Raw genomic sequence first — 72089 nt, forward strand, 5'->3', positions numbered from 1 at the left:
CTTTAGTGGAGTGACCGGCAATTAATGTATGTTGGGTAATTTAATTAATTATCCGAGTACCATTGGAGCTTCAATCTACAAGTCAATAAGGTCATCTTTGTACCTTCAATCTACAGGTCCATAGCTCAACAGGAACTAAGGGAATTAATTATATATGATATAATTAATTATAATTAATTTGATACATTATAAATTAGAGGAATTTTAATATGATTCAAATACCAATTATGTGAATGAGATTCATATAATTAAATATAAATATGATTTATATTGAGAGGAATAAAATAGTTGGATATGATCCAAATATCATTTATATGGATGAGATTCATATAAGTAGATTTAATATAAATATAATTTATATTAAATACCATGTATAGTTGAGAGAGAATAAAATCTATAGTTTATGTTGTATTTGTTGTAATATAAAACTATAGGCTATATGTTATATTTGATATAACATATAGAGTATATATATATATATATATATATATATATATATATATATATATATATATAAGTTGTTATTATATATATATATATTCTATTTTTATTAATTTATTTGAAATTAATAAAAAAAGGAAGGAGTTATAACTCTCTCCCTTATTCTCTCAATTAAAAATATGTGAGATTCAAGTTGGTTGGAATATCATCTTCTTCCTGAATTCTCTAGGAGAAGAGTTATGTGAAAGAGAAAGGTTATCTGAAGAAACATCCCTCTCCTCCTCTCCATATCTTTCCCTCTTCCAAGGATTCAAGCAAAGCCCACAAGTCCTTCTTGAATCCTTTAATCTCAAAGAGAATATAGAGGGTTCTTGAGTGGTGGTGTCTATGCTGAAGAAGGACATCCGCGTGGAGGAGTTGCATTCGTGGCTTGTACGAGGGATTCATTGAAGACAGAGTTCTTCAAAGGTAAGGGTTTCTGAAACCCTTTGTATTTGTTTTTAAGCAAGCTATAATTTTAAGTAAATGCATATTTGCTTGTTGTTTTACTGTAAATCTTTAAGTTCAATAAAAATAAAATTTGGAACAATCTTTGCTTCCACTCAAAGGATCTTTTTTTGAAAATTTCCTTCATGGTCATCCTACGAAATGTTAATCTCTTCAATCAATGGTGTTATAAAGAGAGACTAATCATTTCGCGATCCGGTCTTATACAAACTCTTTGTATAGGATATTCCGACTCGTATGTCTCCACATGAATGATTATGATCAATTTGTAACACTTTACAACTATTGTAATAATTACAAAGTGGGTCGTATCTCTAGTGTCACTAGGATAAGACATTCAACCTTATCCATATGCTACAGATCATATAAGTTATTATTTAAACATGATTCATCTGTTTGTCAATCATATACATGTTTAAGTTACATAAACTAACCTTGGATCTTTCTTTAATGGATTATTGCATATATGAAATAAGAAACCATTATTTCAAATAACATATAACTACGAGGCTTTATCGCATACATCCCTACAATCTCCCAATACAGTTGTGGGTCTTTAGTGGAGTGATATGCAGATAATGAATGTTGATTAATTTAATCAAAGAGTTTAATTAATTAATCTCATATCATTAAAGCTTAAAATTTGTAGGTCCATAAGGTCCCCTTGCTAGCTCATTAAGGATAAAACAAAGAATAATTTGAACTGTTCAAATTATTTAAGGTTATTAAAGATATCAATTATACCGATCTGATTAATATAAAATATAATATAGATTGATACATTATAGTACATGGTTAATTATAAATATAATCTATAATTAGAACTTTATAATATGTGAAAGATAAGCATTTAAATAAAATTCAAGTATTAATAATATGAATGATTCATATTAAAACTATAAGTTATAAGAGAGTGTTGTATTTTAATATGATTAAAATACATATGATATAGTTAACTAATTAATGATTAATTAATTTTTTTAATTTTATTATTATCTTTTTAATAAAATTACCAACTCCCCATCACTAATTTTCACGTGAGGGGAGTTATTGTAACTCCTTCCCACTTCTCCTTCATCTGTATTTTTCAGAATACAGATTGATAGACATACAGACTTGAAATTGTTTTCAGCTGAAAAACTCCCTCTCTTTCTCAACAAGAACTCTCAAAGTTCTGCAATTTCCTTTTTCCTCTACCAAAACCAAGAAAGGAGCCCACACATCCTCAATTTCTTGCTTGAGGATAATGACGACTTTAAGTGGTGTTTAGAGTTTGTTTGGTTGATGTGTTCATGAAAATGGGAAGAGTTCCTGTGTTCGTGCAGAGAACATACCATGATTAGAAGAGGGGGAAAATCTTGAAGAAGTGTTCTACAATAGTGAGTTTTCTCTTCTCTCGTTCCTCTCTAGAAATGCATGCTTAGAGGTGAATGTTTATCCTATTTTATTGTATGTTTTTCTCTATATATTTTTATTTTTTTGTTTTTAAAAATTGAATATCACTTGCACAACGTTCACACACTTCCACGAGGAATTCCATTCCTTCAACCAAGTGGCAGTGCCCACTCTTCGTGACTTTTTGTTCATGAGAGAAGTTTTCCAGTTCGAGGGAGATCTTGCATTCATACTATTCCATTTCGAGGAGAGGACTTACGAGAAGAAAAGTCTTCAAGGGCTAATTATTTTCATCCTTTTTTCCCTAGAAGCATCTTGTAATTCATAAATGTTTATCTTGTTCTTCTATAATTTCTCTGTTTTTTCGAGTTGTTCAAATTGAATTACATTGGCGTGTGCGTTCACACGCTTCCACTTGGAATTCCATTCCTTCAATCCCGCAGTGGAAACATTGAATCACTTTGTTTTTATTTAGAATGAAACATAAATTAAAAAAGTTAAGCAAATAAACACCTCAAAAGAGAATGTGTAGGTGTGTTTACACTCCATCCATCCCTTTACCACAAAGTCTTACATGCTATGACTCTAACAAATAATCAATAGCTTATGGGAGTCTCCTTGAAAAGGAATGGAATTTTAGAGAAAATGACTAACTGCAGAGAACTCTTCTCTACATTTTAATAAGTATCATCCCCAAGGTTCTATTTATGACCTAGGGTATAATTATATTTAGTGTATCCTAATACATTGCTGATTTTGTTTGATGTGTAATATATCAAATATAATAAATATGTTTTCCCTTCATTTAATATATCAAACACATTAAATTTAAATTTGAATGCTTCAAATTTTCTTCCAATTAAATCGATCTCTAATTATTCTTATGAGCTAGCGAGGGGACCTTATAGACCAACAGATTATAAGCTCTACTAGTCCAAGTTTGATTAATCAAACTCTATAATTATTCAATTTTCATTCATTAATTATAGGTCGCTCCACTATAGACCTAAAGCTACATTTTTATGCATTGTAGGATAATTTGCGTCAATGAATATAATGATTGGTTTTGACGTAGGTGCGAAGAATGATTTTTCTCTTAGAAGTTAGGATCTAGATGTTTGTTGTTTACTGCTAGTGCAAGTCAAAGTGAGAAGCTTGATATGCTAATTGGAATGATATGAGAAGTCAACTTATAATAAAAGAAGGCACAACGATGAGATTTGTAGATCGAGAATTGCATTTCGAGTGCAAATAATAGCAACAAACTAATTAGGATTAGAATAAAAGTGATTAAAAGCAAGTCTGAGAATGAGAAAATGACTAATATCGAGAATAACCGCTATGATAATAGCTAAATCTTTCAAGAGAATAGTAGACAGAATGATATATTTATAGCCTGAATTAGAACAAGAAATACAAAATCAATTTTTCCATTTTCATTAATATCATTTTTTTCTACATCTTATTATAACTGTTTCTTTTGCAAGACTAAGTGACTCACGATCTAAACATCAATGTAAGGGATTAATTTCTCGACCAATTTACCAATCTGTCCCACTCCTAGTATGTTTAGGAAAACTATCTTCAAGCGATTGGTTGACATCGATTTGGTATTCAACAGTATGTTGTTGTATCAACTTTTACTGAGGGAGATCGTTGATGAAAGACTAAATGTGATCAATTCTGAGTTGATAAGCTCGGTTTTACATGACACAATCGAAAAACCCATGGATCAAAAAAAAAGGGAAAAAAACACGTTGTGGAGCAACCAAAAAGGAAAAATGAGACCGAATAGGAAAATATAGCCTTGCTCGGTTAAATGAAGAGCATAATGAAAGAATGGACTAAGATGATGAAGAACATAAAAGGGGAGCTCTCCCATTATTATAAAAATCTATTTAGACTTCGAGTTTGATGGCTTAGTTCATTTCCCTCCTCCCCTACTACCTACTATTACCACTTCCCCATATCCTTATTTATTATTAAATTTACTATGGGTTGGAAATGACTTTGGGCTTTTGGCCCATAGTAAAAGGAAAATATATTTTTCAAGAGAAAAGAGGTAGAAGTTGTCCCACATTGGAAGATTTAGGCTTGACAAGTGGGTATATATATAAATACTTGTAAGAAAGTTTTTAAAGTGTGGTGGTGGTGGAAGTATAACCTTTTCACTACATCTGCATGTCACCATTGCTTCGTGTAAGCTGGGATGCATGAGTTTGGGTTTGGTAATTGCACTTACAAGAAAAAGAAATAACTTTTTACTACTTATCCTTTTAAATATTTATCAAAGAGATTACTGTTTTACTCTTTTTAAAAAGGGTTTTCTTTAACAACTTGTGAATATACAGAAAACCCTAGTTTCTTATCTTCTCTGCTTTCTGCTATTTTCGCCATTTCTGAGTTGATTTTCTAATTGATTCCAATTCGTTCTCTGATGAGCTCACGTCAGAGTCCAAGTCTTTTGTGAACCTTGGGGAGCTACCGGCTTCATGTGTTTAGCATCGAGGTTGTGTTGTTCATGCTTTTAAGGCAGTGGCTTTATCCACGATACAACAATCTCCATCTAGGATAACAAGTTGGAAGTAAGAATCTTCTTTTACTCATCCTACATTCAAGATGTCGATCAACAATGATAAGGTCCTTCCAGATCTGTCAAAATTGGAGCCTCTAAACGGATCCAATTACCGTCACTATTCTTAGAAAATTCTTGTATTTTTCGAGCAACTGGAAGCTTATTACATCCTCATCGGCAATAGATTTGATAAGGTTACTGACAAAGGTAAGTCTACTATGGAGATTGATCTGGGCAGCTCCAAAGTCACAAATTTGTTAGAATCCAGTTAGCTTAGTACTGAACCTGCTGTAGATCTAGAAAATTTGAGAAAGATAACAAGACAATTGGTGGCCATTTTCTTAATCATATGACAAACTCATTGTTCGATATGTTTGTGGTCCAAAAATCAGCAAAGGTGATATAGGATACTCTAGAGTCCAAATATGGAGTTGATGATGTAGAAAAAGTATGTCATTCAAAAATGGTTGCAATTCATGATGACGAACAAGAAACCAATTGTAGATTAGGTTCATGAATATGAGAATCTAGTGGTGAATGTAGTGTCTGAAGGTAGGAAAATGTGCGAAATCCTCCAAACAAATATACTGCTCAAGAAATTTCCACCATCCTGAAGTGACTACCGAAATCACCTGAGGTACAAGAAGAAAGACTTAATGCTGCAGGAATTGATCACTCACATGTGCACGGGAGAAGAAAACCGACTGAAAGATAAGCTAATTCTAAAATTTTGAATTCAGTTAATGATAATCTGGTTGAATATTCTATTGTTAAACAAAAGGATTTAAAAATAATAGTAAGCAGTTTGTCAAAAACAATTCTACTCGAAGGGACATCACAAAGCTACTGGAGGGAATATTGAAAAGAAAAAGATAATCTATTGTGTTTATGAAAAACAAGGACACAAAGCCCACCGGTGTAATCAAAGGAAAGGAAGACTAGATCACCCATAGGTCTATCTTATGGAGTAGAATGATATTATTGTTGTTGTGGTTGTGGAAGCCAGCCTAGTGGAAAACAAATCTGATTGGATTCTTGATACTAGAGCATTAAGACACTTCTGCTCAAACTGAAAGTTATTTCATGACTTCCAGGATACATCCCATGGTGTATGTGTGTTCATAGGTAACTCCGCTACTGTAGAGGTACTCGAAAAAGGAAAGGTTCTCTTAAAACTGACTTCTAAGGAAACTTTATCTTTGAGTGATGTTCTGTATGTACCTTCTTTACATAGGAACCTGGTGTTTGGGAGTTTGTTGAACTCAGTTGGACTTAAAATTGTTCTAGATGATGACAAGGCTATTCTAACAAAAAAAAAATGGTGACTTTATTAGTAAGTAGTACTTAGCTGATGGTCTTTTTGTTTTAAACATCATTGATGTTGCTTCAGAGATGAATGAAATTGCTTCTAGTTATGCTTATATCGTTGAATCGATTAATTTGTGGCATGGTACACCAGGTCATGTGAATGTTGCATCAATTAATAAAATTGAAGCATTAAATATTATCAATGCATCTGAATCACATGAAAATGGTAAATGTTCTATCTGTGTGGAAGTAAAATTCATTAAAAAAGAACCTTTTTAATTTGTCATTACTAGAAGCACAAAATTACTTGAACTGATTCATTTTGATTTGGTTAATTTAAAAAATACTACAACTAGAGGTAGTAAAAATTATTATATACCCTTTGTTGATGATTTTTCTAGATATATTAAAATTTATCTTTTAAAAAAAAGGATGAAGCTGACAGTATGTTTTGGAAATATAAAGCAGGAGTAAAGAATTAATTAGACAAAAGGATTAAAAGTTAAGGTCAAATAGAGATGGTGAATCTAGTGATAAATCTCTTAAAGAGTTTTATTGAATCAAATGGTATTATTCATGAATTGACTGCACCTTATTCACCACAACAAAATGGTATAGTTGTATGTAAAAATAAAATAATTAAGGAAATGATTAATGTTATGCTTTTAAGTTATGGATTATCTGACAATATATGAGGAGAAGTTGCACTCTCTGCCTATTTCATTCTTAACAAAGTTCCTCACAAAAAGCTGGATAAAACGTCATACGAACTGTCAAGAGGTACACACCTAATCTTAACTACTTGAATGTGTGGGGATGCTTGGCTAAGGTAGCATATCCTACGTTCAAGAAACCTACGATTGGATCTAAAACCTTTGCCTGTATTTTCATTGGTTATGCTCATTATAGTGTTGCATATAAATTTATGTGCCTGAGTGATAAATCAATATGTGAGTATAAGAATGCTGAATTATTTAACATATATTTTCCATGATCAAGGTAGATAATAAATCAATTAAAATATCTAATAGTGACAAAATGTTTGTATCTTTACCTTTTTCTTCTGATAGTATGTATGCAATTGAACCTAGAACAACTTTTGATAATATACATGAAATTGAACCTAGAAAAAGTAAAAGACAAAGAATTGAAAAGAATTTTGGTTTTGATTCTTAACTATCTTCTTAGTAGAAATGTCATATGATATAGATAATCAATTTGCATGCTTATACCTAATCAATAAGGATCCAAAAACCTACCAAGAGGTCTTAACTTTTGTAGATTCAAGCTCATGGAAAGAAGCAATTAAGAGCAAATTAGAATAACTAACCATGAACCAAACTTGGGACTTGTTAGATTTTCTTAAAGGTAATAGACCAATTAGATGCAAAATGAATTTTTAAAAAGAAAATTAGACCTGGTGGCTCAATTGAAATATATGAGGATAGGTTAGTAGTAGTAGAGTATACTAAAAAACAAAGTATTGACTATTTTGACACATATTCTCCTATTATAAAAATAGTTATAATTGGAGCACTAATTGCCCTAGTTGCCATTCATGGTCTTTAAATACATCAAATGATTGTAAAAACAACCTTAATAGTGACCTAGAAGAAGAAATCTATTTGGTACAACCTAAAGGCTTTACAGTTGTTGGTCAAGAAAATAAAGTATGCAAGCTTAAAAAATCTCTTTATGGTCTTAAACAAACTCCCAAATAATGGTATGAAAAATTTTCTAGTAAACAATGATTTCAAGGTGAACTGTGTTTATTTCAAAATTGTTTGGAGCAAAGTGTGTGATTATATGTTTGTACGTTGATGATATGCTTATTCTTGGAATAAGCATAGCTGTAATCAATAATATCAAGTTGCTGTTATCGTCACGTTTTGAAAGAAAGATTTAGTAGAAACTGACATAATACTTGGTGTTAAGATAAGAAAAACTGAGATAGATTCTTTTTGTGTCTATCACACTACATAAAAAAACTTTTAAAGAGATTTGATAGCTTTGATGACACCCATGTAAGAACACTATATGATGCTAGCATGAGCCTTAAGAAAAATAAAGGAGGTAGTGTTTATCAATTTGAATATGCGAAGATTAAAGGAAGTATTATGTTTTAATGAACTAAACTAGACATGATATCGCATATGTTGCGAGTAGATTGAGTAGATATACGCATAATACTGATAAAGATCACTGAATTGTGCTTCGTCATCTGTTAAGGTACCTTAAGGGCACTATAGATTATTGTTTTCATTTTAATAAATTTCATGTTGTATTAGAAGGGTATTGTGATGCAAATTGTGTTGGAATTGGTGTCCTCGTTCTCTCGGAGTCTTGTAGTTTGTAAACATTGTACACATTGTTATTAATAAAATAAGAGTTATTTTATTTGCATTTACTCATATCCAATAAAAAAAAAAAGATCTGTTGTTATTGTATGTAAACTTAAGCATGTATATGAGAGATACAAGTGGATCATGCCTTAAGTAATAACCTAAAAGGTCTGTAGTATAAGAATAAAGGAGGGATAACTTATCCTGGTGACACTACAGATACGGCCCACTTTGTAAAGGTTTACAAGTGTTGTGAACTACTACAAATGGTCTAATCCTAATCATTCATGTAGAGACATGCGAGCGGTTGTCATATACAAATAGTTTGTATAAGACCGGACCATGAGATGATTCTTCTCTTTATATAACGTCGTTGATACTTGAGACTTACATCTCACTTAAACGACCATAGGTGACATGACCTTAATCCTAAGTGTTTTGCGAACTCCTACCTTTGAGGGCAGTCTTTTGATTAGTATGGGTGAGAGTGGCCAAAATGCCAACTCAACAAGCCTATCTTTTTGGGGATTTGTATGATTGGGGAGCTGGGAACTCAGTTATACAGACAGAATTCACTGCTTCCCCAAAGCAGAAGTAAGTAGATAGATTGCTCCCTTAAGGGCTGATTTCAGGTCTTAAACATATCGGACACATCCTCTCTTCCAAGAGAGGACCCAATCATAGTAGAACTATGACTTATTGTTTATTAGAGGAATCAATGATACTTAAGGAGTTAGATATAACTACAGGGGAAAAATGGTAAATTGACCCAGCTGTACTTATGAGCGATCTGTGAAGGGTTATCGCACTGTTGATTGGTTGCTATGGACACAGAAATATATCTGTAGTGAGAAGAGTGCAGTTGTCGGTCTTTAGTGGAATACCCGACAGTTAACGGATGGTGGATCTCGTGACTAAAGAGTTTAGTCAGTTAGTCACGTACCATTGGAGCTTCAAGCTACAAGTCCATAAGGTCCCCTTGGTAGCTCAATGGATTCAAGTTGAAAATCAGTTCTTGGAGTTAGTTTGAAGTGTTCAAATTAACATGAGGAAATTCAATTATATATGATATAATTGGTGCGATGTATGAGATACATCAAATGGAGGATTAATGTAAATATGATTTACATTAAGTACTATAAAATAGAAAAAGAACTACGGTTTGTATGTTTCATGAGATGAAATATTAAAATAATAGGTTATAAATATAATATGGTAAGTTGGTTATCATATTTATCTATAATATATTAATTATATGATAAATAAATCTTTTTCTCTAATAACCGATTGAGTGGGAGGTTATTGGTGGTTTTATGGTAACCGTGAGATAAAAAGAAAATTTGTTTTCCTAAAATTAGAAAGTTGCCTGATTCGGAAAGTAACTCACGGAGAAAGCTATCAAGTGAAAGTGTTTCACTAAGCAATAGCTATAGAGAGACTAAACGATCATGGAGCTTCTATTATACGATAGTCATTCAGTTGGTCATAGCTAAACGATCACGTGGCTAAGTCTATACAATAGGTTGCCATTTACTAAACAATCAAGCACATCGTCTACACGATAGACAGCTTCCTATCTCCCATTTGCTCGATCGTCTACATGATCGTTGTCCTCCAGTCTCTTCCTCAAGCCAAGATCATATAGAGCCCACAACTCTTGGATTCTCACACCGAGAATACCAAGGTAATCATTGTGGTGGTGTCTCACTCACTTCGTGAATTAAGTGTGACTCGATTGGTTTCGTGGAGATCGTTCGTTGTGTTCATGCTGGTGATTGTGTTATTCCGGTCATTATATTCGAGAGTTGTTGTTCTTGGATGCATTGGAGATTGATTGAGGGAGTTTGAAGAATGGTTCTTCAAAGGTACACATACTCTATCCCTTGATTCTATTGAAGCATGTTGTAATTTCTTGTTGTGCATGACCTGTTAGTTTTCATTCTTAGACTGTAATTGATTGTGTTCACTCGAATTGAATTTGGAACGATCTTTTCTACTACTCATGGAAATCCTCGTGTTGGATTTCCTCCAAACTGGATAACAAACAACGATGAAGTAAGCTCCACTAATGGATATGTGTTCTTACTAGGAATGGAAGCCATATCATAGAAGTTTGCAAAACAGACTTGTATAGCTAAGTCCACTGTAGAGTCAAGGTTTCTTGCTCTAGAATTAGCAAGACAAAAGGTTAAGTGGCTTAGAAACTTGCTGAGAGATGTACCATTGTGGGGGACGTCATTGCCAATATCTTTACATTGTGACTCACGGGTTACCATAGAAATTGCCAAAAATAGTGCATACAATGGTAAAATGAGGCATATACGTCTCAGTGAAACTGTGAAACAGTTGTTAAAAGGAGGAATTATCTCCTTGGAGGTTGTGAGGTCGAAAAGGAACTTAGTGGATCTTCTAACCAAAGGCTTAACAAGGAGAATAATTCAGGAATCTTCATTGTGCATGGGCCTCAAACTCATAAAAACTCTATAGCCCTTTCTTTGGGTGATTCTAATATGGACTTGATGGAGATAATTAAAACCTTAAAGATCCATAGCCTTTTCTTGGGGTGGTTATGGTATGGACTTGATGGATAGTTGCAAAAATCTTCATAGCTCAGTTTTAAGTAGCTTGTCTTTTGACAAACTTGATGACATTTGTTCAGGTATGGACTAGATGTGAAGTCTTCATAGCTCAGTTTTGAGTGGTTTGTTACGATAGATTTGATGAAGCGTGAATGTGAAGATATGGCTACCTTCTATGAAAGAGTTTAAGGGTCTCTTTCTAGAGCTTTCGCGGTGACCTGAGGTTTATGTGCATGGGCTTATATAGCACACTTTATATTTCGAAATCAAGGAAAATTTAAGGAGTAATAACGTGTTTATGGGGCTCAATCATAGTTAATGAAAGTTCAAGAAGGCAACTCACTCTCTCTAATAAGGTTGTTGCCCTACTTCTCTATGCATCTATTCAAATCGTAAGACATTGATGTTTAAATTTTTTTTCTTCTTTCATAACTCAAAAACTGGTTTTCAAAATCTGTTTATTATTTTGCTTTGTTTGCTATACCAAACATTCATAAGGGATTGTTGGGATTGACTTTGAGCTTTTGGCCCATAGCAAAAGAAAAAAGTAGTTTTTGAGAGAAAAGAGGTGGAAGTTGGCCCACATTGGAAGATTTAGGCTTGACAAGTGGGTATATGTATAAATGCTTGCAAGGGAGCTTTCAAAGTATGGTGGTAGTGGAAGTGTAATCCTTTTACCACATGATCTTTATCAAAAAAAATTATTGTTTTATTACTGTTAAAATTTTTATTTACCAAAATAAATGTGTTAGTCTAGAACGTTTTTTCTTCCTCTTTTTAAAAAAGATTTTTTTTTAGTAGCTTGTGAATAGCTTCTCTGCTTTCTCTATCATCGCCGTTTCTGAGCGGATTTTTCAATTGGTTCCAATCCGTTCTCCGACGAATGTATATTAGAGTCTGGGTGTTGTATGAATCTTGAGGAGCAACTAGCTCCTTATGATTAGCATCAATGTCGCGTCGTTCTTGCTTTTAAGGCAGTGACTTTATCTACAGCACAATAGTTTTTATCTGGGATAATGCTATTTGTTTGTTACATTTTCCCCTCTAGTTACAAATATTTATACTTAAAAGAAAATGTATAAAAACAAATAAGTGTAAAAAAAAAGGGGGTATGATTTAAACAAAAAAAACAGTAAATCTCACTCTAAATAAGCTTAAAAGAGTAATTCTCACTATAAAAATAAATGGTAATCTTTACCATGATTTGTATATTTTATATATGTAAGACTTGAATTCTTAGTCAAATTTTAAAACTAGAAACAGATTTTGAAAAAAAAATAATAACAGAGCAGGAAATTTATGGTTATCAAATGGGGAGTAATTTTCTCCCTTATTCTTTCTCATTTTTGGCTTTCTTGCTTGGACTTTCTTTCTCTCTTTCTCGTTCTTAATCACCTCATCTCTCACGATTTCTCACTTTAAATTTCTTTCTCGTTGTCAATCGACTGAAACAAGTGAAGGGTAGAAAGATAATTTCCAAAAAAAAATTAAGAAACTTTAATTTAAAAAAGTGGGTGAAATTTCCATATATAACCCTATAATTGCCACTTTTTTCATTTAAATGACTCGAATGTGTGATTCGTGACATCCACTTAGACATTACAACTACAGATTTATATTGACAAAAGATTCAGGTGGAAAATTATAAAGATCTTAAAAGTGAAAAAAGATTGTTCAATCAAAATGTTTGTTTTTTCAAAAGCAAAAGTCAATAGTGATATAAATACTTTAAAATCTACGAATTTAATCTATTGCGGGTTCACTGTTTTATTTACCTTCCCAATTCTTTTCTTACAAAAATAAATTATATTGGCAAAAGGAATAAAGGATTTGACCAATGGTGTTGATATGAAAAAAAGAGAGAGAGAGATAGATTGACCCTATTGTTTAAAATAAATTGACAAATATTTTTATTTAAATTTTAAAAATATTTACTTAAAAAAATGACTTTTTCGGTCAATTTTAAAGAATATGTGTATTTGGTTTCTGAATTTTCGAAAGGTACATTTTTAGTCCCGAATTTTTAAGAATAGACGTGTTTAGTTCATAATATTTCAAAATCTAACTTTTTAGTCTCGAAATTTTTAAAAATATACTTAAAGGCCATTGGAATAGATTTTTTTGGTTATTTTAAATAGTTGTTTAACTTTTTAAATTAGAAAAAAAGTTAAACTAATGTTAAAGAGAAGAGAGAATTTTTAAATTTTTTTAAATTTAAAATATCATATAATTATTTAAAATAATAATAAAATTAATACTTTAAATCTATTTAAAATATCATATAATTGTTTATTTTTCTCAAAACCTTGCAGAATCCCCAAGCAGTCTACATAACCCCAACTGGCTTTCCACCTTCCATGTTTATTCACTAATTACTTTATTCAATTGTTTTCTAAAAAATTATTATTTTCATATAGAAAGAAGGAAAAAGAAGAAGTTTCTTCTGTCTCTTCTACTTTATAGACAAGAATAACAAGAAAAATAACCTCTTTTTAAAAAAAATGCTTATTTTTATAAGAAACAAACCTTTAAAAGAGACAATAACTCATAATTATCCTTTCAATTGATGTTTTATCCAAATTATCCTTTTATATGTTCATGTTCAGCATTTTGTCTCTGAAATTATCTTATTTTAGAAAAATACATTAGAATAAAAAAATATTAAAAAAAAAAAAAAGCAGATCAAATGTTTATTAATTTAATATCTGGTAACGTTTTTACAATTTATATATATACGTACTTGTACTGTGACTGTGAGTTGGGTTGAGTAATTCAATATTAGCTGAAGTAACCTGTCTCTTGTCTCATCCACTAAATAAAAATAATCAACCAAATTTTTAATGTAATATTGTTATGTGAATGTGGTATTATGTAGGAAAAAATATGTAACGTGACATTTTTTTAGGCTCAACAATGGAGGGACTATGAATTATTTTTTGAGGTAATAATTAATATCTTATTCACTTAGTTATGTTTTAATTATTATATAATATGATATTTATAAATAAAACTTAGTGTTCCGTAAATTGATGCTAGTACAAGTCCTACATTTTCAAAAGTTTCAATTTTTTTCCTATAAATTTTGAAACAATTTTTAAAAAATTAATTGATCCATTGAATATAAAATTGAATTATATGTTTAATGAAATTCTAAATTTTTTATTTTATGTCTAATAGATAAATGTGATTTTTAAAAAAAAAAAAAAAAAAATCAAGTCATAGAATAATTTTATATTTTTTAATGTTTAAGCTCGGCAAGAACCTAAGAGGTCATGGATTCAATCCATGATAGCTATCTTCTTAAGATTTAATATCTTACGAGTTTCATTGACATCCCAAATATTGTAAAGTCAGGTCATACAAGTTATCCTGTAAATTTAGTCGAAATATATGTAAACTAATCCAAACACTCATATATAGACACATCTCATAGCTTAGAGACTAAAATTGTTATTTAACAAAGCAATTGAAGTATAATTTATTTTTCTTAATGTTGTTTTGAATGTACAGATCTTGATCCACGAGTGGGAAAATATTTTAATCAAACGGCTGAGGGTTATTGTGGAGACACAGAAGATCAGGCAGATGTTCAGGATTTGCTTTGAAATTGGTTTATGGTAGAGACCACCTTTGTACTGCACATGATTATAAAACCCCCCTTAATTAATTAACTTAATCGTCCATATTTATCCTTTTTATTTTCCCTTCTTAATTAGTTAATTAATTTTTCATCATACTCTCTGTTTGTTTATGCTAATAAAATAATGCAAATTGGGAGTTAGTATATTTAAGTAGTGAATCTCAAGGCCAAGGTTATGTCCAAATGGTGGAATTTAGATCTTTTAATATAAAATTAATTCCGATTCTCCTTATCTTTTTATGAGAGAAGATTAGGAGATGGAGAATCCTGTTTATTCATTTGTTTTCTAATATTTGAAATTAATATAATATATTTAATCAATTAGACCAGTAGTGACAATATGGATGGTACTAATTTAAAGTTGGTTTCAGAACTAATCTATCTTGAATTAACAATATAACCCTTCAATTTTGTTTTCAGTATAACCACTTTAAAAAGCTTTAATTTTGTACCTAATAAATCTTTTATTTTTAAATTTATGTATGGTTTTTTTAGCAAATTTAATAGATCATTGATCTATTTGATATTTTTCAAATTCACAGAATTACTAGACACAAATTTAAAAATTTTGATTTAGTTTAGTAATTATTTGGTTTAGTGTTTGAAAATTAAGCATATTTCTTTGTAATTCCTTACCATGATTTTCATCTTTACTTTAGTAAAAAAAATTGAACTTTTAGCCAAATTGTCAAAATAAAAACAAATTTATAAAAACTACTTTTTCTAAATTTCAAAACTTATTTGGTTCTTAAAAATATTGGGTAAAAAGTATCTGTTGTACTTACTTTTCAAATAACTAAAAACCAAAAAACTAATAAGTTTAAAATACTATTGAATAAGGAATCTAGTAAGATAAGGCCTTGACATCTCATATTTTAATTTGTCTATTTGAAGAATCTAGTGGATGAAATCGTTGAGATATTGATGCTTGTGGGGATGAAGTAAACCAACCACGATCTAATCTTGAGCTGTGCAGGTGACAATTTTTTTAAAGAACAAAGAAATTACTAATGGAATTATTAATATTTATATATAACAGACTTAATTTGGACTCTACAGTGATGCATTTTCATGACAATATATTTTGTAGAACAAAAATTTAATTACAAAATTATTAATATTTACAGAGTTGTAACGATATAAATAAACGAATCTTAGATCTCAAATGGGTTAAATCTTATAAGAAGACTTTTTTCTTTTGGTCTTTTTAAAATGAGGAGCGGAAATTTTTTTTCATATATGAAATATACATACATATATAGAACATGGCCTAATCTCGACTCTAGAGCAATAATTGACGTAATGACAATGTCTTTTTTTAATTAAACAAAATTTAACGTTTAAGAAGTAATGAGTGAAACTCAAATCTCAACCATTTAAAAATTTTATAAGAAGACTTTTGGTTTTGGTGTTTTTAAAATGAGATAAATAATTAAAATTGAAAGAGGGGATTCACATTTTATCTAATAAAATTAAGTTTAAACTGACACGTGACAAGGTCCATGAATTAAGCCAAAAGTGTTATATTCCAAAAGAAAGAGAATATGAGGCATGCGAGTGTGAGAGCAAAAGGTTAAAAAAAAGGGGTAAAATTCCAAAAGTTACAAAAAGAGCATTTCAAAAGGGAAAGAGAAAGAGAGTCTCTTCTAAAGTGTCTTTTAGTTTAGGGTTGTAATTTTGAAGTTACCATTAATTAGGGAAGGATGCCCTTTGGTTTTTGGGTGAATCCAAAAACAAGGCATCCTAAGAAACAGATGTTGTTACCAATGTTTTTCGAGGGAAATTTAAATGTTGGATTTGTTTATTACTTTTCATATTTAAAAAAAAAAAATTAATGCACAAAAATATGTTGACGTACAAAAAAAGGAGATGTTTGTATATGTATAGAAATGTGGGTGTATATATATATATATTTAAATTTTGGTTAAAATATAATTTTGGACCCCATTTTGTTCAATTTTCCTTTCTATATTTTGAAATGTTTAATTGTAATACATGTATTTTTAATAAATCTTAAAGAGGAATTTTTAAAAATTGAAAAATAAAGAAAACTATTTACACAAAATAGCAAAATTTAATATCATTTTATAGAAATTGATAGAAATCTATCAATATCTATCGATATTTTTTTTTTTTTTTACTATTTCTATAAATAGTTTGACATTTTTTCTATTTATAAAAATTTTCCAATCTTAAAATTAATATATGATATTTAGTTTATTGTTGGATTTTTCTGAAAAATATCTAGTCACTATTAGCGTTGCCTTTATTAGTTGTGAAAATGTTTTCATTTAGTGTCTCTTTCTACACAATAATAATAATTATAATTTAACTATTTAAAAAATTAGATGACTAAATTTAAAATTTATTATATATATTAAAATTACATCATTGAAAGTACGTGCAGTTAAAACAGATTGAAATTTAGAAAAGCTAAAATAATATCTTTAACTTTCTCTTTTGTTTGATTTTATTTTATATGTCTAGTTGAACATATAATTCTTGTTTGTTTTTTTGTTTTTGTTACTTCGATGTGATAAGGCCAATTTAGAAAGAATAATTTATTTCAAATTAAAATTTGCTATAAGAGTGAGAATATTCAATTCATATACAAACTATTTAACTAAAAAATAAAGGTTGGATATGCTTCTTCTACTATTTCAATAATTTTATCTTGAAGCATTCAAATTATATTTGGCCAACATAAATATAACTTAACTATCATAAGATATAAATTATTAACTGAGATATTAAAGGTTCGAATCTCTCCCATTCACATTTTATTGAACTTAAAAAAAAACCCTTAAATTATGTTTAAGTTGACATGGCGAGTAAAAGGAATTCTCTCGAAGCCTAAAACAATCGTTGGGAGATATATCATCGGGAGAGAGGATCTCTTCCGACTACGTAAGGACGACATCGAAAGTGCTCAATAATTCCCAACACAATAAGTGACACGTCGGGAGTTGGTAAGAACTCTTGATGCGTCAAAAGCAGACGTCGGGAGATGGTAACGGAAGACCATTCTCCACTAAGGAACTCCTAACGCCTCACATATCCGTCGAGAGATATGAAAAAACTCTTGACGAATTTTTTTATTCGTCAGAAGTTGGTAGGAACTCCTGACAATTACGATAGTCTATTAGGAGTTCCTTTATAAAACACCCAAATCGTTTCAAATCTAATAATTTCTTCCCTATTCTAAACCTAGCACACATCAAAGGCAGACGCGAAAATACCAAATCGAAGGTCCGTCGTCCATCAGCTGCTCATCGCCTGTCATTCGTCAGCTGCTTTGTCGTCTTTCGTCTGTCCACCGTCCATTCATTCGTCAGCTGCTCCGTCGTCCATCGTCCATCTTTCTTGGTGAGTTAAACTTTGACTCTAATACTTTTAAATTGAAGGAATCGTCCGTCTCTCTTGGATAGACTGTAATTTGTTTAAAATTTGAGTAATTTTATGTTAGGTAAGAAGTGATAAAAGAGACGTCAAACGCCTGCGGATTAAAATAAAATTTCCTCTCGTTTTCCCATATTTTTCTTCAGCAATTCAATTTCCACTATTTGGTTGTTACTTTTTCTTTTCTCTCTCATCGTTGTTATACTTAACCATTGTTATTATGCTAAGTGGCAATATATGTGTTAATAAATAGCTACTATGTGATGGGCACTATTCATTGCGGAAGGCCGATCGTTTAGCGAATTCATTTCTTTTTCTTCTGTCGTTTACTCTCCCGCCTCTGTCGTTTACTCTTCCGCCTCTGTTGTGTATTCTCCCGCTCTGTCGTTTAGTCTCTCGGCTCGGTCGTATAGTCTCTGTCTCTCTATCGCTTACAAGAAGAATTGATTACTTTTATGTTAGCTTTTAGAAAGAAGAATTGACCATAATCTATTTACAATCTTATTTGTTCCACTTCCATTTTTTATTTGTTTTCATGGTCTATATATAATTGACCATATTCAAAAGTTGTAAAATTAAACTACCTCATCTTTCAAAAGTTGTAAAATTACCCTTGGCCTTTTATAAAGGTTTTAAAAGTAACCTTGGAATATAAATACTTTAGAATTTCATATAGAAATTGGGACATATTGACAAAAGATAATTGTGCTTGTTAAGATGATTGTGGTAGAACATATTGGTTTAGATGGATATATATATATAGGTAGGATATATCGTCACTCGCGGAACTTTATGATAATAAATTGTTGGTTATCCTGCAGTTATGAAGCCAAACAACTAGATTTTAATGTGTTTTGGGGAGTTTTTGTGTGTTTGTGGAGTTTTTTTGTGTGTTTGTAGAGGTTTATGAAGTTTGAATGTTGTGTGGGGTGGGTTGAGATTGATATCTTTCTTTTGGAGTTTAACTTGTAATTTTTGTGTGTTTATGGAGGCTTAAAGTTGAGAACATATAGCCTTGGACCTAAAAGAGACGGACCATTTTGCCATTTTGCCAATTTCTTTAAACACATGATAGGGAGGTGAGGGAAAGGTGCCACATCAATAATGGAAGGTTCGAATAGTAGAAGGTTCATTGAAAGAAATGCATGATAGGGAGGTGAGGGAACTAAAAGCCAATGTTGAACAGTCTCAATTGACGATTAAAGAACTTGGAAACATTAAAAAACAAATGAGAGAGAATCATGCAAGACAAATGGAAGAAATTAAAAAAAAATGATTGAAGATATGATACGATCACAGAGAGAAGGTTCATCAAATTAGGTATGATTACTTCATTATTTAATTGGCTAATATGTCCATCTTAGATTATGAGTTTCTCTTTGGACTTTGTTGATGTGGCCTTTTTTTGTATTCATTCACTATGTCATATAATTCTTCTTATATTTAATCTTGATATATATATAATAATGTCCTCTAATTTATGTAATTGTAGGAGATGTTGTTTGGAGATGTTGTTAGAGATGACATCAAACATTCTTCTATGTGTTTGTCAAGACATTTGTTTTGTAGACCATTGCCAACTTTTCTCTCTTTTTGGGTAATAAAAAATACTATCAATTTTGTTTATTTGTTTTATGTGAATACATTTGATTTGCTTAATAATGTTCTAAATATTAGGTTATTCGGATCAAAATTTAAAAAAAAAAAAAACAACAACAACAAAAGGAAAAAAGGGGTAAGAGTTTGATTTTTCGACAACGAGTCAGGAGTTCCACTATCTCCCGACGGCTGGTAAATAGCCGAGGCTTTGATTTCAGGGAACTGGGTTTTCGAATCAAACTCTCGACGATAGAAAAATCGTCAAGAGATCAAGAAACTCCCAATGACAAATATACATCCGTCGGGAGTAGATAACTCCCGACGCAATACACAAGGCGTTGGGAAGGCGTCAGGAGTTTTCACTAACTCTCGACGGTATGTATTTGAGCATCGGGAGATGGTCTCCCAATGGGTATATCCCAACCAAACTCCCAACGACTAAATAGTTATCGAGAAATGATCTCTCGATGCATTTTCCATCATTTTCTGACATATTCAAACGTCGAAAAAGGGCTATTTTCTCGTAGTGTGATATTAAAATGTGGTCACATCATTTGTGCCCTTTAATTTATTAACCTCTACAGTCGTTTTAATCATTCAAGAGTGTTAAATGAAAAGAAAAATAAATATATGTAATTTGTATGGACACCAATTTTCTTTCGTCCCGCATTAATATATAGGTAGAAATTCAAACTTTTTTAACATTTTAATCGAAGTTATAATATTTCAATTAGTTGATCTATATTTAGACTCATGTGAATAGTCTAAACCATTTTAAATTATTATGTTAATGGTTGTTTCCCACTAAAATCAATAAATTATAATGGGCAATCAAAACTTTGAGACGTAGGAGGACCGACGAATCTGGTTTTAGCTCTATGATCAAGATTGTTGATCTTCCACATCATATTTGGTTGAATTAAACCGAAAAAAAAAAATAGTAGTAGGAGTGTGAAAACATGAAGATAAAGAACCGAAGAGTGTAATTTAATAGCAATTAGCAAATATAAATATAAAGGTTAAAAGGTGTGTCATTGTTGCCTAACTTTGATAATTAAATTCCAAGACTGTCATGATAGGTAATAGTCTTTAAAAATAAGAAAAACATATTTTTGTCCCTAGATTTTAGGTCTAGTTTTCATTTAATTCCTAAATTTCAAAATGTTACACTTTTGATTTTGGTTTCAGTTTAGTTTCTAAGTTTCAATATAATATTACCTATGGGATTTGTTTTGTTTCGATTTGGTCTCTATATTACAAGATTTACACTTTTAATCTCAAATTTTCACTCAATACTCATTTTTCGTCTTTAATGTTGATGTCTATTAATTAATTTAAAATAATTCTAATCAATCAAGTTTTACTATTTTTCATCATTATTAAAATTAAATTTAAAATTTCACTTCACAATTGTTTTAAATTAATTAATAGATATTAACAACAAACTGAAAGTAAGAATTTAGTGAAAATTTGAAGTTTAAATTATAAAATTTGAAATCTAGGAATCAAATTGAAATAAAGTCCAAATCTCGTGAGTAAAATGGTAAAATTTTAAAATCTAGGAACCAGAATGAACCAAACTAAGTTTCAATTAGAAACTAAATTTAAAAAAAAAAAAAAAAAAGTGATTTTTGTTTATAAAAATAAGGATTGTTATTGAAATTCGTATTTACTTTTAAATCGAAATGATTTTACGTGCACCAAAAAGGTGAGAGGCTCCTATGAGAAAAAGCAAAGCACCAAGAAGGAAAAAAGGAAGTACACATCTTTTTTTGCGACTCTTATGGCTGAGTAAATTAAATAAATGTTGGAAAATTAAAACAATTGAAGAATACAACTTTGACTCGTTTTTATATAGACAAAATCTTCTCTCTTTATATGATTCAGTTTTTTTCGGAAGCTTTTTTGGCCACAAATAATGTAGCAGAAGCTTTATTCTATTGTGTGACATTAGTTAATTAAGCACAATACTTTGGTGGTGATTTTAAGCTCAGCATTTATTTAAAAATAAAAAAGTTTAGCTTATTATGTGTTGTGTTATAGATAATTTTATACTAAAAGGACATAATCCACATTAAGATCAACGACATAACCCAAAAAATAAAAATACTCGAGTCAAAAGTAGCATCTATTAAGACTAATGGGCCTTAGGAAGAGAGTCAAGCTCAAACCATTACATGTCGCGCCTAGCAATGCCCAATGAGGCATGTCCCATCTCGAAAATTGAAGGCTTTTTCTTATTCGATTTCAAAACCTTATTTGGGACGATGTGGATCAACGATCTTTAAAAATACATTGTTGTAGCTCCTTAGGAATAAGTCCACTTTTACTATTAAACTTCTAATTTCTTTACTATCTAACTTAGCACTAGAGTGATTGCAACAGACACCACACCAACATTCAGAACTTCTTTATTTGTAAGTCAAGTTCTTCCCTCACTTAAACAAATTCACCATTGTTGTCATGATGAGGTCATGCGTTTTTTGCTATCCTATTTTTGGCATTGACATATTGTAATTATTTTAATTGGTTCTTACATATTATGGGAAATACCATAATAATAAATTTGAAGATTAATAAGCAATATATATGGATAACTTCTAAGCAATAAATTATAGACTATAACAAAAAAGTATATATATATATATATAAAGGTTAAATTGAAAGTATTTGAATGAGGGACAAAATTATATTTTCATTATGTGGGACCCTTTGTTTTAATTCTGAAAAGGTAAGAAATATGTATGGAAAGAAATATGTACGGAAAAATAAACTAAAAAAGAGGTTAGTTTTGTCCACTAAAAAAGATTTTTTATATTAGAAATAGCAAATTTCATTCCTTAAGAGGCGGATGGCATTCTCAACATTTCTTAGATAGGAAAAAGATCGATGATGAGGTTTTCTAGAGCTTTGACAAATACTTTACTGCCAAAAGTGCTTATCACTTAGGGATCAATTTGAGAGATTTGTCCCCCTCTTCATCATTCAGGGGTGCAAAAAATTCTAAGCTATGGATGAATATTTGGAGAGTGGGGGTTAAAGCAAAAAATAAATATTCTATTTGGAGAATTTTGAACGATCTTATTCCCACCAATTTTAATCTCCAGGCTAAATGAGTTCAATCTAATTCATTTTACTCTGTTTGCATAACACATCAGAGACAACAAGTCATATCATGTGGGAGTGTAAGTTCTCAAAAAAAGTGTGATATTTTTATCTCCCTTCTTATGTTGGCTTGTTTAGCAATGGTAGGGATAGATGATCCCCCTTAGATTATTGGGAGGCATGAGGTCAGAAGCTCAAGGTTGGAGCTAGAAAGCGAGATGACCATCATTTGGAGTATTTGGAACTTGAGAAACGAGATTTGCTTAAAAAAGGTATCCTCTGATTTTGCTTCCCTAAAAGTTGTTATTAATTCTATTCTTTTGAATCTTAGAGGTAAGAGTTGTGACTCGTTGGCCAGTGCAGTTTTGATCTCCCCTTCCCCCCTCCTTGTCCCAAAGCCCTCTCATTGGTCTTCGTCGCCTATTAGTTATTGGAAGCTGAATGTGGATGCTATTGGGGTTGATGCCCTAAATCTCATGAGTTTCGTAGTTTGTAAATTTTATATGAATTATTTATTTAATAAAATAAGATATTATTTTATTCGACATTTAGTTTACATTGACCCAATCCAATAAACTAAGATCCAAAATTATTTTATATAATTTAAACATGTATGTGATTGATATATAGGTGTATCGTGTTAAAATATTAACCTAAATGGTCCGTAGTATATGGATAAGATTGGGTACCTTATCCTTGTGACATTATGGATACGACCCACTTTGTAATTGTTACAATAGTTGTAAAGTGTTACAAATAATATGATCCTAATCGTTCATGTAGAGACATGTGAGAGGAGGTATCCTATACAAAGAGGTTGTATAAAACTGGACTACGAAATGATTAGTTTCTCTTTGTAATACCGTTACATGAAGAGATTAACATTTCACTAGGATGACCATAGATGACTTGACTTTAATCCTAAGTAAGTTGTGAACTCTTGTTTATTAGGTCAATCGTTTGATCTGTATGGGTGAGAGTGACAAGATTTTTCGATTCAATTAGCCTACCATTTTGGGGATTTGTCCTATTAGCTAGGAATACAACTACATAAGATGAAACTCACTTCTTATTTCGAGGAAAAATAGATGAATTGCTCCCTTTGAAGGGAATGAATCCCAATGCAAAAGCCTTTTTGTCGCTTTTTATCTTTGAATTGGGATAAGAAAATTTCACATAATTAAAACAATACAGTGAAGGCTAAGCATGTTTTCTAAGAAGGGAAATAGGAAAGTTTCTTCACGCATTTTCTCTCCACATATCTCCTCGAATTTACGAATAACAACACCTTCCCACGAACAGAACAACACCACTGCCTATTCTTCGATATTCTCCAGCAAAGATTGGATTTGTACGAACCCATTTTTGAATACTTAAGGAAGAAGTAAAATTACAGAGATAACTTTTTTCTCTTTTTATGCCTATATTGAGAATTGAGAGAATGTGAGAGAATTTTTAGGAATTATAGAACAACTCAGTCTTCTACCAATATAACATTCATTCACCTTTAAGAGAGAGAGGAAGATAATTAAATTAACTTTCCTTAACCAATCTTTAACTCCACCTAACCATGAAGAGTTAAAATTTAACCAAAGATAAATTAAATCAAAATTAATTTAATTTAATTTATTTATTTATTTATATAAATTAGTTAAATATAATGTATTTAATTAATGTTACATTTGAATTATATCCAAATGTATTTCCCTATCACAACCTATCGTTTAAATATGAATCTCATTCATATTAAATTTTAACCTATAGTTTTAATATGAATCTCATTCATATTATTTAATATTTAAATCTTATTCAAATATATTAATCTCTCATATTATATAGTTTAATTTCGAATCTAATCAAAATTAACTTTATAATATAATGTATCTATATACATTATATTAATTGTATATAATACAATTAATGCAATTTCCCTTGTTTAATATGAACAATTCAAATTTTCAAAGCTAATTAATAATTGTTTTACCCTTAGTGAACTAGCAGTAGGACCTAATAGGTCTACAAATTAAAAGTTCCAATTATATAAGATTAATGGATTAAACTTTTAAATTAATTAATCAACATTCATTAATTGTTGGTCACTCCACTAAAGACACACTACTACACTATTCGCACTGTAGATATATTTATGTGTCTATGGATACAACCGATCAATAGTAAGTTGACTCTTTACGAATCAATCGTAGTTATAGTTGGGTCAAATTACCGTCTTACACCTATAGTTACATCTAACTCCTTAAGTACCATTGATTCTTCTAATGAGCAAATAGTTTATAGTCCAACTATAAACTAATCCATCTCGGGTCAGTGAAAGGGTGAAGCCTCATTATTTAAGACCCAGAATTGGTTATTAAGGGAGCAATGCATCTACTTACCATAAAGACGGGAAGAAGTTAGTTCCATCTTATGTAGCTATATTCCCACCTCCCTACTAGGACAACTTTCCAAAATGGTAGGCATATTGAGTCAGCAAATTTGGCCACTCTCACCTATATAGATAAAAAGATTACCTTCATAAATAGGAGTTCACAACTCACTCAAGATTAAGATCGAGTCACCTAGGATCATCCTATTGAAATGTGAATCTCTTCAAGTAACGACGTTGTAAAGAGAGACTAATTATTTCACGGTTTGGTTTTATACAAACTCTTGTATAAAATACCCCCACTCGCATGTCTCCACATAAACAATTAGGATTAAATCTTTTGTAATATTTTACAACTTTTGTAACAATTACAAAGTGGGTCGTATCCATAGTGTCACCACGATAACACACTCAAACTTTTCCATATACTACAAACCATTTAGGTGATTACTTGAACATGGTCCATTTGTATGTCTACCACATACCGTTCAACTTTCATTAAATCATTATGAATCTTTCTTTAATGGATAATTGCATAAATGAAATAACATATTAACTACGAGGCTTTAAGGCAAGTATCCCAAACCTATAAGGGCTGATTCCGAGTCTTGAACAATGAAGCGCCTCACCTAGAGATGTTCAAAAAATCCATAGGGTCGGGGACCCACCCCAAATGGGGTGGGGAATCCCCGAATACACGGGGAATGAGGGAGGAAATGGAGAATTTTTTTTCCCATTTACAATTCGGGGTTGGGAACGAGGAATATATTCCCGACCCCGACCCCGACCCTGTGATACTCTGATTTCCATTTTTCCTACTTAAGTAGGAAATTAAGGGAGTTAACTAAGTCTAAGTTAAATCCTATGTTAAAGAGAAGAAAAATTCTAAGTGTTTAAATAGATCTGCATGTTTAGTAGCTTTGAGATAAGCCTTAACTATTGAAATTTTGGTTAAGTATGATGCCAAAAGGAACCATGCGATGGAGCTAGAAAAATGGCTAAGTGTTGTGCCATGCATTGGCCTTGCTCATTTGAGAGGTTATTTGGGCACTGAAGGAAGCCAAAGTGTGGCCGAGAGGAAAAGCTATGCGTGGGAAGCATGCAGCAGTCTCAAGTGTGCGCGGACATGGGCTTTGGGCGTTGGAGGTGAGCGCGCTGGACGATCGTGTAGCGAATGAGCGATGCTACACGATGAGATAGGCGATCGTCTAGCAAATTCACGGAGCTAAACGATGCGGTAGGCGATCATGCGGCACGGTGTGGTGCTAGACGATGCGGAGGGTCGTGCTAAACGATAGCGCTATACGATGGGCGATAGCGTTAGACGATAGCCACGATACGCTAGACGATAACCGTGATGCACTAGACGATGGGCGTCAGCGCTACACAATGGGCATCAGTGTGCTGTGCGTTAGATGATGAGTGGCAGTATTACTAAACGATGAGCTAGGCGATGGCCGGAAGAGCTAGACGATGAGTTAGAGGATAGGACAAGTCATGGTGGACGCATGGAGAAATGTCTTTGCGTTACTAAGGTTGGCGGTACATAAGGCTTATGAGGTTAGTGTGCATTGGTCTTGAGCAAGAGACTAAGGATGTCGGCAAGCAATAAAAACATGCTAGCGTTAGTCACAAGGGATGCATTAGCAAAAGGCTAGGCGATGGTAAGCTATATCATGAGGCGTTGAGTTGAGACCTAGCTTTACTTAAGGGTTGTTATGCGTTAGTAATGTGCTATGTGCTAAAGACATCCAAGGGCATGTGGGCACATAGGACAAGGCATGAGCAAATAGTATGCGTTGGAAGAGTGTTAGTCATAATCCTAGTTGAGTACATGGGCCAAAGGTAAGCCATGCGAAAGAGAAGGATATGCGACTAAGGACTTGCAATGTTTTGAGTTTAGTATGGCTCAAGTGATGTGTTGATGAGAATGCCATAGGCTGATGATGGCTAACCAAGAAAGGGTTAAGTTAAGATTAGTAGGAGGTGGACTTCATGCAAAGGAAGTGTGCATGAAGAGGACAACTCAAAGTAGGAGGTGGATGCACCAAGGAGCTTGTAAACCAATTAGGTTGAGCTGGATAAAGAAGAAGCTAACACTTTAAGCTGGAGGTGGCAAGGAGCTGCGTTGGCTTAGGGAAGAAAGGACGCCTGGACATGCAGCCAAGTAGGAGGTGTCGGCCTTGAAGGGATTTTGGATGCCTATTAATAGGGCCAAGTACTTCTCTTAAGATCATAAATCGAATTATCTTCAAATGACATTAGGAAGAGTGTGAGGCACGATTATGAGGAAAATATGCGTTGATGAAGGAATGCATGCATTGGTAGCAAGACCATGCATTGGTCAAGAGGTTCCAAGAAGAGGAGATGTTGTCGGACAGGAAGGTCTGGAAGTAGCATCAACTTGGGACAAGAAGTTCTCAAATTACTTGTGCGTTTGGAGTGATTCCAAAGCCACCTGAAAGCTCTGAGAGTCTAGTTTCTACGGTAGAGCTGCTGAAGAAGAGACTCCAAGGGATCAGGCTGGAGATTCAGGAAAAGATAGAATGGTCGAGCTCTCGGATAAGCTTGAGCCACTCTTAATTATTTGATGATTCCGGCCTAACCATGAGGAGTTCTAAGCTAAGATTTTAAGGTAAGCTTCCTGAGACAATTTAGAATATGTTTACAGAAAGAAGTATCTTAAAATAAGGTTTGGAACTATGAGTAATCTAAGTGAATAATTGAATCGAAATTTTAGGGTTCAAAAAGGGAAACTAAGGAAACCGAAGGAACTTCGGAGACGAAAGTTCCTAACCAACCAAGGTGAGTGGTTTTCCATCATTTGTATGATTGATTTCTATATATATGTGTGTATGTGTGTGTGTGTGTGAGATTATATATATATAGGTTGTATTTAAAATATTGGCATGATCAGGAAATGCGTTTTGTCTGGATTTGATTGTTGTTGTTGTCACGATGCATGTATATTTGCATTAGGAAATGGGATTCATACCCGAGATATTGTTAGCATGCTTAGTGGATGTTTGGCTGGGATTGTCAACTTACCCAAACATGTCTAACAAGAAATGTCGACATATGCACAATCGACAGGTTATAGGGTATTGAGCTTGTGTGCACATTAGTCATCACGGGTTATTCGCGGAGAATACCCGGGAACGATACACAATCATGTCAGGGTTGTCCAACGGATAGGCTGGGAAGGTTACATTTTGTTATGTGATTGTTATTGATTGTGGAATTATTTCCCAAAGATAAATTTCTGAAATCAAACTTATGTTTGTATAAAGTTGCCATTCACTAAGCTTTGTAGCTCACGTTTTCCATGTTTTATGTCTCCCTTCCTCCCCTCCCCTCCCCCCTCCTCTCAAGGTAGCGGAGGTTGAAGAGTTCTAAGGTGCTGCTAAGATCAAGGTCATCCACAAGTCACAGTCACACTTCCAGAGACTTTTAAAAGTGGTTATTGTAAACTTTGTAGTTAAGTCTTGGAGTTGTATAAAAATTACATTGTTGTAATAAAATGGGCCTACTTAATCAGTTGTTGTTATCTCCTTGACTTAAAGTTTACTGAGTAAATTAAAGAGGTTCAGATAGGTAGTAGGTATTGTAAAAGGGTGGTATCTGCAGTCCCTCACGCCTCTCCTTGGGATCAGGAGGCGGGCTCGGGGCAAGGTGTGACAGCCCCGCCCCGAATTTTGTATATAAATTATAAATTTATAATATATATATTAATATTAATATTGTAGACTTTGTTAGGATAATTATAAAGGTTTTAATTATTTAAGTTTAAAACTTCATTACTTTCAATTCGTTAGATATTGAAATATTTAAGATAGGATGTTCTAATTGTTGAATTTTAATTTATAAAAAATATGAGAATTTAGCATTTTAATTATATTTTTCTAAATTGTCCCAGAATCACAATTCCATTTTTGTCTAAATTACGGAGTAAGCGGGCTTCTAGTTGTGGTATTTCGTTAGTGATTCTTTCAGGTCCGTGGCTTGTCACATGAGTTTGAATTTCATATTTCCGTATGTGGAAAGAAGTATAAATATCTTCATATACCAAACGCTCGCTAATTAGTACCACATCTTCAGAATTGTAACCTTCCCATGGCATATAAGCTACTATACGTTTTTCCCCAAAGCAAGTTCGCCACCAACTGTATGCAGCAAAAATCCCAGGTTCACCAGGGTAAATGCATTAAAAAAGGGCAAATTTTAGCGGACGGTGCTGATAGAATTTGATCAATCATTTTTTCTGTCGTTAAGGGGGAGAGTCTCGACTCTAGGAATAATTTTTTTCGCTATCTTTTTTTTGTATTTGAAAAAAGTTTCAAGAGGGATGATCTCTAAAGTAGATGATAGAGAAGTGCGCTTTTTTGGAACTTCCATTCAAAAATTATAATTGATTATTCATTGCTAGGGAGAGATCTAATTTATAGTTGGACTATAACTAATTGTTCATTAGAGGGATTAGTGGTACCCAAGAAGTTAGATGTAACTACAGAGGTAAAGTGGTAATTTGACCCAGCTGTAGTTATGAGCAATTTGTGAAGGATCAACTTACTATTAATTGTAATTATATCCATGGACACAAAAATATATCTACAATGCAAAAAGTGCAGCTGTCAATCTTTAGTGAAGTGACCGACAGTTGATGAATGTTGATTAATTTAATTAAAGAGTTTAATTAATTAATCTTGTATCATTGGAGGTTCTAATTTGTAGGTTCATAAGGTCCCCTTGCTAGCTCATCAAAGGTAAAAATAAGTACCAATTAGTTTTGGATTAACTTCAATTACTCAAATTAATAAGAGAATTAATTGCATAAGATACAATTGATATAATGTATATAGATACATATATTATAAATTTAATTTTGAATAAAATTCAAAATTGTACTTTACAATAAGAATGAATTAAATACTTGAATAAGATTCAAACGTTATTATGTGAATTCGATTCATAAAATACTATAGGTTAAAAATTAATGTGAATAAGATTCATATTAAAGGTATAGGTTATAAGAGAGAGCTACATTTTAATATGATTAAGATGCATAATATATAGTTTATTAATTAGTGGTCAGTTAATTAACCATATATTATAAATATTATATTAAATAATATAATATTTCAACTCCCCATTATATTGGAGTTATTCTACGTGAATGGAAAATTATTTCAGAATAACTTCTATTTCATCTTTCTTGTTTTAACAAATAGGAAATTTTGCAGAAGGGAGAAGAACTAACATGGTACATTCATTCTCTCTGCAAAAATCTCTCTCAAAAGAAACTCTACTCTCACCAAGAAATTATTATTTCCTTCTAAAGCAAAAGAGCCAAAACTGTTGGGGATGATGCCCTAAACTCTCATTGGGTCCTGTAGTTTGTAAGCACAGTTTTAAACAAATGCTTGTGATGTATAATATAAGATATTTTCTTCACTTTTGTCTATGAATATTGGATGTTTTATTTTCTTTACCACAAACCAATAAACTAAGATCCCTGGTTGTCGTTTGTAACTTAAGCATGTATGTGGAGACATATAGGTGGATCATGCCTTAAGTGATAACCAAAATGGTCTGTAGTATATGGATATAGGAAGGAAACCTTATCCTGGTTACGCTACAGATGTGGCTCGCTTTGTAAAATAGTTACAAGTATTGTGACTTGCTACAGATGGTCTGATCTTGATCATTCATGTGGAGACATGCGAGCGGGGGCGTACTATACAAAGGAGTTTGTATAAGACCGGACCACAAAGTGTTATAATCTTGTTATATAACGTCATTCATGACAGAGACTTCACTTCACTAGGATGCCCATAGGTAACATGACTTCAATCCTGAGGGAGTTGGGAACTTCTGCCTTTAAGGGCGGTTATTTGATTTGCATGGGTGCGAGTGATCAGATCGTTGATTTAAACCTACCACTTTAAGGATTCGTCTGATTTAGGACCTGGGAACTCAGCTACACAAGATAGAATTCACTTCTTCCTCAAAACAGGGGTAAGTAGATAGATTGCTCCCTTAAAGGCTGATTTCGGGGCTTGAACGATATGGTGCCACATATAGTAGGACTATATTGTCTTGTTCATTAGAGGGATTAGTGGTACTTAAGGAGTTAAATGTAACTACTGGGACAAAATGGTAAATTGGCACAACTGTACTTACGAGCATCTGTGAAGGGTAATCGTGGCTAAAGTTATATCCGATGGACACAGAAATATATCTGTGGTGAGAAGAGTACAGTTGTTAGTCTTTAGTGGAATGCTTAGCAGTTAATAGATGGTGGATATCGTGGCTAAAGTTAGTCAGCTATTCACATACTATTGGAGCTTTGAGCCATAGGTCCATAAGGTCCTCATGGTAGCTCAATGGATTCAAGTTGAGAATCAGTTTTTTGGTCAGTTTGAAGTGTTCAAATTGACAAGAGGAAGTTCGATTATATATGATATGATTGAACTGGTTGATTATATATGATATGACACATTATGTATGAGATATATTATTTTGGAGGAAAATGATATAAATATGATTTATATCTAGTGGAGGGTAAAAAGACTATGGATAATGTATTGTCTACGATGTGATATTGAACCATAGGTTAATGAATATAATATGATTATATTTATTATTTAATTTTTTTACAATTATAGGAGAATTATGCTGGCTTTTTCTCCGTAATCGAATGATAATGGGAGGTTGCTTTCAGTTTTCATAACTAAAGAATAAAATGAAAATCATTTTCATTTTACAAAAGATTAGACATTTGCTCACGTTTTGTGTATACTGCTTATCGCATAGTAAACCGAAAGCCTACACGATAGTTCAACGTTTCTAAATGATCGTATACACGTGTAGTTTACTAAACGATCGCATAGAATTTGCTAAACGATCATCTAGCTTTTTCCTAAACGATTGTGCACCCGAGCGTTTATTAAATGATCGTCTATATAATCGCAACCCTTCTACTAAACGATCGTGTACCTCTTTCTAAATGATCAAGCATCGTCTATACAATAGCCAAACATCCTTTAGTATTTGTTTCTATGAATAGCAAGGCCACTACATGGTGGTTTCCATAAGCTTTGTTCCAGTATTCTTATTTCGGAAAGAGTTCCTATGTTTGTGATTGTTTGGGAGATCAAATAGTGGAGAGGAAACTCATGAAGAAGTGATCTACAGGGGTAAGTAATTCTTCTTTTTCCTCTTCCTCTCTATAGAAAAGTATGCTTTAGATTTTAATTATTTATCTTATGTAAAGCTATATGTTTACTTCTCTGTATTTTGTTGTTTTCGAAATTGAATGTCACTTGCATGACGTTCACACACTTTCGCGAGGAATTCAATTCCTTTTAGATGTCACTCGAACTTGTGAGAAAGGGCAAAGATGATTTTAGGGTGGATTTTTCGGGATCATAATGGTGTGTGATTCTAGGTGGATGTAAATTCATTCCTAGAGTGTGGATCATGTGACTGCTGGAAATTGAAGCTATGCCGGAGGGCTGGAGAACGATCAAGAGGAAATGATCAGGTTCTAATCCCCCGTTAGAGGTTGAGTCTGGCGCACTTGAGACAATCAAGCTTCTTAATTGGGATTTCATTTGTTGAGATTAGTGTCCTCATTAAGGATATTCTTTGTGTTGAAAACTATGTCAATTGTTGATGTTTTTGTCATAGTCCTCAAGAGGATAACAAAACAGTCTATGTTATGGCGGCTTTGGCATCTTCTTTAGGTTGTGATGAAAGATGTTTTTTCAGATAACATTCTCTCTTTTCATTCTTAATCAGGCTACTAGGGAGTAGTGGGTATTTGGTTGTACGCTTCTTCTTCTACTTCTTCTTCTTTTCAGAAGTTAAATGCACCAAATTAGTGACCAAAAGATTAATTGTTCAAATCTCAAACCTCGTATGTTTTTGTTAGTTCATTGTTTTAAAGTACGTCAAACTAGGAAATATAAAGAAATAAATGGATTTCATACGTGGATAAATGTCCATTTGAGGATAATTTGTGAGGTGTTACTAAAGTATAAAAACCCAATTAACAAGGAACTAAAAAGATCATTAGAGAGGATTTGGTAATTCATCCTTAATTAATATATGTATTCTATTAAATGTAAGGATATATTACCAGCGATTTTAAGAAATTCATGTTTTTCAAAATTATGTTTGCTTCATTACCATTTATTTGCCACAAACAATTTGATGCCTGGTCAAATTTAAAAGTTAAAAACTTGTTTTCAAAAACTTTTTTTTACCATTAAATTATTTTATTTTTATTTTTTAATTTTCAAATTTTGATTTAAATTTTGAAAATACTTATGAATGGATATAAATAAATAAAAACTCACAAGTAAATGCAAAAGTTATGAGCTTAACTTTTTTTTTTTAAAAAAAAAAAAAAAAAAAACAAATGTTAATTGTTATAGGTCATTTTAAGATCCAGAATCACGAGTTCATGAAGACATGAGGAATATAAGAAACGAGTCAATGGGCGAAGAGAGGAAGAATAGGGAAGGCGTTGGGCCAAAAGGCCTAACTTACCCACCTTGGCCTAGGCGACCCTTTTTTATCCCAAAGGATTTGCTTCTTAGAGGCCATAGTCCAAGTCTCCTTGATCGACACGAATCGACTTCTCCTGATCCACTTTACCTTTCCTAATATTCTTTGGGGTTAGGAATCCAAAGATATCACACTATAAATAAGGGGCCAAAATCACACCTAAGGGTAAGTTCTTCTCCCCATCTCTAGCTTGTTCTAACCTTTTGTTAAATACTGACTTAAGCATCGGAGGTTCTATGATAGACACCACACTGATGTTTTCTTTTCTTGTCTTGCAAGTCATCTTCCTTCCTCGAAGTTATAAATTCACTATTGAAGGCACGTAAAAGTCAGGTGAATCTTCTGTCTGAATTTTGCCATCAACATTAATAATTATAAATAAATAAATAAAAAGAGTCTTTGTATTTGAAGCTTAAAATTTTAACTTAGGTCAAGTTTATTGCTTCATAATCAAAACTGTTGCAATTGTAATTATTTTTTTATTATACATAATTCACATAACATTATTGACTAGTTTTATGGCAACATATTTGAATGAACCTCATTTTTCATATTACGATTGATTGATTATGTTTATTGGAAAGTAAACATAGCCCTAAATCTATATTTTTACACTCGTTAAATTCCAGTTGGCCATTAGGTCAAATATCACCTCTAAAATAAATCTAAATGGTTAAACTTAAATTGAGAAATCCATATTTCTACGACTCATAATAAAAAGCTGATCAAGTGATGCATGGTAAGAATATAAATTTTATGGCATAGTTGTTTGACCTTTTATTACAATAAATGATAATGTAAATTTCCAAGTAATAGCATAAATAAATATTTTAATAGAGTTACAAGATAAAATGTATTTAAACTATAGATTGACAATATGTGTAATAGGTCATAAAAGATCATTTTATAAGCCTATATTTATGCAATCTCAATTCATACCGTTTGAAAATGCCAATTCAATCGAAATTGGAGGTAAACAAGTCACAAATAAACATTGACTCGATTCTCAAACCTCAAGTTACACAAAATTAACTTGTGAGTAAACATTCACTTAAAAATTTACTAAAAAACATCCACTCAAAAATAATTTAGCTTGGTTGTGAAATAAAACAATAATAAAAATGGCGTATATACATTTAATTTTTCTCTATAAGATTTGGACTAGAGAACAAATGAAAATTATAAGGCTAAGATATCAATTAATCCATGTATTTTGATATTTGTTGTGTTTAATCCATTTAGTATCAAATGTTCGACTTCAACCCTCGCATTGTCAATGAATTCTAAATTAGTTTTTAATGATAAAACAAAATTCTACATTAATACTCCTTATTTGAATTTTGGAAAAGACATTCATATGTTTTTTTAAAAAAATTTAAAATGTTATTTTGATTGTAGATGTTGAAATTTGTTCAATTTTAGTTTAGTATTTTCAAGTGTCCAATGTTAATCTCTCAATTTTAATTTTTATCAAATACAATATTTGAATATGTTTCTAAAATTTGTAGTGAAAATTCTAATATAATAAAAAAAATTTAGAAAAATAATAACAAGCAATATGTCTAAATTTAAAGTATCTAATTTAAAAGTATATAAAAGAAATAGAATAAATCTAAAATATATAAGGATTAAAATAACATTTTAACCATTTTTTAATTATTAAATTTGACAAATTTCAACTTCAAATAATTTTTTTTTCTGACAAACTTCAAAGTTTGAAATTATTAACAATGATTAATTTGAAGAATTATTAAAAGTATAGATATTAAGTTTAATTATTTTAAAATACATGAATTATAATGAAATCAAAATGTTTGTGAAAATATAGGACTAAAAATGACAAATTTACTAAATTATAAAATGGGATTGAAATCCGTATATTAGGGAACGTGTCTATGTTAATTATATAAAAATAAATTGTGATACGAGAAAAATACCAAATACTTGAAGAAAAAGTGAGTGTCAGTTTCGTAAATTTAGGCGAGAAAAGGATGGGCCCACCTCTCCAGACAGCAGCTCCTTCTGCTTCTGCCATAGTACACGTGTCAGCATGGGACGAAAAAGACAGCATCCCAGTACGTTTGGCTACTCTTCGGTTCGTGTAGTGAATTACAATTCTAACCCTCTTCCACCAATAAAATTACCACATCCACCACCACGGCGCCCCCCACTTCCTCTCTGAAAGGACGTGACGCTTATTTTGTTATTTTCTATGGACAGTGCCAATTCAAATATTTATCGCACCGTATTATTTTTTTTTTCAATTAATGCAATTCCTAAAATAAAAGAAACAACAGATTTTCAAATTATTTTTGCCGAAAGAAGAAAAAAAAAGAGAGAGGAAATACACTGCATCTCCACTCGATCATTTTTATCCTAAAATAATCAACGAATGATTCTTTTTAATTTATATGATAAAAATAAAACACACGCAAAAAAACACACCCTTCTAGCAAATGTTTGAGACAAAAATTATCTTAAAATTATAATAATTATATTTTGTATAGTAAATATTATTTCAAAACCTCTCATTAGCTATAATCAAAGCTATTTCAAAACTTTCATTTACTATAATTTTTACTATTTTACATTCATCATTTTTTATTATTTACTACAGTGTTTACTATTTTCTTTTCAAATTAAAATAGTTTACCTATGAAACACATACTATTATAACTCAACCTAAATTAATCTATACCTCAACCATAAACTATTATAACCCAATTATAATAATCTAAAACTATAATAATCAATTCTTTGCCCCAAATGCTCCTTAAAGATTTGATAATCATATGAGTTTTAGCCAATTTCCTTTTTTATATTTATATTGTACAAATGTTTGAAAACTAAAATATAGTTTTTATTTTTTAAAAAATTGATCACATATTCGAATATTTTCTTATGATGTATGAAAATCATTGCAAGGAATTATAATAAAACAAACACCTTTTTCAAAAACTAAAAATTAAGAAATAACTAGTTGTCAAATGGAGCCTAAATTATCCGTTTCATATTACTCTATTATAAGTTGTAGAGACATTTCATAGATCTTTAACCTAAATTTGTACTTTAATTTTATTTTCTATTAGCGGTGGGATACGAAAGGATGGTATTATATCATATTCGATTGAATTAATGTTTTGGTAACATCCAAATCAATAATCCGAGCTTACAACATTGAGACTTAAATTTAAACGTGTCATAATTTCTTTAAATATCTGTTAAGTTTTCTTTAGACACGATGGAAAGAGACAACGAGATACGTTTTTAAGAAACTATCAACGTGTAAAACCGGCAGTATCTTAGTATTGAAGTGGAAATTTAGTTATTAGATGAGACGATCACAAATGTAACTGAAAAGCTCCTCATTGTTAGATGTATAAGAAAAATTGTAATAGTATTTTGAATGTATATGTAAAGATGATTAGTAAAAGAAGAGATTTATGTAACCGTTATTACGAACCACCAGATTTGTTGAACCATTTTTTATATTAATTAGAAAAAAGAAAAGGGAAGGGGGAGTTGGGTTGGGTGGGTTAATTGCGAATGTCAGAGAAGGGACCAATGGCTTCTCTAACCTGCCTTCTTCTGTATATGTGTCTCTCACAATACACAGAACAAAATCTTGGAATTGCCCTTCTCTAAATCCAGCCTGTAGCGTAGTAGTATTACCGAGTGAGAGAGAGAGACACACACACCCACTCCATTTCTTTTCTATCACTTTCGTTTTCCCCTTCTTCTGATTCCTTATATGTCCCTTCTTCATCTTCTTTCTCTCTCCCTCTTCCCCACTTTAACCTAAAAAGCCTCGCCTTTTTCACCTCCTTCATAAGCTCCCTTCTCTTTTCCCAGTCTTTTCAGGCCCCAACTTGCAGAAACGGAGGTGGAGGGGAAGAAACAAACAGATTACAGTGTAAAAAAAGAAGAAATAACTTAAACCAAGAACAACAACAACAAGGCCCTCTATCTGCTTCTCTGCTCTCTGTTACACAATAACTTTTTTGTTCTTATTGCCTTCAAATCCAATTCTTTGTTAAAAAAATAGATAAACAAAAAAACCCATCTTCTTCTTATTATTCTTCACAATCAACACAATCATCATCATCATCTGAAAATCTCTTCAATTTTATATAATCAGGCGGCTTCTGGCCTCTGTTTTGGAACAGAGAGAGGGGAAGAGAAAAGGGGAAAAGGGATTTTTTTAGCAATGGCTCCTAGTTTTGACCTTGCTGTTTCTAACCTTTTATGTGCTGAAGAGAATTGCATTTTCGACAATAACGATGATGATGATGAAACAGTAGTTGAGGAGTTTGTGATGGCTCCTTATTATCTTAGAACTCGTTGGAACCGGAACCCTCACCGCGGCGGCGGCGGTGACGATGGGTTGCCGTTTATGAGCGATGAATGTTTGATTGAAATGGTTGAAAAGGAAACCCATCACTTGCCTGTTGATGGGTACTTCATGAAGTTGCAGAACGGCGAGTTGGATGTTGGAGCAAGAAAAGAGGCCGTCGATTGGATTCAAAAGGTGGGTGTTTCATTATATTTGAATCTTGGTTTCGATCGCCTTGATTTTGCCTTATGAATGGTCTCGATTCATGATTGTTCTAATATTTTGGCTAAGAAATGCTTGACTCGAAAAGCTTGTTCTGATTTTGGCTGATTATTATTAGTGTTATTAAAGTTTTGATTCTTTTCTTTCTGTAAGTTTTTCTGATTGTTTAAGGTTTTTCTTTTTCCTTTACTTGAAGTTCTGATCGCAAAGTGAGTCTGAGATACTTTAATTGCATCCTCTTCTCTCTCAGTGATTGTTTAAAGTGTTTATCATGTTCTGTTCTTCTTTGATCAAAGTTTAATGTCCAAACCCATTTCTTCTTTTTCTTGGTTGAACAGGTAAGTGCTCATTTCAGTTTTGGATCTCTCTGTACATACTTAGCCGTAAACTACTTGGATCGATTCCTCTCCGCTTACGATCTACCCGTAAGTACGATTGCCCTCCGTTTTCCGTAATTCGTCGTTCCATTCGACATGATGTCTAATTGTTCTTCTGCCATTTGCAGAAAGGCAAAGCATGGACAATGCAGTTGCTTGCTGTGGCATGTTTGTCCCTTGCAGCCAAATTGGAGGAGACTGAAGTCCCCCTCTCTTTGGATTTACAGGTTTGAAGATCATTTCAATACCATGTTGCTCGGAAATGCTTGTGGAGTTTTTGTTTGAGATAGCATTTCCCTAATAATGATTTAAGTTCAATCTCAGGTGGGTGGATCAAAATTTGTGTTTGAAGCAAGAACCATTGAAAGAATGGAGCTTTTAGTCTTGACAACATTGGGATGGAGAATGCAAGCAGTTACACCCTTCTCATTTATTGATCATTACCTCCGCAAGATTATCGAGGACGAACTCTCTATCAAAATGTTGATCACCCGATCCATTCATCTACTGTTGAACATAATACAAGGTCTTCTCCCTTTCTTACACTAGCATTAGTGTAGGTTTAACAGTCATAAAATTTCTTCATTACGTCTCTGTGGTACGATACATCGTTGTGTGGAGATTTTGAAATGGTGTTGATTGATCTCATTTTGGGTGGTTGGGAAATGAATGCAGGGATTGACTTCTTGGAATTCAAACCTTCTGAAATTGCAGCAGCTGTGGCAATATCAGTATCTGGGGAAGCTCAATCAGTGGACCCTGAGAGAGCAATTCCTCTTCTCATTCAGCAACTCCAAATGGTAATGTAGATAATAAGTTGCCCAACAACCCACAAAAAAATAGACTCAAAATTAAACCTCAAACCCATTGCTGTTATTATGATTCAATTTGATTGTTTGTGTATCATCATCATCATCATCTGATACATACATTTACTTGCATCTTTGTGCAGGAAAGAGTTCTGAAGTGTCTTAAATTAATCAATGACATGTTCTTAATCTGTGAGGGTGGGACGGTGAAGGACTCGAGAGTGTTGATAACGGAGCCCCGGAGCCCGAGTGGGGTGTTGGACGTGACATGTTTAAGCTATAAAAGCAATGATACAGCAGTTGGATCATGTGCAAACTCTTCTCATCATAACAGCCCAGAGGCTACAAAGAGGAGGAGACTGAACAGACCCTGCGAAGTGGAGCTATAGGAAAAAAGGGGTGATGGGAGGTGTGATCTTCCAATCCTAAAGTAAATTTTTGATGAGGTTTTTTTAGGGAAAAAAACGTCAGTTATTGAAAGGATAATTTTAAAAACACAGAAAAGGAGTAGAAGAAGAGGAATGCAGAAGCAAAGTCCCCAATCTGTTTCTTTCTGTGATGAAAGAGGAGGAAGAGGAGGAATTTGGGTGTGGGAATTGGGAAGTGTTTAATTTTGAGATACACTTTCTTTCTAGGTGTCAATTTTTATTGGTTGAGACCAAAAAATGAAAAGAGAAAAAAAAAAAAACAAAAGGATGCCCAAAGAAATAGTGGGGCAAAAAGGAAAAAAAAAGTGGAAAAAATTTGTCTAATTTCATATAAATTTTGGAATTGTTTAATATATCTTCTGTTGAGTCATTTAAACAGTGTTTTTTAAAACTCACTATGGGGCAGAGAGTCTGCAGCCCTTTGTTTGACCATTTGTCTACTATGACTGGGTTTTGCCTCTTTGCTTATATATGGTAAAAGCCCATTCATTTAATAATAAAATAAATAAATAAATAAAACAAGGATAGGGGAAGAATATTTTCGAGAATTCAATTTTTCAATTTCTTTGCTTTTGTTTAACAATTGCATGATCATCTTACCTAGAATAAACAAATATGTGACTTGATTTGTATGTATTGTGAGGTTGGAGATTTTGCATCATGATCTAAATCTGTGTTTAGATAAAATTTGACCGATTTGTTTAAAAATAAAAAGTTCTTTATTATTATTCTTTCTTTTTTCTTTTTTTTTTTTGTATTTTTTAAATTTATCTTACATTTTTTTCCTCGTGTTCTCACTCACCTTTTTGCTCTCTGCATGTGGGTTCGTTGAGCGCTACATGTATGAAAAAATGTTGCACGTTGTTGGATATTGTGTTTTGTTGATTGTTACGTTTGTTGTTGGTCAATTGTGCCTCTATGTGAATCACTGAGGGAAAATAACACCATGTTTGCCGTCATTGGAGGAAGAAAGATAGTGATAAGGCAATGCTAAACACATTAGAGCGAGAAGATGTCTTTGGAGGAAGATAGGGTTAGCGGCTGTTTTTCAAACTTAAGCGGGGGAGGGAAAGGGAGGAACATGAGAGTTTGGAGAGGAACAAAATGAGAGTACATAGAGGAGAAATATATCAGTGATAGATAATGATAAATATTGATAGACATCTATTAATGATAGTGATAGTGATAGATACTGATAGATGTCTATCAGTGTCTACTTTATCTATTATTGATAGATAATGAATTTTTCCTATACTTTATAATATTTTTTAGCAGTTTTCTACATTTTAAAATAGTCCTATATACATATAACAATAACAACGAGAGAAACTACAAATAAATCTACTAATCAAGAATGATGGAGATAATACTATCTAGAAAAAGGCATGAGAGGATGCTAAAGTCGCAAAGGAATTAGCAACTTTGTTAATCTCTTGGGAAACATGGCGAAAACTCAAGGTATTAACAAATTTGTCTACAAAAATAATATCCTTTACAAGAACATGAGTATCAAACAAGGAGAAATCCGCCCCATTGATGAGGTTGATAACCCCCAACGAATCAAAATCAACCTCTAAGAGTTAGATCATCTCCATTCCTAATAGATTTCTTGAAGACTCTCCAAGATGACTAGAGCTTCCAACACATTAATAACGCCTTTCCTCTGGATAAATTTGTATCCACTCAAAAGCACCTGGCCTTTTTGGTTGCAAACAATCCAACTAAGTCCTCCCGGCGATATTACGCCACATCCACATTGAGCTTCCAACAATTGACCTTTGGGGGATATCAATGGAGATGAATAGAGAAATTAGAATGGAAGGGAAAAGCAGGGGAAGCCAACGTGCCATGAGGTTCCATCCTGTCTTAAGGGTAAGTAGATGAGTGTTCCCTTAAGTGGTATCTTCGGGACTTGAGGAGTCAGAGGTAACCCAAGGGTAAAATAGTAATTTGACCCAATTAGAGTTACAAACACTCTTGAAGGACTAACTTGCTATTGTTGGTCTATATCCGTGAACACAGAAATATATCTATAGTGAGAAAAGTGCAGTTGTGGGTTTTTAATAGAGTGTACCCACAGTTAATGAATATTGATTAACTTGGTTAATAAGTTTAGCCAATTAATCTCATATCGTTGAAACTTCTGATTTGCAGGTTCACTAGGTCCCCTTGTTAGCTCACTAAAAGATATTTAAGAGGGATGATTTGAATTGTTCAAATTAATTTGAGGAAACCATATGTTAATGTGATTAATATATAATTGATTATAGATATGATGTATAATTCAAATTAAATTAGAAAGTAATATTTGAATAAGATTCACTTAATTAATTCAAGTGAATTATATTCACAAAGAATTAATTAATAGAGAGGTGTTACACACATATATACGATGTTTATGATAATTAAATATATATACATTAAATTAAATTTAATGTATAAATAGTTATTTAATTAATATACAAATTAAATTAAATAAGTATTATTTAATTGTGCTAATTAATTAAATTAGTGTTATTTAATTAATTGGGTTAATTAATTAAATAAGTGTTATTTGATTAATTAATTGTGGAAAAGAAAAATAGGAAAATGATTAGGAAAAGTGCTTTGCTCTTCTCTATATAAAGATCTCCCGATGACCCGTTGGGAGACACAGAGACTGACAATACACAACACACAAGTGTTATTGTGCATATTTTTTCCTAAGCCACAAAAAGAATTCTCTCTACTCTCCAAAACCCTTTTTTCTTCTCTCCCTCTCCCAATAGTTGGATACCACCTATCCCTCCATTGGAATCCTAGAAAATAACGATGTTACTCTCGTGGTAGTATTCGTGATTGTTCAAGAAATCGTTCATGATCAAACTCATTGGAGGAGTCGTTCATTGAAACTTCGAGAGGATTGTTCGTGAAGCTTGGGAATCTACAAAAGTAAGAATGGTTATAACTTTTTTCCGTAAAGCATGCTATATTACATGTTTATATTCGATTTTAGTATACTGAATTTGTTTATGTAAAAATCGAATTTCAGAATGCAAAGACGTTCTCACTCAAATGCTTCTACTGTGGAATTCAATTCCTTCAACATAATATGGCATAAACTTCTTTAGAAAACATGGCACCTTGTAAATCTTTTGGTAAATCATAACATAGCATTAACACTTTGAAAATTATAGCATACATATGCCTTTTGGAACTCAACGAATGACATATTCCTTTTTGCATAGCATAACTTGGACTCTTTTGGAAATCATGACATAACATTAGCATTTTGGAGATCAATGCATAGCATAACTTTCTTGGTAAAATATAGCTTTATCTTAACCTCATTGAAACTCATCACATAGATTAAACCTTTTATAAATCATAGATAAAACAAGTTTATCTAAATCAAGCTCTGAACTCATTTAGAAAATCATGACATAACATTGGTATATCATAGGCATACTTTATTTTGTGCATATCATAGATATACTTATTGAAATACTTTTAAAAGTAAGAGTCACTCACGCTTAACTAGCTTTCCCCTTTGAACCTTATTAAGCCTTAACTTCTTGTTCACCCAAACGGCCTTTCCTTAAGCCAAGACAACTATTTTCATCGCATGTGTTGTTTGGCCGCATAACTTAGTTGGGTGCATGAGATGCATTGAACGCATGGAAAGTTGGTCACATCAGCACACAGGTCATGGACACTGGCCTTTGTACATTGGTGATCAGATGGGTGCACGACACTCCCTGCACAGGCATGTGCGTGAGGCTGGGACGTCTGGCGCTGGTGTACACCAATGCAACAGGCGATAGGCGTGCGGTGATTACCACCTTGCATGCGTAGTGTGTGGGTGTGGGCATGATCACTGCATGAAACTTGGGTGCCTATGCTGAACTTAGCCCCAATGACAACGTAGGCCTTTTCAACCTCCTGACCGACAACCCCTTGCCTTCTTCTGAAAATCCAGCTAACAACTCCTTTTTTAACACTTTCTGCTTTCCTTCATTTTTCATAACTTTGTAGCTTTAATTTCAGCTCAAATTAAACAAAACTTCCTTCATGAATCTTGTTAAATAACATCTTAAGAAGCTTACCTCCAAATATGGGCTTCTAAATTCTCCTCAAGAGCTTGAAGTGCACTAAACTCCTCAGCCTAGTTCGGTTGCTTCAAAACTCAAACCTTTCTAAAGTATCCTTCACTTTTGAGCATCCCGTCGGCCAAATTCCTTTCTAGAAATCCAAGATTTCTTTCTACACTCATAGAATTTTAACTTGGCTGAAGAAACTCCTTTTTTTCATGAGCCAAAAGTTCCAACCGCTTCCTTCTTTCAACCTTCAGCCAACTGCTTGCTTCTTCAACACCTAATTTTCATATTCAACTTTCAAAACATATAACTTAAAGTTCATCTATTGAAACCTGAAACTTCTTTCTATGAACTTCTTACATATCTTTTAAACTATGTTACCTCAAAATTGGAGCTCTAAATTCCTCTGGGAAGCTCGGAATTCACCAAACACCATAGCTTTCTCCTTTTGCACGAATAGAATGGCCAAAATCGACTTCATTCTCACAATCCTTTATTTATAGTCCTTCTTGCATGCCTCCTTTGCCTAATAACTTGACACTTAAGCATCTACTTGGCATTTCCTTCACACTTGACTAGCTTTTCCTTTGGCCACCTCATCTTACATGCAAGAATAAGTCTTCAACCTACTAACCTCTCTTAGCCCTACCTCTCAACGCATGACAAGCTCAACTCTACACCTAGCAACCCTTTTCCAACGCATGGAAAGGCCATGCCTTTCTCGTCTTGCTAACCTCCAAGCAAGGCTTCTCAATATCTGTCTTCCTCCTTTCTAGCCTTCAACACAAAGCTAAAGCCTTTTTTCCCTTGTCTTCCACGCATTGCCAATAGTCCCCACCACACCTTGTCTCCAATGCAAGGCTTCCCCATGCCATCACCTAGCTCGACCAACCTTCCCATGCGATTCCCTTATTCATTCTTTCCATGCATGGCCTACCAAGCTATTCTTCCCAGCGTGGCTACCTTTCTTTCCTTTATGCATACTCCCAATGCAAGGTTGTTCTCTTTTGCAATACTTAGCAATTCAATTCCCACGCTAACTCTCTTTGTATGTGACATCTTCCCAACAATTCCCTTACCTATCCTTCACTTCTTCAAGCCAAGGCTCACCTTAACCAACACAAGTCTTCCTTCTTCCATTCTGTCCAAGGCAACTATATACTCCAAACCTAGTTCTCTTAAGTACCTCAAGCCAACTTCACAAGCAACCTGACTTGAAAGATCTTAGGGAAGAGTTTTGAGGTTTACATCTTCGACATCTTTATTTTATAAGTAATAATTCTGATGTGATGTGGAAGACTCTTTCGGCTTTAACAACTCCAATTGAGATCAAGATATTCATCTGGCGAGTTTGCATCTATGCCCTCCCCACTCATGATAACCTATCATATAGAGGTATTATGGATTCGATGGAGTTCCCCTCATGTCTATATTCCCCGAAAATAGTTGCTCACGTTGTTTGGTGTCGTAAAGAAAGTGTGTTTGGAAAAATTAGGCCACGAGCTCTAAATTATTCGATTTATCAGATGTATAGATAATAATATAACGTAAAATCTAACATATTTTTAAAATGGTTGTTTTTCAAATGTAGGAAAATGTACCAACTTATATACAAATATATCAAAATGTCATTGTCTATCAGTGATGGACAATGGTAGACAATGATAAATGTTGATAAGTGTCTATCACTAATTGATATCTATATTTGATAAACACTATAGATGTCTATCAGTGCCTATCGCTGTCTATTACTGATAGATAATGACATTATGCTACATTTTAAATTATTTCTAGCAATTTGGTCGTTTAAAGTAATTATCTTTTGAAAAATTGGAGTAAATATTTTTATTTTTATTTATGGAATATAATATTTATGGTAATCGTGCTTTTATAATAATAATTCAAAAAAAAAAAGTTGAAAACAATCCTAAACCATATTTCAATACGTACATACTCATGTTAAACAAATCAGCAATTCCAACATAGGAGCCCAAAATAATCTAAACTCTAAACACAAACTTTCTAAACTTATACTAAAATAGTTTATATCCTAAACACAAACTTTCTAAATTTAGAATAGAATAGTTTGCACCTCAAATGCAAATTATCCGAACCCAAACTAAAATAGTTTGCATTCAAAACACAGATTATTTACCTCTATTGATTATTATAACTCACAATCACAGATTGTTATAACTTATAACTAACTCTATGCCACAAATAGTCTCGAAAACGATGGAAACATATGGTCGTATAAGTGCATTTTTCAAATAGCTAGATCGAATAAAATTCTTTGAAAATAAATCTTAATTTTGTATTTAAAACAAAATCTTGTAACAATGTCTAGACTCTAGCGTGAACATATATGGTGAATGTTCATCTTGTGCCAATAGTCATGGTGGATTTAGAAATTTTGTTTACTTACTTTTAATCATTGATGTTAATTTCTATTACTTAATTAAAAATAACTATAAGTGGAATTTTAAAATTGATAAAAATAGTGAAACTTAATTAATTATAATTATTTTAATAATTTTTAATTTATTAACATAAATTAACTCCAATAGATGGAAATTGAGTTTCAGTGAAAAATTGAGGTTAAAAGTGTAAATCTCGAGACATAGAAATCAAATTGAAACAAAATTCAAATGTCAAAGATAAAATTGTTGCATTGCATTTTGAAACTTAGGGACTAAATTAAAATCAAACTCAAAATTTAATAACTAAATGTGTAACGTTCTGAAACTTAAAAAAAAAAAAAGAGCAAAAGGTGAGTTCTCAAATCTTATAAAACATTGTGTTCGAAAACTCAGGAACTAAAAGCAATCTTGGTCAAATCTCCAGAAAATAAAAGTGTAGTTTTTCTTTTCTTTTTTTTTTCTTTTTTTTTTCTTCTATAAAGAAGAACAATAAATATTTGGTGGTCTTCTACAATGGACTGTCTTGAAACTCAAAAACCTTTTTGTAAGGTAGATTTAGAAGAAAATGAATGTTAATAAATGAGGTTCACGTGCTGTGATAGAGAAGAAGAATAATATGGACGACTACGTTCTCTTTGTATGGCAATACAGAGATTTTTACTGAGTTGGTGATTCACTGTCATTTTCTGTTACTCATTTATTGACATCACATCCTTACTCAGATGTTTCACACCCCACAGGTAAATTAATTAAACACAAATTAACTTCCCATAATTTTCACTTCACACATTTCTTATTTTCTATTTGTTGTCCTTATGATCAATAATGACCGTTATGAACAATAGAAGCCTTACCATGAATGAATTAAAGTGATGGTGGATAACTTTTTAGAATTTAATATTTAATGAAGCTGGTTTACATTCTTCTAAATCATTTACTCCTCTATACCAACAAATAATATAATATAATGACAACTTCAACGTTAAAATAATGTTAAATTACAAGTTTAGTTGATAAATTTTGAGTTTTGTATCTACCGTTCAAAAGTATCTAGTAAATTTCTAACCTTTAAATTTTATGTATACTTAAACTTTTAATTTTGTATCGGGTAGATTCACAAGTTTAAAACATATATGTCTCGTTGCAAAAAATTTGCATCTTTCTTTTTGTTTGTGAGTTAGTCCACCACGATCAAGACTCATACTCCTGGCAGAGCCGCGACATACACATAGCTAATACATATCTTAGAATTTAGGGATTCAAATGTATAATTTTGAAAGTTTATGGATCAAAAGAAACAAACTCCACGCTATTAAGACTAACTATATAATTTAACATTAGGTTGTTTTCAAATATAAGAAAATAAACCACAATATTTACGAACATAGCAAAATTTCACATTCTATCTACGAAATTTCACCGTCTGTCTACGAAAGACTTTGATAGATCGCGATAGATTACTATATATGTCTATTTGTGTTATGATAAACATAGATAGTCGTCTATCGTGTTCTTTCACGGACTATCATAAATAAACTTTGATATTTTACTATTATTTGAAAATATTTTAAGCAGATTGTAATTTAAAATAATTTTCCTTAACCTTATAACAATAATATGATTTTCTTTTCTTTCCTAAATAACTAAATCAGGGGGAAAAAAATCCAACCCAAAAGCAATTCTGAGTTGAAATTCCTTTCCACGAGGATTGAGAAAAAGGCTATGAGTATGACTGCAATCCGATTACTTCTCAAGTGATGGTTACATGGGCAAAAACTTTGACAAAATTTGAAGCTTGAGTTGAGTTGGACCGGTTTCAAGAGTAGAACCAGTCTAGTAAAGCCCAAGACCATTTCATGTGGGCCTATAAGAAGCCCATGCAACATCAGAGTTGGACCGGTTGTTGGGTACTGATGTTGCATGGGCTTCTTATAGGCCCACATGAAATGGTCTTGGGCTTTACTAGACTGGTTCTACTCTTGAAGTTGGCCCATTAAATGCAATATGGTAAGGTAGTTGGAGCGTGGACCTAATCCAAGGTATAATAGCTCAACCCTTTCGGACTCGTTAAGAAACCATTCCTTTTAAGAAATTCTGTAAAATTATTTATGAATGAAAAAATTGAGTTTTTTATTCTTCAAATTGCTAATATAAGTAGCCAAACCGAGCATAATTCATTGGCATCCGAATAGGTTAGAAATTAAGAAGTTCGTGGTTTGAATCCCCCACCCCAATTGAACTACAAAAAATACTAATATAAGTAAATTAACGAATACATCTTTTAAAAAATATGTCATTATGTAAAACTTTTACATAAATAAAAACATCAGATTAATTGGGATAGTTAACATTGATCCTTCTTCACTCCCAAGCTTCAGCTTATATTGGGTTTATATTCACATTTACGTGGTAAGTATATATATAAATATAATTAGGTATCATGTCAATTCTTTAGTACAATTGGTTGACGGGAGATTTTTTTTTTTAAAATTTGGTGAATTGCAAAAACTACTCTTTAAGTATGGTGGTAATTACAGCATCAAACTTTTAATTGTAAAAATTAGGTTCACTAACTTATCCAAGTATTAAAATTAGACTTTCAAATTTAAGATAATTGTAGCTATTGGACTCTAAAGGATAAAAATTGATTTTAACACTTGTATAAGTGTGAGGATTCAATTTTTATCCTTTAAAGTTTTATTTTTACCATTTACCGGGGGGTCGTTACATACACTAATGAAGTAAATAATATTAATTACTGAAACAATAATCGTCATAATATTACGATTGAAAACAAATAATAGTAAATATTAACAATTGTTTATTTTTACTACAAATGTACAATTTAAAATTAGAAATAAAAAATTAATCTTATCTATATTAGCAATAAGAAATAATGCTTCACACTATAACCATAATATTATATGGAAAACCCACAATAGTTTGAAGAAAATAAAACTAAAAATCTAAGCTGAGAGGAGATTGAGTATTTCTGAGTTTAATGTTTTTGAAATTAGAAAGTAAAATTAGTATAAATTTGAAAAATGAAAAAAAGGAAAAAATAGGGTGGAGTGCAGTTAAATTAATAAAAAATAAAATAAAAAAAATAAAAATAAAAAAATAAGGCAGAAAGCACGCCCTCCCACTGGCGGCTAGCTACTCTTCCGCAATGGGCGCTGCTTTGTGGTCCCCACTTCCTCCCCCTTTCATTTTCGATTTTTATTTAAGAAAAATGAAGAAATTAAAACATGAGATTAGACACGTCAGTCATCACTGCCACCATTTTTAATTTTAATTTTAATTTTTTTTATACTAATAAAAAAAAAAAATTAGGGTGCACAGTCCCCCTCGCGTGCACTCTCTCCGCATTAAATTATAGTTTGACCAAAAGGAAAAAAAAAAAGAAGAAGAAAAAAATGAGTTTGTTTTGTTATTGTATGGAAGTCCGAGCCTAAGCGTGCTGCAATGCATGCGCCTACGACTCCGACTCCAACTCTCTGCCTACTACATCCCAACGCCGATTCGCTCTCCATAACACTTCCAACTCTTTCTTTTCTTTTCTTTTTTTTGTCTTTTTTAATATATTCTACTACTTCCCATATTCCACCCTTCCCCCAATCCCTTTCTGCCACCTCTCCATATTCCATCTTCTCTCTCCCTTTACTATACTTTCAAAACTCTTATGCCCATCTCTGAATTATCCATTTACGTTTAATTGTTTTATGAATTGTGTTTCTTTTTTTTTTTTTTCATTTTTAAAATTGTTTAAAACCACATATAATTGAAGGTTTAAATGTCTATTAATTTTCTAATTTAAAAATAACAAATTACTACATTCAACATTCAAAACTATTTTCAAATACTTTCAACTAAAATGGTACGTGTTGAAACTTAAGTAACCAAAACACACGTATTATCCAAGGTTCGGAGGCTAAAAGGGTAATTTTGTCTTAATATTAATATTATTATTATTTGTAAGATATGTCGGAGAAGCGTGATGGCCGTTGATTTGCTTTGTGATGTGATCCGACGGCGTGGGGGTTAAGAAGAGAGAGAAATGGCGTCTGAGATAAGACGGCATGTCGATTGAAAAAGTCGCCAGCCGCGTGAGTGACTTTTGAATTGCCTTTTATTTATTTTATTTATTTTTAAAATATTTTTTGTGAACACTGTGGTAAAGATTTGGTGGTCGGAAACACCAAGATTTTCTTCCCACTTCTTTATTAATTTCCCTTCTAACGGGACACCTTAAAATTTTCACCCTTTAACTTATTATTTTTCTACCTGAACCCCCCCACTAATTTATTCAATTAATTAATCAATCTCCAAATTACTCTTTTACCCTTCCACTCGTGGGCTTCCGGCCCGTTCTATTCCCCCTTAACTCCTTTTTTTTTATGGGGTTTCAGTTCCATGTTTTTATTTTTTTATTTTTTTTTAAAAAAAAATGCATTATTGATTATAATGCAATAAACTATTTAGTCAAATATATGAAGGAGAAAATATAATAAACCATTATAGCATCATTCTTCAAGTTGAAAATTACAAATACGTACATACATATACATATATATACGTATATAATGTTTAGTTCAAAATAAAATTTCATGTAATTTGGTTCACATGAACTTAGTCTCAACTCTCAAGTGCACCAATTTTGAAGATGGAGTTTTAGCACTCCAGTAGACATATTGGATTCTTTCATATAAATTATTGGTCTACTTTTACATTAATTAAACATAAGTTGTATTTTAAATCTAAGTAATATTGTAATTTTGAAATGTAGAAAGCATATTAAAAATGAGGAGTAAATAAAGCTTTTTAAGAAAGATTACTGCAATGTGGTTAATAGTTTTGCTTTTGCATTGTTGGATGCACTAGAAGAAAATTTTAAAATTATTTCAGTTTAGTGTTTGGTAGTTATTAGGAGCAAATGGATTTTCAAGTTTATATCAGACGATTATTAAGAATAATATGATGATCTCATTAAATCATTTATGCATTTTTAGTTATTACAATGTGTGTTGTTTAATATTATATATTTACATTTTTATTTTAGATCTCTCTCAAACAATTGCACTCTAAATTAATTATGTGAATTGGGATTGCTAGCTATAGATAGACCCTATGTGTATGGTTATTTATTCTTGTAAGAAACAAATTTTCAACTTAGATTCAGAGCACATACGCAAATAAAAACAAAGTTCCTTCAAGTAACCTAGGTTGATTTTAAAAAAAAAAATAATAATAATAATAATAATAAAATAAAATTAAAAAATATATATCTATCAAGAAGCAACAATAATGAAGCCTGAAAAGGTATATGTGTACACACAAAAGAAGATTTGCAACATGTGGCGTGACTGTTGATGGTAGATATTGAACAATGTATTAATCCTAATTGAAATTCAAGAGCAATCTAATTGAGAGGATAAAAATAAAAGAAATTAAGTTTGACGATAGGAAAAATTCTTGACAATAGATTTCATTGCACAATTAGCATATATTATCGTCACAACTTGTCTAAAATTGAGTAGGGTAATTAGAGATGGTATGTGATAACATAAGTAAATAGAGGTATTGTCGAGTTAGGCCAATGGCTTGATCCACAATTATTTACCACATTTAGAAAGATAAAAATCTTTGCATTTATGGCTCAAGGTCTTGTTCAACTTGATCACTTATTGATATTGTCTATGGAGATATTACGGCTAGTTTCTCTTCTTGATCGAAATGGTGTCTCGCCTACTTTCACGTTGACTTTCATGCCTTGAAACCTGTTGACCTCGTTGTTTTCTTTATAATTCTTTGATTTTCTTTTTTCCCCTCCGAAATCAAAAGTTTATGTTGTTTATTCTGTTTTTTAGTCTTTATTCCCTAATTGGTGTTTTCTACATTTAAATTTTTGGGCCCTAACATCAGACAGAGGTTTACCTTTGTCTCTTTATTTATTCCACAATTGAAAAAACATATAATTATTGGTATAGCAAAAAGAACTCACATGACTTTAGTATGTCACCGATTATAAATTTATATTTTGGAAAGAGGTCACCGGCGAAATAATGAATCACACATCGACGTGGTGTATATAGGTCAAATCAAATTTTTAGGGAATAATATAAACTTACTTGATATTGAACTATCATACTCTATATAAATTGGGGTAACCCTAGGGTTTCTTTCATCCTTTTTAATAGAACTTTTGAGTGTTGGATCAGACTGCATTGGAAGTTCCAAATAAGGGGCTTACGCACCGAAAATAGGCCCTAGACGAAAGTTGGCTGGAGTAGAACCCGAGGTAGGCCAATTAGCTAGAGCGACCCAATAACTTTGCTCACTCTTCTTAGATTGTTTCGTATTTTTATCGAGTCCATTCTGATGAGACAACTCTTCCAATATTTTCCATAACAACTAATATTTATTTTTATAGTACTATATATATACTTTCTATACTAAGCTATGTATACACATAAATGTATCTAATTAATACATGACTCATAGTAAGAATAACTTATGGAATTTATTACTCTAATTACGATAGCTCTATCATAAATAATAATGTCTACAACTTTAAAAAATAGCATCATCTGGAAAAACAAAATCTTATGCAAATAACTTCTTTATATTACAAATAAATATGGAAAATATGTTTTTAGAGATACAAATAAGGGAGGAAAAAAAAAGTATGGGTGGTGAAAGGTCAATTTTTAATTAGCTCGATCCAGCCATGAGCTGAGTGTGAATGATTTAAAATCAATAAATAGAAAATTAAATAATAATAATAATAATAATAATAATAATAAAAGGTCGATTTCATGTTTCAAATTATCAGGATGATGATCTCACAATTGAAAGCCTTAATTTCACCATTAATTAGCTTTTAGGTGGGTCCCACAACTTCTTTTTATTTGTTTATTTATTTATCTAATATCTTTTTGCTTCCCTAATCCCCACCCATGTACGGATGCGTTTGCACGCGCTCATAATTTTTACGTGGGAATCGGATTTTGTTGTGTTTTACTTTTACCCTTTATTATTATTTTGTTGACTAAATTTATAGAAAATAACCTTCACTTCTTAACTTAACTTTGTATTTTATTTCAAAAATATCAAATTTTAAAAATTTTAATAGAAAAAATTATTTTAAATGATAAAGCTAGCGGAATAATAGCAAATATCACGTACTATCTACAATAGACATTGATAGACTACTATTTGTGTCTATCAGATAGATACAAATAGTAATTTATCGCAATCTATCTATAATAGATAGTGAATTTTTTTTATATTTATAATTTTTCTGTATTTAAAAATAACTCTTTGAATAGTAACCTTAAATTTTAAAAAGAAGTTAAAAAAGTGTTCTTCCTTTAGTTTGGATGAAAGTGGATATTACGTTTTGAAAATATTTCTGAAGTTTTAAAAAATTCAATACTACTCTAAAAAAAATTTTAAAAAAAGTTTACAAAAATACTGATAAAATTATTAGTTATTAATTTTAAAAAATATCATTAAACTTTTATAAGTTGCGTTAGTATCTTAACATTAAAAGAAAAAGAAGTTAAAAAAATGTTTTTCATTTTCGTCCTACAAGTTCTTAAAAATTGTGACAAATTGCATTAGCAACCTTATAAATAATAATAATAACGCTCTTTTATTTCTCTTATTCGTTATCCTCAAAACTATTGTTTAAATTCTTAATTTCATTTTTTTTTTCAAACTCAAATAAAGTATTAATACTAACCCACAAGTGATGTACATACCTTTCAAGACGGTTAAGTTTTAAGATCTCGAATCTCATGTTAAAGAAAAAACAAAATATAAACAAATTTAAAGGAAAAATTAGTAATTTAACTTTGATATATATATATATCTATAAATTTTACTTTTTTATCTTATAATGACCGTACTGTTACAGGTGGATAATGCTGATGTTAAAGTTAAATGTTTCTTTTTCATGTGGACAAAAGTTGAACCTTTTTTTTTTTCTTAATTATTGTTTTTAACGCTGGTTTTGCCTAATTAATAACCTCTCTTTCACTCTTACTTTTGCTTTTACTTTTTGCTTCCATTCAAAAACCTCACGCACTTCATTTCATTATCACTAATGCTTCTTTCTTTCAAACTCTTTATTATCAATTATTACTCTCTTTTTTATTTTCTTCTTCCCTCTCAAGTATTTTATCTTTTAGTTAAAACCCCCCAACTTTTTATTATTATATATTTGGTCATATTCAAACATTCTTATTCCACCCATAACAAAACTTACTATTTTTAATACCTAGGTTTATTAATATTACATTTGTATTTGAATGATTGAAATTTTTAATATAATCTTTAAAATTAACCAAAAATTCTTATGAAATGTATCTAATAACGATACGAAACTAAATTGAACAAGATCAAATGTCACGTAGCAGAATTCTTTTTTTTTTTTTAATAAAAAAAAAAAACAGAGTATCTCTCCTTCTTTTTTATTCTTATTTCTATCATACATGTTAAATAATAATGATGACAACGACGAAGAACATAGCTTGCAAAATATTTGTGTAAACCAATTAGTTAATAAGTATCATTCAAAAACCATATTTAGTTGACGTTTAACTGATGTTAAAATCCATCTTATAATCACTCTAATCCCACAAAATAAAACACTAAAGACAATCGGTATTTATAAAAATGGTTCTAATGTGGTTATACGGAATACTTGCTTCCCAATTAATTACCCCTGGATATGTATATTTATTTAATGAATTTTTTTATTTATTTTGAGTATACGAACTCTCTCTTTTTTTTTTTTTTAACCATGACACAATTTTAAATTAGAAAATCAAGACAGGAGGTTCAAATTTTATCTTATTGAAAATAAAATTCTTTCCAATTTTAGATTCAACACATTCAAGTGACGAATAAATAATTTAGGTTAAAAATCACCTTCATTCTCTAAACTTTCATAAAAGTAATAATTTAATCTCTGAACTTTAATTTGTAACGATTTAGTCCCTGAATTTTAAAGTTTGTAATAATTTAATCCTTAAACTTTACTAAGTAACAATTTAGTTATTGTACTTTAAAATCTATAATAATTCAGTCCCCCGAGTTAATGAGATTTATTGCATAAATAGACCAATAAACTAATTAGAAACTAATATTTTTATAAAATACAAAGTTACATCATAAATAATAAAAGTTGACATCTAATTTTGATAAATTTGTTTACGTAAGGGACTAAATTGTTGTAAATTTAAATGTACAACAAGGACTAAATTGTTACATACTAAAATTCAGGGACAAAATCGTTACAAAATTGAAAATAAAGAGACTAAATCATTACAATTCAAAGTTTAAGGACTAAATTGTTACTTTCATGAAAATTTAGGGATGAATCAAAAGTATATGTTTATACATTGCAATATTGTATTGATTTGTACACAGAAAATCATAAAAATTAAAAATTATAGACTTTAGTGGCTTGTTATCCCCTTAAGCCATGGTTAATAACTTAATTTAATTGTTTGTAGAGGGGAGGTATGTTATATAAATTGGTTAATTTGTTATATTAAAATGAGTGTGTAATTTAGTTTAATTAGTTGTATTAAAATGTGAATTTGGAAGGTGGAATCTCAACGGTTTAAAGCAGTGGTAAAAAAGTGGGGAGTATAACTGTTGAGGGTTGACTTTGAGTGTTAAGTGGTATTGGTTAATGGAATTCTTTTTGAGTTATTTATTTTTTAGTTTAATTAGTTTATGGTTAATATTAAAAAATAATAATAATATTAATATGTTGGGTGTTTCAATCCGAGTATCTCGGGTCGGCATGATTAAGACCGTGCTTCCATCTAAACCTAATGTCAAATGCCTAATAATTGTGTTTGAAAATCAATTAAAAAGTAACCCCTTAATTCCAAAAAAACATAAAAGGAAAAAAAATAAAAAAAAATAAAAAAAAAAAAGTAACCCCTCCCTTCTATCCTTTTAACATTACTGTTTTTTGGAATGGTTTACAAATTTTTGTTTTTCTTTCCCACCAAACTTTTAAAAATAATTCGATATACATAAAAGAGGTGTCTTAATAGGGATAATGTTTTTTTTTTTAACTCAAAATATTTAAATGCCCATTAGGATCTTTTTAGGATTTTTAAATTTATGTTGTTACATTCTAATTTTGGTATATGGTTTCATTTTTTTAAAAAATAAATAAATAAACTTGAATTCATATTCAAATTCTAAAAATAAAAGTAGATTTTTGAATACATACGTATTTTAAATAATAATACGTATAATTAAAGTATGATGTATGTGGATTAATGTTTTATCATATTGAGTTATTTTTAGATTTGACCTCATTATGTGATCTAAATAATTAAGGTCCTAGATTTCTAATTGAGTATAGACTTGATGGGTAGAAACTCATTTCTAGTTAATTATGATTTAATGGAAACCTTGACTAAACTAGTATATAAAGAACTTAGGGTTATGATCCCTCAGTATACCACAACGATAAACACTCAGTCTTTCTTAAATCTCATATAGAGAGAGATTCCACTAAGGCATTCGGAGATTTAGTTGAGGAAGACAATAGTTATTTTAGAGTCATCATCAATTTGTCAATGGAATCAGATACGTACATATTCTGGACAATTTTGCATGAATGATACTATGATTTATCTATTCAATATAGATCTAAAGTAATTATGCTAACTAGTAGTATAAGAGCATGAATTTCATGTTGAATCGTTAGTTTATGTTTATTTCCTTTTGGGATTTGATTCAATTTTGATTTCTTTAAAAATTGATTAAAGATTTAGAAGGAAAAAAAAAACGGCATAGTGGCACACATGAAAACCTTAGGCCACAATTTTTTTTTTGTTGGGTTGATTCGTATCAAAGAGACCGTCGGCAATGGTTTTGATCAAAACTCACCGATTGTGGTAATCATGGTTTTCCGGCGATGAATTTTCAATCAAAAGAGCTTGTCGGCTGTGAATTTGAGTTCGTTTTAATTTGATGAATTCTGTGAATTTAAGTGGGTTTTAAGGTTAAATTTTATTGAAGATCTTGTATATTTCTATAATGGAACAATCGAAATTAACCAATCTTGTAGGTAATTATTGTATAATTACGAATTGATTGATAGTTTTGTAATTTTAAATTTAAACTTTGATGGATGATTTTGTGCATTTAAGCTTAAATTTGATTAATCATTTGTGAACTTAAGTTTAAATTTTATTAGTCATATTGTGAATTTAGGTTTAAATTTGATCAATCATATTGTGAATTTAAGTTTTAATTTGATTATTCATGTTGTGGAATTTCAAGTTTGATTGATCATCTTGTAAATTTAAATTCAAATTCGATTGATAATGTGGTAAATATAAATATAAATTTGATTGACAATATTCAGTGATATTCACATATTTATGTTGCTTTAATTATATTATGTGTATGCAATTATTGGATGAAATTTTGGTAAAGACTATATGGTGTATGCAATTATGTGTTATTCTTCTATTATTTTTGTACAATAATAATATATATTGTTGTGTCTTATATTTTGAATTGAATTGTTTAAGATAATATGTTACCAAATTAGCATTTGTTATCTAGATTAACTTAATTATAAAAATATAAGATAGGCATATCCACGAGTTTATGTGGATTACTATTGACCAATTATTTGGCCAAATTGTGGGTATGCATGTGGTAATGAGTATGTGACAATTATAAGGATTGCTCGTGTGAAAAATAGTCGATCAAAAGAAAAGTTATTTTTTGGCAGCGTTTATTGTCAGTACTTTGATTACTGCATTCAGAGTACCATTTACAGTTAGTGTTTTCGCCTAAAGACTATAAATCAATGTTGTGTTAGGTATCTTGTTAAAAGGGGTCCACCACATATATGAAATTATTTTGTTATTTTTTAATTGTGAGTATATGTTTTGTGGTTTATTGTTTCAGTTGGTCTTAGTCAAATATATGAAAATTTGAGTTCAATCCCTAAGTTGAATGGATCGAACTTCAAGATTTGGAAAGAAGGCCCAGAGATACTTCTCGGGTGTATAGATTTAGACTTTACATTAAGGACCAATAAACCTACTTCTACTGAGGAACAGTCGAATATAGCTAATATAGAAAAGTGGGAACGGTCAAATCACATGTATCTGATGATCATCAGACACTTCATTCTGGAGTCTTTTGGGGGCTCTATCACGAAAAATGAAAATGTCAATAAGTTCATTGCTTAAATTGAAAAACGTGAAAAAGGGAAAATAAGTAGTCTTTTGACTTCTTTAACTTCCATGAGGTATAAGGGCAATGGGATCATAAGGGAGTACATTATGAAAATGTCCAATCTTGCAAGTAAACTAAAGACAATTGATATTGAGATAAATGAGAATTTACTCATACGTCTGGTACTTATCTCTCTCGTACGTCTGGTACTTATCTCTCTTTCTACACAATTCACTAAGTTTAAGATAAACTATAATACTCATAAGGATAAATGAAGTATTAATGAGCTTATCTCACAATGTGTGCAAGAAGAAGATAGAAAAATATAGGATTAAGAGAGAAATGACAGAAAGTGCTCAAGACATCTCAGCAGAATAAAAGCAAGAAACGGGCTACTAAAAATCCTTTTTTTTTTTTTTTTTTTTTTTTTTTGCAAAAATAAAGGTCATTTCAAAAAAATTGTCCCAAGTACGCCAAGTGGCATGTAAACAAGGGTAAACTTCTTACTTTGGTTTGTTTTGAGGTTAATTTAGCTTTTGTATCAACGGATACCTGATGAGTAGATTCTGGTGTAAATACTCACATAAGTATATCAATGCAGGGTTGCTTGCGGAGCTGGCCGCCAAGTGATGCTGAAAGATTTGTCTATGTGGGCAATGGCAAAGCAATTTTAGTTGAAGCTATTGGGAATTCTAGATTACATTTAAAAACCGGTTGTTATTTGGATTTGAATGAGACTTTTGTTATACCATCATTTAGATGAAATTTAGTTTTTAATTCCAGTTTGGACAAATTTGGTTTTTTTGTTATTTTGGAAATAATAAAGTTATTATTTTTTTTTAAGATTTCAAGCTTATTGGTACGTACTCTTTAATTGGTAGTCTATATATGATTGATTCTTTTGCTTTATTTGACAAGATCATGTTATCTAATTCATATGATAGAAAGCGTAAATTAAATGAGAATTCCATTATGTTATGGCACAAGCGTTTAGGTCTCATCTCTAAACAAAAAATTCAGATACTTGTATCAAATGAAATTATTGATTTTCTTGATTTAAGTAACTTTGATGTTTGCGTGGAATGTATTAAGGAAAAACAGACAAACATAAGAAAATTAGGTGCCAGCAGATGCTTGAACGTCTTAGAACTAATACATACAGACATCTGTGGCCCATTCCCTACGACTTCTTGGAATGGACAACAATATTTTATTACATTCATAGAAGATTATTCAATATATGACTATCTATATTTAATTCATGAGAAGTCTCAATTTTTGGACATTTTCAAGTCTTTTAAAGCTAAAATTGAACTTCAACTTAGGAAGAAAAATTAAGGTTGTTAAATTTGATCGTGGTGGTGAATACTACGGTAAATATGATGGATCGGTTGAGCAACGTTCATGACCCTTTGCCAAATACCTAAAAGAGTATGGAATTGTCCCTAAGTACACTATGTCAAGCAAATCCAGCATGAATAGTGTAGTAGAAAGATGAAATAGAACACTTAAGGATATGGTAAGAATTATGATTATCATTCTTCTTTATCATAATCTTTTTGAGGTGAGGCATTAAAAATTGTAGCATATACCCTTAATAGAGTACCTAGTAAAGCAGTAGCTAAAACTCCTTATAAGTTGTAGACATGAAAGAAGCCTAATATTAGGTATTTTCACATATGAAGTTATCCAGTTAAGGCTAGGCTTTACAAGCCTAATAAAAAAAAATGAACTCAATAACTATTAGCTACTATTTTGACTTATTTTATATAACCCAACTACAAGGGTGAAAATTTAACTTTCAAAAGAAGAGGGAACCAACATTTTGGTTGGAGAATCCTACATTGGAAAATTTGATGTTGAAAGCCTCCCTTATGTACTCCAATATTGAGTTTTGGGTTTGGGCCTGAAGGGGTACTCATGTTTTGGAGAGAATGAGAGATAGACCAATGTGGATTCAGTAGGTTCGCTCCATTTGACGAAGTTCCCATATGGTTCAACACTGAAGGCCTATAAAAGGTGTGACCTTCAATAGTTCAATCACAATTCATTATTCACATTTCATTTTTCCTCTCATCTTCCATTTTTAGTTTTCCGAGCAGTGAGTTTATAAAGGGCGTGTGTTCCGATCGGCGACGGTGCATTTTCGATTAGGTTTTTTCTGGTTGTTTTATCCTTGTGACAATGTGGAAATTTTCAGACATGCTTGCACACTTGGGCAGAGCCGCGAAACGTCTTAAAGAGAGCGAGCTCCGCGACTCAGCCTATAACGAGTTTCTATTTGGCAGATTTTGCTCTTTGCTTAACCGTCGTGTCTTGACGATTTACCGTTCGTCGTTCTGAGGGTCCTGTCGTTTTCAACAATAACTTCTTGCCCTAAATATCTTAATTTATATACTTTGACTTGACTTTAGTTCACCTGTACTTGACTTTTTTTAAAATGGACTAGTTTTTTCCTTCTTTAATATAAATTTTATATACAATGGAAACTCTAGAATATAACTTATGGTTAACTTTTAAGAAATTTAGTGAATAAAGTGACGTGCTAAAATTTTCATAGAAGAAATGAGATAAAAATGAAAACCAATTAACTAAAACGGTCCTTAAAAGAAATATAGGGACAAAAATAAACATTTTAAAAATACGAAAAAAAATGAAATAGAGTCGAAATACATAAATATCCAACTAAATATGAAGTTATCAATTAATATATCCAATGATTTATTTTGAAATGTAACTAGTTGAAAATTGAAATATTAATTAATTTCCTAAAAGTTGCATGCCCAAAATAAGGATCGTGGTTTCGTGCAAAGTAAGGAAGTTCGAGGTGATACCAAATTTTCAATGATGTTGTTTCAGGTTTGGTTTTGGAGAGTAACTAATCCAAAAAAACAAATTGTGGTTTCCCACGAAAGCAGATCTTATATTAAAATTTAAATTAATGCATTCCGAATTTTTTTTATTTAAATAATAATAAAATACCTTTATTATTAAGTAATAACAATTATCTACCTCAGTGGAGTGGGTGAGAGCAAAAAAAAAAAAAAGAAAAAGAAAAAGAAAAGAAAAGAAAAGAAAAGAAAAGTGGTAAAATAAAATTATATTTATCCATTTGTGGTTGTGGCTTTGCCTCCAAATCATATTTGCATATTACCGGGAAAATCATGAGCATGCCATACGCACGTGTTTGATGATGGGAATTATTATTATTTTTTTTTTTCTTTTTTCGACTTCAAATCAAATGGGACTTAGTCGTGCCGTCTCGAGCCCACGGAACTAATTTCGAAAATTATGTCTTCCAATAAAAGTAAAAGTGAAAAACTTTCAAATCAATATCATAAAGTTCATTGGTGAAAAATAGTAACATAATTAAATCATTCCTATTCTCTTTTTATATTCCTTTTCTGAAACTTCCATTTAAAAAAAATAAAATAAATAAAAAAAATCTTTTAACAGTTTCATTAAGTTGCAATGTGCACCTTTTAATTTTCTTTTGAATTACATTTTCATGTCGTCCAAAATTAAATTTGAATATATATTCGAAACTGAAAATCACAGTCGAAAATATAGACCCAACATATAATTAAAACAATGTATATGGTATGGACTAAATGTGATTAGAAGCCACTTAAAAATCGAAAAGTCGAAAAGTATACATTTTGTTATTAACAAAATGAAAAATAAAATTTGAATGAAAATCGAGACAAAATAGTCTCAATATCAATCGAACATAAATTGGATATGAATGTAAACCCCTAAACTCAATCGAAGATAAATTTAAGCCCTAAAGAAGAGAGGAAATTAGGCCAATGCCCAATGGCTTTGCCTTGGCCTCGACTAGGTGAGTTGAGATTTTTCTTTGAGTTAGTTGTGCTCCTTGCAATCCCTCAAAGCTATAACATTTTAGAGTAGTTAATTTTCCTTCTCTCCATTCTACATTTGGGAAGTAAACATGAAGTTCCATGTCAATATCCTTATAAATATATCATTGTAACTTTATGGATAAATTTTAGAAAATATCTCTAAACTTTTATATTTTGATTTCCTAAAGTATTTATGAATCTTCAAAGGTTTTAATAGTACTCATAGACTATATATATAAATATATAAAAGAAGAAGAAGTAATATTCATATTAGCATGTCGTTTAAAAAACACCTATGCATCTAATCTTTAAAAAAATATTGAAAAAATGCTTATCGTTAATATATGGATGAAAACCATTTATTTATACTCGTCCTTGTCATTTCATCTATCTCCTCTATTTCAATATGCAAAATTAACACTGTGTACTTATTTTTATGGGTGTTCACGATTCGGTTCGAGCTCAAATCGAACCGAACCACAAATTTTAAAAAGTATATTTTCTAAAACTGAAGTGAATTGCATGTTCAATTCAGTTTCATGGTTCTTTTTTCTTTTTTCTTTTAAAATTTTATACTTTTTCATTTTTTTTAAATTTCCATGATTTCAAACAATGACAGCTAAATTTGAAATTTAAAAACAAAAAGATTAAAATGTTTAAAGTTTAACAATAACAATTACAATTAGTCATTATTTGATATTACTAGTCCAGGTTACTAATAACACTACTAGTTTAACAACATATTAAACTTAAAAATTATTCCAAAGTCCAAAAATAAAAATAGTACAAACATAAAAAATTTATTATCATGGAAAACATAATTAGTTGCTCTATTTTTCAAACATATATATATACATAATAATATATTTATTACAAAGGCGGTTTGATTTGGTTTCAAATCAGTTTTTAAATCTGAAACCGAACAAAACCACAATAATTCGATTTGAATTCGATTTGATTTTAGCGATTTCAATAATCACCCATAGCGAGTAATTAAAAAAAAAAAAAAAAAAGAACAATTACCATCTACATATGAAATCGATCCATTTCACATATCATATTCAAATAACTTGGTGAGTTGTGAATTTACATGTGGGACGAATTATTCCCAATAAAATAGCAACTCGAATTTTAGAATGGGCTGGGTTGTATGTGGCTTGTAATATAATAAGATAAATAAATAAAAGTGGGGAAAAAAAAGGTGTAAGAAAGTGGGTAGCTGCTTATATATGCATAGGCATGAAACGTGGGGGCATGGATTCCCTCTCTTTGTTTCTTTTTTTCTTTTTCCTTTTTCTTTTCCGTAATTGGATTCGGTATTTTTTATTTTAATAATAAAAGGAAACAAACTTTGATTTCTTTTTTTCTTTTTTTTTTTTTGTTTTTTAAGTGCGGAACGGTGGTGGTGGTGGTGTTGATTGAGGAATTTTCTTTTCCTCTTAAAAAATTAGGAAAAAAAAAGAAAGAAAGAAAGAAAGAAAAAAGCTTTGGAAGCGTGAATGTTATTGTTGGAGAATCCACAACCAAATTGGCTCCACGGTTGTATGTCCCACGCGCCCCACCACACAACTATAGTTTTTCTTTTTCTTTTTTCCCCCTTAAAAAAATACTAATTCGGTCTCCTATTTTGATTTTGATTTATTTTCGTATATATATTTTTAAGTACTTTTAAATTTTGTTATTTAGTAGTTTATACACTTTTAAAAATAATTACTGATCCCCCAAAAATAAAATAAAAATGAAGTGATCAGAGATTTAAAATTGTCACTTTTTAGAATTAGAAGAACCAAAATAGATATTGTGAAAGGATAAGAACCAAAATATAAAAAAAAATTATAACTTATTTAGTAACCATTTCGTTTTTTATTTTTTGTTACAAAAATTAAACCCATTTTCATTTATTATAATGATTTACATTTTTCTTAAGTATAATAGTTGAATTCTTTGCCAAATTCTAAAAACAAAACAAGTATTTGAAAACTACTTTTTTTTTTTTTTTAATTTTAAAATTTTTGTTTGGTTTTGTAAACTATGAGTAATAAATATATAATAAATAATAATCTTGGAGGTGGAAATAGTATTTATAGAAAATTAAAAACTTAATTAGTTATGGGTCTTCAAATAATATTTAAACATTATTTTTTCTTTTGTGTTATGAATAAATTAGTTAATCGACTTTTTTTTTTTTTTAAAGAAAATGCCAATCTGTCTACGTGTCACGCGTTGCTACTTCCTTAAATGTCGTCCAAGTGGGCAATAAGTTTATTTATTTTTTCTTAGGACAAAGAGAGAATACGAACAAAATCAACTATTGTTTAATTACCTCTTGATTTATACAAACTATCTAACAATCCAATTTTTATTGTTATTATTGTTGTTTTTTTTTAGGAAATCCAATTTTTATTGTTGAACTTTTAGTTTTAAGTTGTATAATGTTCACTATAAAGTTTTACTTTAGGGAAAAAAAAACGAAATTTCAATTTTATCAAATTAAATTTTAGATATATACATTTTTAGTGGTAAATTCTGAATGTTTCCCCCTAAAAATATATTTAATATGTAGCTAAACTTTAATTTTTAATTTTAGTCTGATAGTGAGAATTGGTTTTATCACATACAAATTTGAAAACTCAAAAACAAAAATTATAATTTTACCTTTTCTTTGTTAGGTTAAGTTTTTCTTTTTCAACACTTCAGTTTAAAGGTTTTTTTTTTTTATTATTATTTTTTTAAATACTTATTAGGTTTAAGTTATATTTCAGGATTATGAACTATTCGATATAATTCTATTTCATCCGCATAAATATGTCTAAGTATGTACATAAAGAAAAAAAAATGTCTAAGGTTTTATTAAAAAGAAAAAAAAAAAAATCTAAGCTATTGTGAATGATTGTAAATATTACATATATAAGATTTTCCACGAATAAAAGAAAGTATACAAATTGAGAGAGTAATTGAAACTAAGGAAGTTAAAAGCCCAAACATATTTTGTTTTCTTTAAAAAACTGTTGACTAAATCGAACATTTTGTTTAAAAAATAAATAATAAACTTAAACCATAATGATTTAACATTTTCTATTGTTTCTTTAAACCCATTCAAACTATTGTGGGCACCACGTCGATTATTTATTTATTTATTATCTATTCATACAAAACAATTTACAGTCAAGCTAAAGCTATCTAGTTGGGGCATTATATTATAAATTACAATATTGCAAATGTAACGCATAATAATCATTTTTCCATTCCCCATCTTATTTTAAAATTGAAAATGCTGCTTTCATAGCATGGCTTCTCATGCCTCCACATTGTTTAAGAAACTAATTTATCCCTTCCACGTTATAATGGAATTTTATTATTAATCTACTCTTAAAAGAATTACAAACCGTTGAATATTCTTTTTAAAAAATAATTTAAAATTATCGTATGTGAAATGATGTGGATTAAGTAGATGTGGAAATGACGTGGAAGGACCAATCACCATACTAAAATGATCCATTTTGAGATGAAATATCTATTCATTCATATTTCTAAACTGTATTGTTACTTTAAATTGATGTGAATCAATTTAAATATTAATTTAAAGTTTTATTTCAAAATTGTTAACGCATAGGTCTTTTATATATATAAAAAAAATTTACATTCGAAAACCAAAATAAATATAATTCAAGTAACATGTGGACATATTAGCTATCACAATGTTTGTGGATCAAATACAATGTGCAAAACAAGTAAAACATGGTAGATCAGCTCATTTTTAAATTTGGTAAAATAGATAATATCCTTAATTTCTAAAGAAGCAACTATTTTAGCTTGAGAATGAAATAGTAAATATTATAATAAATAATTTAAAAAAATAATGAATATAAAATAACAAAAACTATATCAAATTGAAGGTTTTGAAATAATATTCAATGAAACTAACCGGAGACTATAAAATAGTATTTAAGATGTGGTTATTATAGTCTTAGATTATTCCTTGCCCAAATGTTCTTAAATGGTTAGTTGCATAGTTAAGTTGTAGTAATTTTTTATAATATTTTTCTTCCATTATCCTAAAAATGGGTGTACCCAACACACAAAAGTACAAATTAACATATTCATATAGCCATGACATATTAATAATATATTTATCGCATTTCCAATTTCATATCATACATTATCCCAAAAATTAATTTAGCAAACTTTAATTGAAAATCAACTTTGCAACAATGCTTGTCAAGATAAACATAATTGCATTCAAAGGCAAGGGAATGAACATTAAATAAAAAGAAATTGATAGTGATATGATATACAAGCCACTAAAACATCTCAAAATCTCACACTCGGGAAAAAAAATTATGCTTATTTAAATTTTGAACTTAAAAAAAGTGTTATTTAATAACTCCATCAACTTTAAATAAATCCATAAACTTTGAAATATGTCTAATAACTCCTCAAATTTTTAGATTAATATATCATTTAACTTAATCTACATTATATATATATATATATATATATATATATATTTAAAATTGAAAATTTGAAGTTTTATATTACAAAAGTTTCAATTCTAAATTAATCTACTAGACCGATTAACTTTTTTTTACATGTCAATGTATGAATAGACACAAAATTGAAAGTATGGAGATTTATTAGACATTTTCAAAGTTCAACAATTTATTAGATACAATATTTAAAGTTTATAGATGTGATAGATTCATTCTAAAGTTGACGTAGGTATGTGATATATATATTTATATAACTTGCACTGAAAAGACGGATGTTTTTGATTAAATGGTCCATCCACAAGCAAATAGAATATAGAAACATGATAGCAGAAAATAAAATGATGAGAAAATAACCGTAGAGAAAAAGGGGAAGGAGAGAGAGGGGTCATTTTCAGTTTCTTTTTTTGAAGGTTTTATGGAATAAGTGAGAGGGAAATTATGAAAGTATATATATATATAAATATTATATATATATAGGTTTAGAAGGAGATTATATTAGAAAAGAAGATGGTTTGGTGGTTCCAAAAGAGGGTTTGTTTGGGCAATTGGTGGGACTCCTCACTGTTCCCTTAGCCCCAAACAAAGAGCCGTGAACCATATAAATTATATTTATCTATCTCATCTTTGTAATTTTATTTTATAATATTTCCTCGTTACTTAAAATTGATACACATTTAGGGTACATCCGAATCTCCTCTCTCAATTCTCAATTATCTTTCTTTTTTCTTTAATCTTAATTAATGCCTTCCACCATGCCTTGCCCTTTCCTTCTTCCACACTCCACTATATATATATTATTTCTCTCTTTTGGTTAATTTATTTATCATCTCTACTAAATCTATTTCATCTGATAATCTAAGTTTAATTATAAGGTTAGTGACTAAATTTTAAAAGTTTGTATTTGGAATGATTTAATCAACTGTTGTTTAAAAATTCATTTTCATTTAAATAATTTTTATATAAATTTTTTAAAATAAAAAACATGCCAATACTTTCTCAAATTTGTTTGATTTGTTATATAATAAAAGTGTTTTTATTAATATCAAAGTACTATAAATGAAATTTTTTTTAATAGTGGTGATTGAAAGTTGGTCAACATTGGTCGTTGGGGGTCATAGTAGGAGACGGTGGTCGTCGGAAGTGGTAGTCAAAGTTGGTCGATGATGGTTGTCGTAGATTGTGATCATAGTTTCTCGTACAAATCAAGAGGGATTAACCATTAAATACTTAATACTCATTTTCCTACAAGTGGGTTTCAAGTGTTTATCCTAAAATAACTTATTTTATAAACTCTTTTTTTTTTTTTAATTTATTTTGTGTGGTTACCAAATACTTATTAATTATTTTTCAAGTGGACTAATTTTTTCAATTAAACACTTGAAAAGACATTCGAAACACAACCTTAGTCTTTTGAAATACCTTCAAAGGTATGAACTTTTGGGTTTGTATCTATTTGGTTATTGAGCTTTGAAAAATGTTTAATAGATCATTAAACTTTCTATTTTGTGTCTAGCTAGGCTTCGACATATTTGAAACTTTTAAAAATTTGTTAAACAGTTTGATGTATAATTGAATTTTATGTTTAATAAAATCCTAAATTTTTATTTTTCTATTTATTGTGAATTTTAAAAGTGTTTATTAGATACAAAGTTAAAAGTTAAGGATACAGTAGAAACAAGATGGTAAATTTAATGACCCATTAGATACTTTCTAAAGTTCAGGAGCCTATTAGACACAAGACAAAAAGTTTAAAGACCTACTAAATACATTCTAAAATTTTAAAAATCAAATAGACACAGATTTAAAATTCTGGACTTGCAATTTAGTCTATCATTTAATTAAAGTGAGGATTCTAAAATCTAATGTTTATAGAAGGATACAATTTAGCAACATTATAAAGTATATATTGAGCATTTAATACTAACTAGATTCTAGCTAATTGGATTAATTAGTTTTTTCTCTGGGTTTTTATTTTGTTTGTCTATGAAAAGCCGAGAAATGTTAATAACAGAAAAGTTTGTAAAATAAAAAATTTAAATGGATGGCTGTGATTGTAAATATGATCAAAGAATATGATGTTATGTTAAAGGGGTTCTTTAACCAAACAATGAATTTAAACATCTTTTGAATTGTTAAACCAAGAGAAGGGTGAATAAGGACAATAAGGATTATAACTACTAATTGCAAATAAATAATTAAGAAAATAGGGTGATAACTCGTAGTTCAAGTAATAATACTAATTTTTTAAATAACATTATGTTTGACCAATGGATCTATGTCAAGATAATTTCGGGTCGGTTTGAATTAAGAAAAAAATGTTTTTTAAAAAACTCATTTTTATTTAAACAACATTGATAAAAACTAATTAAAATACATTTGAAAAACTATTATGAGTGATTGTTAAATACTTCATTTTTATTTAAACACTCTTGATAAAAACTAATTAAAATACACTTGAAAAACTATCGTGATTGATTGTCAAATACTTCAATTTCTTCAAAAATGACTTATTTTTTAAATTAAGCACTTGAAAATGTATTCCAAACATACCATTCGTGTCATTTGTCATCGATGTATTATCATCGTTGTTGAATAGAATTGGTAAAATACACCTAATTACGGGAGAAAAAAATCTATTGAAATTTTAGAATACTTGAACAATTTGAGGATAAAAAAAGAAAAACAAAAATATTTAAATTACAGAATAAACATTTTACAGTTAAAAAAAATAATAAAAAGATTAAAGTTTCTATATCTATCGATCTATCCTAAATCGGAAGGTTTGATCTATATGAAAAAAGATTTCACATTATCTCAAAATGAAGATATATATCGACAATAAGATCCATAATTTAGTTTGGTCGGCGAAAGTGTTTTTAAATGCAATATTTAAATTATAAATTTATGGTGTTTAATAGTCGTTTATACTCTCATGAATTTACTTTTGGTTTCACAAAAAATGTCTCATACCATCAACGATAGTTGTTCTCCCTTATTTACTCATGATCATCCTCATTATCTGAGCTAATGTTGATCACATTCCAAACACCAACATAAATGCACAATAAATCCTAACCTACAACTTGACATAAAGTGCCCTAAAAAGCCCTAAACCACTTGGTGACCTACTCTTTTTTTTCCGCATATTACACTCATACATTTCATTAATGTGAAAGCATATCTTAATTTTGTTGTACGAAACAATAGTATTTTGTCTGCATCAAGTACAATGGTTACATTTAAAAAATTGTATAGTATATGTGAAGGTCTTAAATTGACATCTCAACCAAGTGTTAAAAATTTAGAAATATATACATGCAATAGAAGGCTTAAACAAAAAGTTAAAACAAACAAAAATAACCACAAGGATATCATATTTTTTTAGATTACAAAAAACTACACTAAATATCATTGATTTAATAACTCAACAGTGTATCTCAAATATAGAATTCTTAACTTGAAATTAAACAAGTCTGTCTCAAATATAGATTTTTTAACTCCACAGACATATTAATTCTATACCTCATAACTCAACACGGGACCAACCATTGATGAGTATGTTGATGGGTTCATCCACATCCCCCCATCACATCATAAAAAAGTATCAAATATCATTGCAAACTATTAAAAAGGGCCAATAGCAAGAAAAAGACGTTAATACCCCCAAGATCCCAAAAGTGAGCAAGCAATGAATGAGAACAAAATGGGGAAAACTTATGATTGGTCTAAACTTTGACGGGAGGGGTCCACGTCATCTGTGTTTGAACGGTCAAGGTACAAATGATTAATGTTGATGCAAACATAGGATTCCAGCCCTATTTTCTTTTCTTAGTAATGAACTTTCTAGTTTCTGGTCTCTATGGTTACTGCTTTTTACAAAACAAATTTCCCCTTTGAATCATTGGTTGGTCATAAAGATGAGAAGAATATGACCAATGAATCACATAAATTTGTTCCCCCCCAATTCTACTAAGCCTTTCAATGAAGATGATTCATTGTTTTGTGCAATTCTTTAATCAACAATGCCCTTCCCATATTGCATTCGTGGGGCTAATTGTGCCATGTATTTTCATATCCTTCTATATATATCAATGTGTAACTTATATATTCTTATCTACAACTTGATTCCTTTACTTTTCATATGGTTATCTTTCACATTGCTTTATTACTTTTTTTTTCCTCTTTTCCTCTTGTGATGAATGTTGAATAGAAATGACTATCGAAAAGATTTAGGTCTAATATATTCTTCCTTTTCGACTCATGAAATTATTTGATGATTATACGTACTTTTTTAAAAAAAGATTAAAGTGAGAATATGAAAATTTGAGCATTTGATCTCAAGATAAGAAATACATGCTAGTTATTACTTGTTTTGGCAATTGATGATAATATTTAACCAAAACATATATTTTATACTTTATACTTAATAAAAATAAGATATGCATTTGACCTACTTATTTCGAAGTAAGATTCGATGGGAGACAAAAAAAATCATTCAAAATTCTATTTGAATTCGATGGCATCATTTGAGATTGAGAGTCATCAGACGAGTGAGAATAAATATTTTATCATTTCTAGCAGAAAAACAAACATTTTAAATACATATATTTGAGACAAAATTGAATAATGAGATATTGTAAATGATATAGAAGTTGAAAGCAGTTAAAAAAATGCATTAATTTATTATATATATTATCATTTCATTCATAATCTACATCGTTTCATTGAAGGACCACATCCCAATATAACCAAATGGTCATTTTCAAGATTTTCCCTTCCATCATCTTATTTCTTGTTCTCTTGCTCTAAAGGATATGTATTATTGGATGGTCAAAAAAACACCAGACATGCATATATATATATATATAATCAAACTTATGTGATTTTTAAAAAATGATTCACATCATCCTAAATTATTCTATTTAATAATCCTTTGATATTTTATTTTTAGTTTTCGAAAATTAAAATTAATAATGTTATTTCTATACAACTTATG

General features: G+C 30.8%; 1 protein-coding gene across 1 annotated transcript; it reads left to right on the top strand.

Moving 5' to 3' along the window:
- Nucleotides 1–37287: 37287 nt before the first annotated feature.
- Nucleotides 37288–40383, top strand: LOC120076790 (cyclin-D4-1-like). The gene is made up of 6 exons (XM_039030706.2): nt 37288–38372; nt 38738–38824; nt 38905–39003; nt 39101–39302; nt 39452–39576; nt 39729–40383. The coding sequence occupies exons 1-6, from the start codon at nt 38052–38054 to the stop codon at nt 39972–39974; spliced, it is 1080 nt and encodes a 359-aa protein (XP_038886634.1). The 5' UTR covers nt 37288–38051; the 3' UTR covers nt 39975–40383.
- Nucleotides 40384–72089: the final 31706 nt, after the last annotated feature.

The sequence above is a fragment of the Benincasa hispida genome, chromosome 4 (assembly GCF_027475165.1).
Source record: "Benincasa hispida cultivar pf3 chromosome 4, pf3_genome.v1.1, whole genome shotgun sequence".
Lineage (NCBI taxonomy): Eukaryota > Viridiplantae > Streptophyta > Magnoliopsida > Cucurbitales > Cucurbitaceae > Benincasa > Benincasa hispida.

What these genes read in the sequence shown, in the direction of transcription:
- LOC120076790 (XM_039030706.2), top strand. Translation starts at nt 38,052, where the DNA reads ATGGCTCCTAGTTTTGACCTTGCTGTTTCTAACCTTTTATGTGCTGAA. An exon ending in TCTCCGCTTACGATCTACCC is followed by an intron (nt 38,825 to 38,904) that starts GTAAGTACGATT and finishes TGCCATTTGCAG; the next exon opens with AAAGGCAAAGCATGGACAAT. An exon ending in ACTGTTGAACATAATACAAG is followed by an intron (nt 39,303 to 39,451) that starts GTCTTCTCCCTT and finishes AAATGAATGCAG; the next exon opens with GGATTGACTTCTTGGAATTC.